General features: G+C 36.9%; 4 protein-coding genes, 1 non-coding gene and 2 pseudogenes across 6 annotated transcripts; 3 read left to right on the top strand and 4 right to left on the bottom strand.

The window, feature by feature from the left end:
- Positions 1–22,138: 22,138 nt before the first annotated feature.
- LOC145066568 (trehalose-phosphate phosphatase A-like) lies at positions 22,139–24,601 on the top strand. The gene is made up of 11 exons (XM_079013860.1): positions 22,139–22,214; positions 22,311–22,738; positions 22,819–22,890; positions 22,989–23,066; positions 23,408–23,464; positions 23,540–23,641; positions 23,725–23,802; positions 23,896–23,965; positions 24,036–24,106; positions 24,219–24,311; positions 24,398–24,601. Exons 2-11 carry the CDS (start codon positions 22,316–22,318, stop codon positions 24,449–24,451), a joined length of 1,098 nt encoding a protein of 365 aa, XP_078869986.1. The 5' UTR covers positions 22,139–22,214; positions 22,311–22,315; the 3' UTR covers positions 24,452–24,601.
- Positions 24,602–44,739: 20,138 nt separating this feature from the next.
- LOC145068655 (Tetratricopeptide repeat (TPR)-like superfamily protein) lies at positions 44,740–48,758 on the top strand. 2 transcript variants are annotated; one of them, XM_079015658.1, is made up of 5 exons: positions 45,215–45,354; positions 45,449–48,139; positions 48,234–48,332; positions 48,408–48,492; positions 48,581–48,758. In XM_079015658.1, exon 2 carries the CDS (start codon positions 45,495–45,497, stop codon positions 48,039–48,041), a length of 2,547 nt encoding a protein of 848 aa, XP_078871784.1. In that variant the 5' UTR covers positions 45,215–45,354; positions 45,449–45,494; the 3' UTR covers positions 48,042–48,139; positions 48,234–48,332; positions 48,408–48,492; positions 48,581–48,758. The 2 variants fall into 2 exon arrangements, with proteins under 2 accessions (XP_078871783.1, XP_078871784.1); XM_079015657.1 differs by having other exon boundaries at positions 44,740–48,139.
- LOC145068657 (putative pectinesterase/pectinesterase inhibitor 33) lies at positions 48,670–50,988 on the bottom strand. The gene is made up of 2 exons (XM_079015659.1): positions 50,018–50,988; positions 48,670–49,457 (listed from the first exon to the last, which is right to left on the bottom strand). The coding sequence occupies exons 1-2, from the start codon at positions 50,919–50,921 to the stop codon at positions 48,763–48,765; spliced, it is 1,599 nt and encodes a 532-aa protein (XP_078871785.1). The 5' UTR covers positions 50,922–50,988; the 3' UTR covers positions 48,670–48,762.
- A 5,379-nt stretch (positions 50,989–56,367) lies between these two features.
- Positions 56,368–56,440, bottom strand: TRNAK-UUU (transfer RNA lysine (anticodon UUU)). The gene has a single exon. It is a non-coding gene; the product is annotated as a tRNA-Lys (tRNA).
- Positions 56,441–56,528: 88 nt separating this feature from the next.
- Positions 56,529–58,551, top strand: LOC145068659 (jagunal-like protein). The gene is made up of 6 exons (XM_079015660.1): positions 56,529–56,740; positions 57,312–57,393; positions 57,486–57,541; positions 57,711–57,834; positions 57,911–58,087; positions 58,196–58,551. Exons 2-6 carry the CDS (start codon positions 57,312–57,314, stop codon positions 58,273–58,275), a joined length of 519 nt encoding a protein of 172 aa, XP_078871786.1. The 5' UTR covers positions 56,529–56,740; the 3' UTR covers positions 58,276–58,551.
- Positions 58,552–61,076: 2,525 nt separating this feature from the next.
- On the bottom strand, positions 61,077–61,960 carry LOC145068658 (21 kDa protein pseudogene; annotated as a pseudogene).
- Positions 61,961–63,793: 1,833 nt separating this feature from the next.
- LOC145069443 (pectinesterase inhibitor 10 pseudogene) lies at positions 63,794–64,668 on the bottom strand (annotated as a pseudogene).
- Positions 64,669–72,089: the final 7,421 nt, after the last annotated feature.

The raw sequence follows: 72,089 nt of genomic DNA, 5'->3' as shown, positions 1-72,089 counted from the left end.
GAAAAAGAACAAAAATAAGGGTAAAAAAGTAATTTCACTTAAATTTAACGACATTTTTGACGTCGTGTATTAGAGAGTCCATCTATGTAATATCAACAAAATCCAAAGACGATGTTTGTACATTTTATTAATGTTAGATCATATATATCTATTTCACCAGACCATGTGGACCATCTATAAAATTTTGTCTTTTATAAATCAATTTTTTTTACCCTTAACAAGTAAAAGTACAAACCCCATGAACCATTTATACTTAACTTTGTAATGATTATAATAAATAATACTTTTATAGTAAATTACACGGATCGTCCCTTGTATACGTTCAGTCCATATTTTTTAAAAATAACTCGGACCGTCCTTGTATTACTATTTTTTTACTCAGGACGTCCCTGCAAATATAAAATGACTATTTTACCCTTGATAATTTATTTTTATTTTGTTTATTTTTCTCTTTTTGATTAATAAAAAAGAAAAAAAAATATCTCCACCAAACACACCTCAAACCACCCCTCGCGCGTCCCTTTTCTCTAGATCTTTTATACCCATTCGTCTCCCTCTTTCTCATCTTTTTCTTTGGAGTTGCTAAATCTAGATCGTCAGAGTCACCATCGTCGGAGCAAAAACGAAGAGCATATCCACTATTTTCCGCCTCCATCTCCGCTCGAACCATCTTTCTCACATATCTTCTTCTCCATTGATCTGACATCCACCATCGTCGAAAGCCTCAATGTTTTTACGTGTCGTGGAGGAAGGGGAGTTTCTATTTAGAGTGGTACAACCTAAACATTTTTGCCACCATCTTCGAATAACATTGTTATGCTTATGCCATCGACGCCTCTCAATGATGTTGGGTTGTCGGTATTTTTGGCAGGTGGAGGGGGATATGTAGCGGGTGGAATCCCGATCGGTACATTAGTTGCTTCCAATCCGGTGGTTCTTGTGGCGATGTTGGCGATCTTAGATCTGAGATGATGAAGGTGAAGGTTCGAAACCCTAGGCTACGTCTATAACAGAGGGTTGTGGTCAGACCACTTATTGTCGGAGTATTGTTCAAGGATCGAGACTAGAGTTATTTATGGTGGTGGTGGTGGTGATAGTGGTTGTAGCAAATTCCGACGACTTTGATATTTGTCAAAAACTTAGGTGAAAGAGGGTGGGATGGGGTTTATTTATTTATTTTGTATTTTATAAATAAATGTAAGAAAATTAAAATAAATCAAAAATGGCATAATAGTCATTTCATTTTTTTAAAAGGGATCCAACGTGCAAATTTAAACTAACGAGAGATGATATGTACAACTTTTAATCAAATGAGCGGCAATCCAAGTTAATTTTTGAAAATAGGAACTAAACATTCAATTTGACTCTTGAACTAGGGATGAAACGTTTAATTTACTCTACTTTTATTTATATTTCATTTGATTCTCATCAGTTGCTTACCAGATTACCCTACGTCCCCACTGGCGTACGTGTCAAACTCCATCATCCTTTAAGAAACCCTTTGTTACTACAAATTTGAATTTTTAATGTTTTCATTTTTTTATTATTATACGAGAATATACAGAAAAATCTCATTATTTTGAATTTTTTTTCGAAAAAATCCTATTTTTTCGAACAAAAAAGTTCCAATTATTTAATTATTTATGATATCTATCATTTCCTGTTAAAATAAAAACACAATTTTTTCTGTTAATTTAGGCAAAACATTAAATAATTGAGACTTTTCAGTTCAAAAAAAAATTTATCAGTAATTTTTCTAAAATAATAAAACTTTTCTATATATTTCTCTTATTATTTTAAATTGGTTAATATAATTTTAAAATAATAACTTTCAATAGTTTCATATAAATTCGTATATATTTATATTGTAACTTTTAATACAAAATTTTTCATATTAATAATCTACTCTAATAAATGAAAGTTTTTTGCCACATGTCATTTTTTTATTTATTTAGACACATGACATTTTGTAGAATTTTTAAATTTTCTATTTTCCACTTGTCATTTTATTGTATTTTTTCATTTTATTAAATTAAAATTTTACATTTAATATGTAAGGTAATATATATGTAAAGTATTTATTAAAAATGGTGTATATATGTAATGTATTTAATAATACATTAAAGCCTCATTAATTTTAATAATTCAAAATTTTTCTCATTTTTCTTACAAATTCAAACTTTTCAAATTGTTAAAATTTCATTTTTTTTAAATAAACACATGTAATACGTGGGTCTCACACCTAATATATATCATAACGAGCATTTTTTAATCCACATACAAATATAGATTTGTTTCAGTGCCGCATATAAGTTTCAGTGCCACATATAATTGATGGGTTTGGGTCCTAAGAACATCATATGTGCTCATACAAACCCTAATGCTTGGATCTAGGTTTCTCTATTGTACATGCAAGTTATCCAAGACTATAAACCCTAGATCTAGAATATGACAATCAATATAACATATAATTAGGGTTTAAATCATACCTTGATTGTTATGTAGCAATAACAATCCCAAATCCTCCTTGTATTGACTTTAGAAAGCTTAGAGTCACAAATGTCACTCCTCTAATGGTTCACAAACACCAAGAGCAAGAGGATGAAGAGGAGAGAGGAAGGAGGCTGCCCTAAAACGTGTGAAACCCTAGAAGATTTCTTAGCCACGTTTTTGGGTCATAAGGGATGTATATATAGTTAGGCTATTAGGGTTATCTAACAAGGAAACCTTAAATTTGATGCTTAAGCCCTAAGCAACCCATGGACCCCTTTCCTTAAGGCCTTGGACGATTTCTTATGGGCTTCCCCATAGAATTCGTCCACTCCTTAATATAAGGCAATCCATAGCCCAAATTGCAATTATCTTATAATTATAATTCCAGTCCCTTAAGTTTAATTAATCTCTTTTAGTCACAAAACTAATTACTAATTAATTCTTGACTAATATTAATTAAACAATATGATTTCTCCTTTAATATATTATTCTCATAATATATTAATAAATCATATTTAATCCTTTTTCTCCATAATTCATCCTATCAAGTTGCTTTGGTGAAGCCAACCCAAAAGGACCATGCACCATCGGGTCAAGTACATACCAAAATAGTTATGGACTTAGACACTAATCCAAAAGTCTCCCACTTGGATAAGTCTAATAACTATTATGCGTATGACTTCAGATCCTGATCTGCAATCGTAGCTTTCCAAAGCCGCTGTCAACTCTGATCCAACCAGATACATGTGTCCTTAGATAAGGGATCATATATTCCTCCATTCTAGATATCGTATAAGACATGATTTCAAATCATTCTCTTTGTACTTTTTCTCGACTTCCGATTTATGACGACTGACTAATTGAACAAATCAAATTATCCTTAGCCCGACCGAGCATTTACGTTTGTCATCACTAAATCATCGAGGGCCCCAAAGACATCGCTTTTATCCTACTTTGGATAAAAGGAACGGATAAACTTTGATTCAATGCTTGCTTGCACTTACTCACCGAATCACACACAACAATATGTTTTATGACACCAAGTTACTAGTGCGTTTACATATTATCAATGTGCAACCGATTCGCAAGATACAACTCACACATCTCGGTTTCAAGAATATAAGATGTTATCGTCACACCAATCACTCATGATACAATCCATGGAGTGATCCAAGCGAGCGTGGGTTTAATCCAATGCTCAAATCATATTCATAAGCACTCACGAACATTGCAACAAACCTTTGCTATGTCTAATATGCTCTAGACAATCTACAAACCAATTCATGACAGTCTTCATTCATACTTACTTCCAACGTATGACTAACTGTGGTCCGTTTGAATAATTCGATTATTCTTAATAAACTCAATTATTCTGGAAGTCAAAATATGCAAAGTGAAACACAAGAATAATACTAATCCCATATGGTCTCAACCCTTTGAGCATAAATAAAACACCTTTTATTTATCATCATATCGATTACTCATTATTTGTCGTTTCGGGTAATCAACTTCTTACTTGAATTACAACACTTGTCCCATGCTCCTAGCATGCACACAATGTTTACCTATGGTTCTTACTTTGTGAAATAGATCAAATTGAACACATTTCCAATCTTTCTCATTTCATAACTCCAAATCCTTTTTCATAAGTGTAAGAATATCAAATTCTTGCCACTTATAGAATATGTTAGATTCTAACATTTTATGCAATGATCCTTTTGTAATGTCACTGCACCAAAGTCACAAAGACTATTGTCAATGAAATTACAAAGTCCTCTATCGGAAATTGTTACAATACAATTCCTTAGATATGATGTCTCTCACTCAAAGTACATTCCTTTGAACATCCTTTTGCATAAAAGTTTCTAATCTAGTCATAGATTTTCAATATTCAATTCCCAATATTGACACGTTTCCATATTTTCCATATGACAACTCATTCTTAATAGAATCTTATCTATTCATAATAATGTCGATATGGTCCATACAATATGAAACATTTCCATATCTTCCAATACTATACTTCTAACTACTCACAAGTGACCAATCCTCGATGAACTTTGGATTGTCCTTTGATAGTTGTTTAATTATTTTAGTCAAAACCGATTCTAGTCCCTTTTCCCTCTAAATGCGCTAGACATTTGGAAAATTTTAGAATGGTCAAATATTAAAGCATTTGCAATCGATCCTATACCCGAAGCGTATGGGACACGATGCATAATGTCTTACATAAAGATTTGATACTTTATCAATCTTCTGCCATAATATTTTATTTGCTATGTTCTCAAAATTCGAATTGTGAAGAGGAATGCCGTAATCATAATCGAAGTTTTAAGAACACACTATGTACCTTTGACTAAATTTATTAACATTCCACAACCTAAGCCTTTAGATTTGAAATGAAGCATAATATTCTCTCCCTTAATTATAGCAAAACAACTTTACAACCCTTACGACTTTGCAAGGTATAACTCTTGTTTTCTATAATTAATATTGCCAACTTGTAATACGTGCCTTAATAATCATACTATCATAACATTTATGCTCCCACTATCATGATGATTTTTATAAACATAACACTTATGCTCCCACTAGCTTCGACATGTATTCATAAACATTTTAACTTTCAGAAAAACAATGCTAATTGAATTTCTTAAGTTCATGTTTCTAATACTTAGTGCTTTGATAATCTTTTATCAAGGCTTCTTGAACTTATACACCATTGCCTTAGATAGTTCATATGTGTGTCTAAACAATTGCCAATCCTCACAATTCAAATTATGGAAAGGGATACCGTAACCATAATCGAATTCGAGAATGCAATTTTACAATCACTATCTTCTTAAAATCTTTCTTAGTGAAAGGATTTCCTCACAGTCATTTTCATGAAGGAGGGAATCTTATGACACTTAGATTTTAATGGTGTATGTGTTCCTATCCATGTGAATTTGTCAAAACCAAAGTTTACGACAAATTCAAACTCATATGGACCGAACTTTCTTAATCTTGATTTCATGCCTTATGGTAACACAGCTGCCCACCATGTCTTCCAAGCAGTTAAGCAGCTCACCTTTTCCTATCAATGTACTTTTCATTGATCAAGGTCCTTGCCTTTTATGCATTCAAATGAGAACTCATAGAACTCACATGCATAATTAACTTAATTGGAACGGCACAGAAACAAAATAATGTCAACACGATAGGTTGTAAACCTCAACTCGTGTGCTAGTGATGATCGATAAGGTCTATTTAGATTTGTTCTTGAAACCTTTTAAGACCATTAAGACTCCCACTGACTCCTTGACATATAAGATTCTCTTGTCAATAACCATTTCTTGACAAACAAATATTCAAGAGTTAGTGTATCTTTTATCAAAACACTTCATAAATTGGTCCTATTTGGTCTTTGTCTTATCCAAGACATCACAACTTTCCACATTTGATGAATGTTATGAACCTTTTTAATACTTGTCACTCATTGTCACAATCTTAAATTTAAGACTTGTTATTGGAATGAAGTATGATTGACTTCTTGATTTAACCATTTCTTCAATCCTTGATTCCTCTTCTTAGACATATAATTGTCCTAAGACTCACTTAGAGGATTAATTGAGATATGGTTCTTAATCATTAAGACCTATCATAAAGCATAAAAGCTACTCTCCCTTCTTCTTAGAATGGAGAAACTTTTATCTTTCTGCCTACTTGATTCTTCGTATTCGTTTTGCTATTGATTTAAACCTTTTTTTTAATCAATTCAGAATTACACTTAATCTTATAAGTATAATCATATTAACTAAACCTTTAGTAAATCATGACGAATATCTTTGTTACTCTTATGGTGGATTTGATCAACACGCAACTTTGTGTATTCGATCTCCTAGTCCTTCACTTGACACTTTGTCAATGAATTAGTCTAATTTCCAAATATGAAATTTCTCATTCATCGTGCAACCAAGTTGCATGATTCCAAGTTTCTATCCAATTGAAACTTGGGCGATGAGAAACTCTCCCTATTTGGTAAATTCTCGACATTTCCACAAACAACATAATTAAGAATCAAATCCATTATTGCTAATATTCAAACATCAATTTTTCATATACGCCATTGCAAGGATAAATAAATAATATAAAATCAAAATTTATTTTATTGCGGAAAAATTTGTCCTTACAATGCAATTCATTGAAAAACTATGCTAATACATCTTTCTTAGCAATCTAATTCTAACTCTAAGTAGTAGCTCAAGAATCTAATCTTCGAGAAATACGATCGAAATTCATTCCTTCACGGTTAGATTCTGCTCACTTCTTCCCTTAAGCTTCCTTTCTTTTCTTCGATCCTACAAAACATCAATTGTAATCTTATCACATTATGTATTAAGAATCTAGAATAGAAGCTTAAAAGAGTTAGTTAATGGATTTTACCTATATTAGAGCCATACGTTTCGACTCTCCCATCCCTTAGATCTCTTAGGTAAATGGGGCAGCTTCGTCTCCAATGCCCTTTCTCTTGGCAATAAAAGCAAATTGACTCTTTTGGAACATGACATGGAACTACTTCAGACATTGCCTTTCTCTTATGATCAAACTTTTCGATCATAGCATGTCTTTCGTTGCCATTGTCTATATCCATAGAGGTCTTGAAGGCAGATTCACCAATCAACTTTGCTTTTCTATTGCGCCAAACCATTGTTGATTCAGCAGCAATAAGCATATAAGTGAGATCTATAAGGGTCACGTCGCAGTTCATCATATAGTACTCTCTTACGAACTCACTATATGAGTTAGGAAGTGACTGAAGAACCCAATCAATAGCCATTTCCTCACAGACAACAGATCCCAACATTCTTAACCTATCAATGTGTGACTTCATCCCTAGGACGTGTGCACACACCGGCTTTCCTTCTTTATGTTTACTTGCCAAAAGGGCTTGAGCGATCTTGAACTTTTCAAGCCTTTGAACTTGAGGGTTAAGGAGAATAATTGGAGGAGGTGGAGGAAGTGAAGCATGATTTCTTGTTCCTCTATCGAATCGTGGAATATCATCTTCATGCGGAATGCTTGTTCCACGGGATTTGGGAAGACCATAGTTGTCGTACTTTGACATCTACAAAACGGGAGAAAACGAATTCAAGTTAGTTGATTGATTGAGTCCTTAGTAAATCACCCAAATGAGATACTAAGGCTAGGACCCAACACAATATTCTACAACTCGGGAGAGGGATGTCGTAACCCAAATTGCAGAACATTTGAAGGTAAGTGAATGACGATTCACTAATTTCCACCATGAAAAACGAAAAAGAAATTTAAGTTTTAAATCTATGAAAACTCCTAGATCCTTTGAGATTCATTGAACGTTTCAATGGCATGTTTAAATCTCGATATGCCCCTCTTGTTTGTGACTGGGATGCCGAGGATCACAAAGCGGGTGTGAATAACCATGCAAACTACATGGTGCCCCCACATGTTTCAGTCACCTATTCGATGTGCCGGTAAACCACACACGCTCCACCGAACTATGACAAACATTGAGTCACCCTTTGCTACCTTTGCTTAGAACCATTTAGTGTGCCGGTAAACCACATACGCTCCACTAATGTCTTCGCAAGGGCACAAAGTGTAATTTCATGGAATTGCATCACTTCACTTTTGCCTAAGTAACTAAGATTGGGAATTTGAAAAACATTTAGTTACTTTTGTACTACATTATACATATAATGGAAGGTTTCGTCATATCCTACCCATTCGGCTAACGACCCTCCACTAGTCAAGAGTGCGGTGGGTAAGAGTGGATACCCATTCAATCGCCATTTTATAGGCAATTTCCTTAAACACCCCTCATAGACCAGCTTCGTGAATAAGGCCTACTAACGGTAAGACTGACTTTTACTCATACATATATATAGTGTTAGACTTTTAATGTTATATATAATATAGGGTGTATTTTACACTTTTAAAATATTAGGTGGTCAAATTTAATAATTATACTTTTAATTCAATTAGATTGTAAACCTAAACTTTTATGGATTTATTAAACCTCTTTTAATTATACACCTTAATTAATTAATAAAACCATAAGGGTGTGATTTGAACTTTTCAAAACAATACTAGGGTTTTAGAATTTATGTAACGACCAAAATTTCAAAACAATTAAAACTTTTCAAAAACCACCCATTTTAATAACGTTGTTACAAAAAGGTTTTCAATACATTATTTAACAGAGTATTTTTCCCAGGTTCAAATCATAAAACACCAACGCGGGGAACGGTACGATCACGTCTTTGCCTTGCCACAGACTCCTGAGAACCTGAAAACATAAAACCACAACTGTAAGCCCGAAAGCTTAGTGAGATACCCCCAAAAATACCAACCACAAATACGCCCTTCCAGGCCACGACCTCCCGGTCCAAAACATATCGCCTTCCGGCCCATAACATATTGCCTTCCGGCCCATAACATATCGCCTTCCGGCCCATAACATAAAATGCCCACGTAACATAACAGATCATAGAACAACCTTACATATCGGGTCAAACCCCAGACCAAGCAACTGTGCACACAACATATAATCATTCAACAGATCACAGTCAGCAAATCGATCAACATATCACATAACATATCATTACCCTAACCAAGATACCGGACTAACCGGTCACTAGCATAACATCACCCTACGAATCAGTCAACATACTAATTACACACATACGCCTTTCCAGGCCATGACCTTCCGGTCCAAATCGCAATGCCTTCCGGCCCACAACATGTAATGCCTTCCGGCCCATAACGTAATGCCTTCCGGCCCATATTCCGCAATATCATAACAACAAACACTACTCGGATTTCCATCCGATAAAGGGTCGGCCTTGGTGCCGTAGACCCTGTCGATATAGTGAGGATAACTCACCTCGAAACTGCCGATTGAACAGATAGCCCAAGCTGCTCCGATCACTGATACGATCTCCACCACCGGACAACCACCAATGCACTGAACTCAAAACAATAATCAATAATTACCAAAATGCCCCTGGAAACCACTGGTCAAACCTTGGTCAAAGACAAGGTCAAAGTCAACCCTTGACTGACTCTACTCGCCGAGTCAACCCGATGACTCACCGAGTCCCCATACTCAGAACTTCACTCAATCCGCGACCTAACTCGCCGAGTCACCCCGAAACTCGCCGAGTCCCACAACTTCTGAGTCCTCTCGCACACAACTCACCGAGTCATCCCTTGACTCACCGATTCCCGACTCGACCAGAAAATATTGGGACTCTTCGACAAGACTCGCCGAGTCCAAGAACAGACTCGCCGAGTCTAAGGCTATCTTCAACCTACTCGCCGAGTTGTTCATACAACTCGCCGAGTTCCAGGCCATCTTCATCCAACTCGTTGAGTTGTTCTTCCAACTCGTCGAGTCCCAACTCATCTTCAAGCAACTCGTCGAGTACACCCATGTGACTCGCCGAGTACCACCGGTCTGAATCCATACAGAAGCACTCCAAGCCATGCAATTGATCCAAGACATTGATCTAGCTTCCTACAACCCCTTCATCACGTAAAGTGGAAAACTTTACGTGAATCTAACGAGATCTAGGCTTTTTGCACTTTGGTTTAGGGTTTTGGGACATGAAAGCTTCACTAAACACACCAACACAGGGACTTTCATGCACTCTGATTCTTCTCCACTCCAGATCTGAGGTAGCAACCTCAGATCTAACCTCTAGACTTCCAATTTCATCCATAGGCAAGATCCCACAAACCCCAAAATGAAGAAACAACATAACAATAGCCCAAGAACGAGATATTACCTCCAATGGACGCCCCAACTGCAATGAAACTCGAATCCAAGCAAAGCCCCTTGCTCCAAGCCTCTCTTTCTCTAAGATCTCTTCAAAACCACCTCTCCAAGCTCCAATTTGCTCAACAATGGTGCTTCTCCACGATTTTAGGGTTTCTGGGACTCAAGGGGGAATAAAGAAGCTGGAAGGAAAACATAATGTTCTTTATATAGGGCTCAACCCCGAGAATTAGGGTTTTCTCCACTCAGCGCCTACTCGCCGAGTCCTCCTTACCGACTCGCCGAGTCGGCTACTTAACACGCGTCCCAGCCGCGACTCTACTCGCCGAGTCCATCCATGGACTCGCCGAGTCACTCTTCCACAACTTACTCTTTTAGCCCTTCAACTCTACTCTTGATATTTTGGGATGTTACAATTTAACATACCTAATTAAACTTTTAATCAACTTTTAAATTCCAAAACTTGAGGGCAAGTTTTGAAACATTTCAAAATATTAGGGTTTAGAATTTAAATATACATCAAAATTAAACAATTAATCAAAATTTAAATTCCAAAACTTGAGGGCAAGTTTTGAAACCTTTTTCAAAACATTAGGGTTTCAACTATTTAAATTTCAAAATAACAAAACTTTTGAGGTCAAATTTAAACTATAAAACCTAAAGGGGAAAATATGAAACATTTCATAACACAAGGATCAAATAACAAATAATCTAAATTAACCTTTAATCACATAATTATCCATATTTTATTTATTTAATGATTTCTTGCAAAACAATTTATCAATTTAATCAAAATAATTAATCAATTATCACATAAGGAAACAAATATTTTATTAATTGATAAATATCTTCAATTAGATCAAGAATATAGTCATATATATCAAAAAATTGGATTTATATTGATCTAATATGATAAGGCAAGTATCCTCAAGCAAAAACAGCAAGAAATCCCGGTTTTCCCTCATTCTGACCAGCCGACTCGTTGAGTCAGGCATGGACTCGTCGAGTTAGCATGAACTCGTCGAGTTAGCATGAACTCGGCGAGTTCAGCCCCCAGAAACACAAAAATCGAATTTTTTCAACATACAAAGCATCAATACAATAGAAACCAATCTAGGCTCTGATACCACTGATGGGTTTTGGTCCTAAGAACATCCTATGTGCTCATACAAACCCTAATGCTTGGATCTAGGTTTCTCTATTGTACATGCAAGTTATCCAAGACTATAAACCCTAGATCTAGAATATGACAATCAATATAACATATAATTAGGGTTTAAATCATACCTTGATTGTTATGTAGCAATAACAATCTCAAATCCTCCTTGTATTGACTTTAGAAAGCTTAGAGTCACAAATGTCACTCCTCTAATGGTTCACAAACACCAAGAGCAAGAGGATGAAGAGGAGAGAGGAAGGAGGCTGCCCTAAAACGTGTGAAACCCTAGAAGATTTCTTAGCCACGTTTTTGGGTCATAAGGGATGTATATATAGTTAGGCTATTAGGGTTATCTAACAAGGAAACCCTAAATTGGATGCTTAAGCCCTAAGCAACCCATGGATCCCTTTCCTTAAGGCCTTGGATGATTTCTTATGGGCTTCCCCATAGAATTCGTCCACTCCTTAATATAAGGCAATCCATAGCCCAAATTGCAATTATCTTATAATTACAATTCCAGTCCCTTAAGTTTAATTAATCTCTTTTAGTCACAAAACTAATTACTAATTAATTCTTGACTAATATTAATTAAACAATATGATTTCTCCTTTAATATATTATTCTCATAATATATTAATAAATCATATTTAATCATTTCTCTCCATAATTCATCCTATCAAGTTGTTTTGGTGAAGGCAACCCAAAAAGACCATGCACCACCGGATCAAGTACATACCAAAATAGTTATGGACTTAGACACTAATCCAACAATAATAGTGCCACATATAACATTTATTATACATGATACAAGATATATTTTTGGTATAAAAACTCGATTTTTCTTATGTCATTATAAAGTATTTTTATTTATTCATATTGGCGTAGAGTATGTTTCACATACATCCTGTTACTAGAAAATTAAAACCCACATGAATTTAATAACTTGTATATCATTTATTTTAAATCAGTACCTGAAATGTTGTTCGATCGTTGTATGCGTCGTAAATCGTTGAGTTCAATGACAAGTTTTTTTTTAATTTATCCTAATGCACATGAATAACAAATTACATCGTGTGCGTGAAAGATAGTTGTATTATTCTTAGTTTAATTGTTTTTTTACCTTTATATTTAATTCAAACGGTTTAATCTATTCTTATATATCTTTTTTTTTTAACTTAGATTTACTCAAACTTTACATATAAACAATTTTTAATAAAAAGTTACAATACATAAAGAAAAAAAAGTTTGACGACACAATCATGACCTTTGTGGAAAATTTATAAATAAATATTTAATTATAATAATGGTCATTGGAGCTGTTATATAGATATGAAAAAATCTTAATATTGTCTTATATTTTTATATCATATTTTATAAAATATTATTTAATGCAACATCATTCATTTCTTGTAAAAAATATTTATGTTCAGTTTTTAATTGGTTTAATTGAAAAAGTAAAAAAAAATTAAAAAATATTCATTTAATATCAAAGTTTATTTCCATATATCTTATGTGTTAATTTTTTTATCCTTAATTACAATGTTTATATATAATTTTGTGACCAAAGTTTGTTGGTTTTTATTAAATACATACGTTTTATTTTATTTTTATATATTAATACATAAAAATAGATCTACATTTGTTAATTATCTATAATAAAGTCATAAAATTATTTAAACACTATTCTAAGTTTTTTTTAAAAAAATCAGTTTAATTAGATTTTAATTTATTCGCCTCCAGATGTTAAAAAACAAACAATCTTCTTCTTTCAGATTGCAGACGTTTGGTTTACATCTTCTGCTACAGAGGTTTACAAATGTGGTCCACAGACTGCATATATTTTGTCTAAAAAAATCAAGCAACACCTTATAATACATATTGTTCAGGTAACACATTCCAAAAATTGTGAAATCATGTTTACTTTAATTCTTTTTATAGTTTGTACAGTTAAAAAAATAGTCGTTATTATATATACTTATATGGGTTGATTTGACATGTTAAATTTATAAACTAACATTATTTTAGAGTTTTATTGGTTTTGAAGACGCGATCTTAACCTTAACCGTCGCCGATGTTTTGACTGGATAGTGGACACAGCTGTTGTTGAGAGCAAACGTGGCCTCGACATGAATGACGGCCTCACAGGTGCCCTAAAGAGTGGCTGAACACCCCGTTCCCGAGTTTACCTTTAACGAGAGAAAGAAAAAGAAATGAGTGGAAATGAGAAAAAAATAAAAGAGATTGGTGTTTCCGAATTTCATTAAAGGAGGGAAATGGAAGGAAGTGGAGGGAAATGGGATGATCACTTTCCCTCCTAACTTTCCTTCCGATTTGGGAGGATTTGGAAAGAAAGAACAAAATGATTCATTTTCCTTCCACTTCTCTCCAACTCGGGAACACGAAAGAAAATTTTATTTTCCTATCTTTTCTCTTCTTTTCTCTTGTGACTTTCTTTTCTTTTCTCTTCTTCTCTTTTGTTAAACTCGGGAACGAGGCGGAAGAGTCACTTTCCTTCGTGCTAATTGGCTCCTACCCAAGATATCCTCATGGCCCCCACCTTTTGGTAGTTTTTATTGTTAGTATTCCTTTATTTAATATGAAATCTATTTTTTAAAGATCTAATGTGTAGATGTTTCGATAGTTGAGAAAAAATGAAATATATAACTGAAAAGGGTATGTAAAAACATGAAAATAAATAAGCATGTCCTCACAAAACGTGCTATTATTGCAAGGTATAGCCATGAAGCTCTAAAATTCTTTAAAAAAAGATTAGAGAAACTTTTCGCTCTCGTTTGTGCTCCATGGCTTTTTTTTAATCTATCGTATGAATATCAAGACTCACTTACACCAACATGTTTGTAGTTTGATGGAAGATCAACTAAAGGGTGGTTGGTTTGCATAATGTTTTAGGAAGAAATTGAATTTGTCAAAATGAATTGAAATTTAAAGGAAATGAAATTTGTTATGTATTTGGTTGATTTAAAATGAAATTTGTTTTTTTTTTGTTTGCAAATTTGTTAAAGAAATTGAAAAATAATTTATATAATAGGACAACAAACAAAATTATATCATTGCACTTCATAAAAACAATTAATAGTTATCTTGCTTTTGAGGCTAGATCTAGATATAGGGATACTTAGTCAAGAGTTTGGTACATATTGGTAGAGTTAAAGAAATAAATGTAAAACATGTGTGTAAGTGTACATGTATTTGTGCATGACTTAAGGCATAAGCATGGGCATGTACGTTTACATGTCGATGTGGGTATGAGACTGGGTGTATGTGTAAGGTCGGTTTAGTGTGTGTTTCAAGATGAGGTACAATAGGGGTCGGTGTATCGATGTGGGTATGGGTGTAAGGATAATGGGAGTGGGCTTGTAGACATAGGTATGTACGTAAGCATATGGATCTAAGTATGAGGTGGGGGTTGGATGAGGTATATAAGGGTGGGTGTAATGGTAGGTTAGGGTTAGTGTGGTAATGGGTGGGGTATGGTGGGTGTAGGTGTAGGTTTAAATGTGGGAATGTGAGTGGGGTAGGTTTAAGTGTATAGATGGGGTATATGTGTGCAGATGTGGTTGGTGAGCGTGGATGGGTGTGGGTGTAGGTGTGTGGGTATTAGGGTGGGATGGGTGTATGTATAGGGATGTGTGGTATGGATGGGTGAGGGTAATGGTGATGGTAGGGTGCGTGGGTACAGTGTGGAATTTATAACATTCTAATTCCTTTGGTTTTATCAACCAAATTATTTTGAAATCCGTGAACCAAACACACCCTAAGTTTCAATTTTTTTTGTATTTCATTTGATACATCTATATGTATTAACAACTTCAAACTATAGATCAGATTCATGATATGATACAACCTCTTGGTAATTAGTCAGTTCATAATAATCCCCTAGTTCATCTTATTTAACAACTATGATAAATTCATAACTCGTGGGATGTTGAAAATTTCACCTTAATATGTGAATGTCAGGTTTTATATGGCGTACTTGTGCAGCGGATGCTCGAGACTAACATATTGCTCGCTAGTGAAAGGTGTTCTATCTTGTCGTTATTATTTTTTTTATATCTACATAGCTTCCATTTGCTTCCTTCCATATATATATATATATATATATATATATATATATATATATATATATATATATATATATATATATATATATATATATAACTCAACATGTCGAGCAACGATCAATTTATTCTTAGTGGGGTTGTAGAAATATCATCTCACCATTTCTACGAGTATCCAATGAAAATATATATATGACAATAGACATTAGTTTGCTAAAAGTCTCAAATAATATTTGGGGTTTACATTTCACGATCCCAAACTTTCATGTAAGATAATTTGGGAGCATGTACATTCTATAACTTTTATGATGTCTTAGTCACATTCATTATTTGAATCATCTTGAGTATAGGTGTTGCAAACTCTTTGTCATAACCCCCAAAACATTGGACAAAACATTGTGCTATGGTGCTTCCGGTGGAGTTAACATAAGACACCCCCACGATCCATTAGATGATCCAAAAACTCTTAACTCATATATTCACCACCTCTACCATATCAGATGACTTTTATGGATCTATTAAGCTGATTTTCTACTTGATTATAAACAATTATGAACATTTCAAAAGCTTCATTTTTATGTCTCAACAAGTACGCATGACCATGTCTACTATAATCACCAGTAATGAAGTAATTTTTACATCTATAGATACAGTTTTAAAAGGCCCACACACATTAGTATGTATGGGTCATAGTAGATCCTTAGCTCTTTCACCTCGACCGATGAAGAGGTGCCTTACTCATCTTTCAAAATATACATGACTCGTATAAATAAAACAACTAATAATCATTTAATTCCAATAATCCATCTGATTCAAGTCATACTTGAATATTTCGAAATCACATGTATATACGAACATATCATTCAAAACATTATTATGCATATCAATTTCACAAATACCAATACAAGTAATAACATCGAAATAAAACAAGTTATCTTTATGAATTAAAACGTATTAATCTATAAATGCACATTCAATACCAAATTATCTAAAAAATAAAACTATATTTATTCTAATAGAAATAATACCACGTGGAAACTTCAGCTCATAACTATTGAACCTATATACAATAATATAAACTTATTAATTGGATGAGTTTAGAATGAATCAACATTGATCCAAACCCTTTTAAAACATTTCAAAATTTGATATGCACCGTTCGATAAACCTGACAGGTTTTGAATAATCAAACCCATTCCCACAACTATCGAATCAACAAATACACAATCTACATAAAATCTTATAAAGTACACAATCATTATGCAAGACACATGTTGGATGCATTTCATGCATCCATTTTGTAGTTTTACTCCATAAAAGTGCATTGCATTTAGGTTTAAACTTATGCATTGTGCATATTTTTTGGGATTTTTCATGATGGAATTCCGTTCACACGCTTTTCTGATACTTCAAGGACTTTTGGAGGTAGGATCTTAGTTGAGGTGATGAATAAGAGATATGGATGAAGTTCTGGGACTTGTGGAGCATCAAGGAGGAAGACATCAAGAAAATGAAGATTTTAGCTTTACAGAGATTTACACGGCCGTGTAAATGCAAGCCTTGTGTTTACACGGGCCGTGTAAATGCCTACTCATGAGCAATGTACTTCGAAGACCTGGCCAATTTGAGCAATATACTTTTTGTGTTTACATGGCTATGTAAATTGGTAGTGCTAGTTTACACGGGCCGTGTAAATGAGGTCGTCAATTTAAATCAGTTTTTCTCCTTTCTAAAAGGAGGCAACCGGTTCCAGAAAAAAGGGGGGCAATTTTTGGAGCAGATAAGGCGATTTTCTTGAAGATTTTGGAATTGATTAACACTTGGGAACATTTGATTTCATTTTGTAAGAACTTTAATTTCATTTTCTAGATTTGTGATCTTGTTCTAGTCGTGAGTGGCTAGAACCCTAGTTTCTCTAACTTCATGTCTTGACTTTTTAGTTGTGATTCAATCATATGATTTGATGTTTGCTTCTAATTTCTACCTAGTGAATTTGATTTTGTTTCAATTGAATGTTTGATTTTAATTGTGTTTCTTATTGGCCATTTGAATTAGGGTTAGGTCATTCAAGTTATCTAATTGCAAAATCTGTAATTGTTTTGTGAATTGGACTAAGTAACAAACACTAAATTGATTTCCATTGAATGAATTTAGTGTAAATCTTATTCACATACTCTTACACTTCTAAGCCTGTGACGAGTATTGGGTGTTGGTGGGAACATACACATAAATCTTATTGCAACCTTTTGATTTCTATCAAAGAGCTTGTTTAGACTTAAATTAGAAGGTTAGGTTATTTTCAAAGAGCTTGTTTTGAATTTGACAGCTTGGTGAATGGGAAGTGTTAGAGCCTGTTAAAACTTTCAAGTACCAACTTAGGTGGAATTAAGTATATATCATTTCATCCTTGGAATCACATTAATAAATTGTCTTGCATAGAGTTGGAGTTCTCTCAAATCCTGAATTTGTTTCATTTAATTGATCATTTACTTACTACTTTAGTCTTTTGCTTAAATCAGTGCATATAAACCCCCCAACTTTTGTGACCACATTTGTACTTTACGCAAAAAAGGTATAAACATTTGTTCCGTGTCTCTGTGGATCGACCCTATATTACATTTTCAGTGCAAAGTAGCAGTGTTTTTGGAGTCATTTGTACCCCTTTATTTGTTGGGTTTGACAACCCTAACAAAACACTATATTATTCTTAAGATATTAACATACAAAATTTGAATACATCCTCAAATTTCAATATAAAATACTCATATTTTATTTAATACTTAAACTAATATCCTTTAGATAAGATAAATGTCTATTATAACACACAATACACCAGACAATGTTGACATAAAGTTGCATCTTTAAAAGTTCAAGAATCCGACCAATCAACTCACTTAAAACTTGTACATAAGTAAAAACACACAAAAATAATACTGTGTATTTATCCGTATGTCGCATCTTTAAAAAATTAAGTTTTATAATATGAAGAAACACAAAGGCCATGTCACACCCCCATGATCCCTCGGTTGTAAATATGTTTTAAAGCATTGCAAAATGTTTTGTGTTGGATTAGATTAAAGGAAGGGTTAATGATTTGTAAGAGTAACCAACTTTTATAACTATATTAGGATACAACCCGTGAACACTACAGATAAAAAAGAAAAACAATACCGATAATTAAAAATCTAAGATTAATTTTTTTTTTATAAATCTTTAACAATATTTTTAAAGGTTACCATATTAAACCCTTTTATCATCGGATATTCAAAATTCAAAAGAAGTATGTTACCAGTTACAAAATTAAATGGAATCAAATTAAATGGTTTATGATTGTAGGGCATAATCTTTGGAATTTAAAATGAATTAAGGGCAATGAAGTAAATTCACATCGAAAGAAAAATGTATTGTGGAAGTGCCTTTCCGACATAATGATTCTTTTATTAAGTTTAGAAGATATCTTATATCTTATACTATATTATAAAACATATTAGTCATATATTGAATTTTAAGAGGTATAAGTTACAATTTTTTTGTACAAATCAATCATAAATAATTCATTAATACTTGCCAAAAGTTTGAAGATTTGAATTAGGGAAAGTAATTAAGAAATTCAATTTGGAGAAAAATGAAAACTAGAAATTATTAAATTCATATGTATAAATTAATTTACATTTCTTAAACTAAACATCAATATTAATTAATTTACATCAATAGTATAAACATAAACATGTAATTAATATAAACATAAGGTATGAACATAAATATTTTATTTAAAATTGAGAATTTTTTATTACATCTAGTATGTAATAATTAATTTTTTACATGTAAACTACCATTTAACTTGTTCCAAAAATACTACTATGACAGGCAAAATACATTTGTGTATCCAAAAATATTTACTATGAGAGTCAAAACAAAGTGTATCTAAAAATATTTATACTTTTTTGAACAATTTAAAAGTAGAATGACAAATTGCATAAAAAATGGAACTTTAACGACTATATATACAATTACAAAATTTGGTTAATCTTTCGGGTCATTTTTGTTTTATTTGTCGATATTTCATTATTTTGTGCAACAATATAACAAATTTTCCTCTACAACAACTGCATCCCATCCGAATTATAGAAAAAAAAACAAAAAGGAGCGTGCAAGCACGACATGGGTGAGTGTGTGATTCAACAGAGGTAGCCAGAACTGGAAAAGACAATTTCAAGATTCAACGATCGACTTTTACTATTTTGGAAACGCACGTTCGCTAACACCACACACGCACACACAATTCATATAAACCTCTCCTGTAACCCTCTTCTTCTCTTTCCCTCCCCTATTCATTTATACGTGTACGTTTTCTGTATCTATAAACCTATCATCTCTGTGATTTTCTAGGGCTTCATTTTCATTTGATTCCTCTATACCTTTTTTTCTCGCTCCTGAAAGGTAATGCCGTATCTTTTTTCTGAATCTTTTTTTTTGATTTGATTTCTTTTTCCGTTTTCAACTGGCTTGGTCTTCGTGCTCTCATGGCATATTCTAGAACAATTCGTATTTAATACTTTTCTGTTGATGATCCTTATAGATTGTTTGAAGTTTTTGAATCAGGTCGTGTTCTAGTAACAAATTGGATTAGACATTGAGACAGAGCTTCAATATCGGCTTCTTCACCGGATCGTATGTCTGGTAACGATGCTTTAATTCGAGTTGTTCCCTTTTTGTAATTTATGTACTTATTTTGTATTTGTGGAATTTATACATTGTTTGCTCATAGTTTTATCCCCTAGAAATGTTATAATGACCGGAAGAAGGATCCCCAGTTCCTCTGTATCGAAAGAGATCGGTTATATACAATTGGTCCAAAGCCGACTGGTTTTCATTTTCGCTTCCTTAAGTTATTAGAATTTCCTTTCTTCTCATAGAAGAAGTCCGTCATTTGTTTATCACATTCTCTTATCATATCGATTCATGCCGGGTTTCTAGCTTTTGGTTTTGGTTTTCTCACTCTCTTGTATGAAAGTTAACAGCGTTGTATGCATTGACCTAATTTGTCTCCCTTACTTTATATATTTTCTTGGTGTTTCTTTAATTTAAAGAAAGAACAAATGTTCTGAAGAACATCCGACATAATTTTCACACCAAGTTTTATGTTCTCAAGGATTTTATATTATAGTTTTTTGTCTATATTTTGAGGGTCTGTTTTGGCTTAGCAACTGATCTTTTTTTTCCTATGGATAACAAGAATTTATGTTTTCATGAGCAATTTTTTTGTTTAAATATGGTTGATCTAATATACTGACTTCCAGAATTAGAGTTTGCTTTTCTAATTTTCTTTCTGTTGCATGCCTAAGAAGAAAGAGTCTCACTTTGCATAAAAGAAATGATGTCTATAATTATCTATCACTTTTGTCAATGAATAATTACAAAGTTTTCTTTCATCTTTTGGTGGTATTATTGGAAAATATTGTTTGATAAATTGCATTGCATATATCAAACAAATGGGACTCACATTTTTGAAACAGAGGTAATGGCCTTTTGCGTACTTATGTCCCATTTACATCTAGTTCGTATTTCTGCTAGAGTATTACAATTCCTCATGTTTATTTCTATAATTTGGACTGACAATTAGTTTTATAGGGCGAGAGTGTTTGTATTTTCATAATCGTTTTATTTTACTTTTTAAAAGGGGTTTAATGCAAAAAATATGTGAATGGTATCACACTATCAATATATAACATTTTGGATGTCAGAAAATTTAAGATACTAACAATCCTTTTAAGATACCCAATGGTCACACAAGATTTTGTTGGAAAATTATCCTTTGATTTTTGCTGACTTCTTCTAGAGTTATTACTTCTTACAAGTTGATTACAAATGAAAGGAAATAAACATAAAGGTAGAAATACATAAATGTTCATCAAATTCATTTCACATCTTGGAATATTAACATGAGTATCTTGACTTGTCAAATTCACTTATTCACTAAATAAATTTCACCTCATGGTTGTTTATTTGCATGCGTTCTGTCTTGGGTCCCTATACAATTCAATGATTCCCATACTCGAGTGGGACCATATACTATGTGGTTCCATATGCTATTGTTCCTTTGCCATAACCCCACCATGTGGATTTGGAAATTTGGATCATTTTTATATACAACATCAAAGTGTCAAGTTTCTCCCTTCATGTAATTGTTATCAATCATCTTTTTGTTTTCTTATGCATAATGTTGTGTCCTATGATGTTGGAACAGGACAACCTTTGTGTCCTATGATGTTGGATTTGGTTGATTTAGGTTACTGAATTCTTTGGTTTATTTTTATATGGATTTGTCTTTTTAGCAACAGGACGACCTTTGTGTCCTATGATGTTGGATTTGGAATTTTGGATGATTTAGGTTACTAAATTGTTTTGTTTATTGTTACATGGATTTGTCTTTTAGCAACTTGTATTGTAGCCACACGTATGGATTTGTGACATTTGTCCAATGTGATGTTTTGTTGGTATATATATATATATATATATATATATATATATATATATATATATATATATATATATATATATATAATCTACATGATTTCGTTTACATGTTTTTCTAAGGGATCTTTTTGTGTTGTAGTTATTTGTCTAAAGTTGATCAAAACAAGCAGTTGCGTAGAGGAGTCTTGGATGCATAATTCAGACTGAGGTTTGTATCTGTTGATTGATTTTTAGCATCTTTTATTATTATTTTTTTCTGTTTGTATGAAGTAATTAATTGAATATTATATATATTGATCAACAGTTGTGATGGACATTAAGTCGAATCACAGTGCACCTACACTAACGGACCCCACACCAATAAACAAACCAAGATTAGGACTTTATGATGCTTTGTTACCATATTCATCTGGAGCAGTCTTCTCTCCTGGCCTTTTTTTAAAAGTCCAATGGAAAAAGCCTGGACTACATAATTGGTTGGATGCAATGAAGTCCTCATCTCCCACTCGTCAAAAAGCAACAAAAGCTTCTGTTTCTGGAATTGACACGTCATCAAATGACGTGGCGACGGTTGCTTATTGCAATTGGCTTGTCAAATATCCCTCTGCACTCACCTCCTTTGAACATATTATGAAATATGCAAATAGTAAAAGAATAGCATTGTTTCTTGATTATGATGGAACTTTATCACCGATTGTGGACAACCCTGATCTTGCCTTCATGTCTGATGCTGTAAGGATTTATTTACCTATTTCATTTATTTTTTTAAAACTTGAAAGTTAAAAGTTAAAATACCTAGTGGTAATATTCAGATGCGGGCTGCTGTGAAAAATGTGGCCAAATACATCCCAACAGCAATCATCAGTGGTAGAAGCCGTGACAAGGTATTTTATATTTTTTATATTATTTTTTCACTGATGTTGTGTGTGTGTGTGTGTGTTTATAATTATCATTATACAAATCATTCCACTATTTATTTTAGGTACACGAGTTTGTAGGGTTACAAGAACTCTATTATGCTGGTAGTCATGGGATGGACATCATGAGTCCCGGCAAGGAGGTACCTACTTTTACAGAGAAATTGACTGGACACACTTTTTATGACTTATTTGTATCATTAACACCGGTCCCAGTCCAATTCATACAAAATACAGTACAACTAGTTTTGTTGTGTCATGTCATATAATAATATTGACTTGACGGTACTAAGTCAAACTTTTTAGGACTATTTTGGATACAGAATCAGTTACGTCTTTTTGCAATACAAGATGTAGTGGCCATCTCACTTTTTGTTTAGGACAAAAATTCACTCGGTCCCTCCTTATTGTTAATTACACAGTACATGTGTTGTCATGTCACATACTGTGTAACAAATTTTTTATTCTATTTTTTAAATGATAGGGTGAAGATGGTAACTTGTTCCAGCCTGCTAGTGAATTTCTAGCAATGATCAATGAGGTAATTATAAGATTTTTTTTATATAAAGAATATTGTGTTTTGGGAAATTTTTGTAATATTTATTTGCTTTATTAGGTTTATAAGTCACTTGTTGAAACAACCAAAGAAATCAAAGGAGCAAAAGTGGAGAACAATAAGTTTTGTGTCTCCGTACACTACCGCAATGTAGATGAAAAGGTAGTATTCCAACTTTTCGTTGATTAAAAAAACTATATTTTTATTTGATTAACTTTTTTTAAAAAAAAAATTTACAATTACAGAGTTGGCAAACAGTGGCGCAATATGTACAAAACATTTTGAAAGACTATCCACGTCTGCGATTGACACATGGGAGAAAGGTACAAAACAAAAGTTTGTCTTTTTGTATTTTTGTATTTTTGTATCATGGAATGCAAATATGCAATGCAATGATTCATTCCATTCCATTGTAGGTTTTGGAGGTACGTCCGGTGCTTAAGTGGGATAAGGGAAAGGCGGTTGAATTCTTGCTTGAGTCACTTGGTTGGTATAGTTTATTGTTTTTTTTCTTTAAACTTAAAAAAAAAAATTAATATAAATGTGGTTTTTGTAGGGTTAAATAATTGTGATGATGTGCTCCCGATATATATTGGAGATGATAGAACTGATGAGGATGCATTCAAGGTATACCTATAGCTTGTGGGCCCATACAGAAATTAAATTATTTCGGTTTTAGTTATTAACTATGAGTGATGAGTGATTAAAAAAAAAAAAAAAAAAAAAACTTGTTAAACAGTTATTAAGAGAAGGTGGTGGAGGTTTTGGGATCTTGGTGTCTTGTGCCCCGAAAGAAAGCAGTGCGTTTTACTCCCTCCGGGATCCATCAGAGGTGCACACATTTATTATTTTTTTTTTTAAAACCTTTTTTCAGCATTTAATAAATGTGTTTCGTATGATAAAATAATTTAATATTAGGTGATGGAATTTCTAAAATTACTGGTGATGAATAAGAAGTCGAGTCCACTATAAAGAGAGAGATGCATACATATGATATGAGAATGAGACTATTCTGCGCATTTACTATTTTGACCATGCATATAGCATAGCACCCAAGACAATAAAATAGAGTTCTGACTTCTGATGCATATTTTGTATATGTATTTTTTTCTTAAGTAAGTAACTCAGACTTTTGATTTCTTTATTATTTTTTTTTCTTCATGTAATATTTTACTATAATTTTACTTGTTTGACTAGTATTTTGATCATCTGTTAATATGCATATTTTGTATATGAGTGCTAATAGATGTGACTAGTTATTGTTCCAGTTTCATTACATAAAAAAACTGGGAGTCTGGGATTAGAAATAACTTATTAACAACTTTTTATTTTTATTTTTATATGCGAGTGAAGAGGGCTATATAAAACAATTGAATCGACTCGTTACACAAAAATAGCAATTTTTGTTAAACGAAAATAGTCATCTGGAAACCATTAACCATATTTGTATTTTGTAAGTGGGAGGACCAACTAAAAACAATATTGATAAATAACCAAGCCTAATTAAAACTAAAAAACAACATTGACAAAGAGCTAAGTATTTTAAAATCGGGGAACTCAACAACTTGATACTTTGTATTGATTGAATGGTTTTCAATGTCAAATCATTGTATGCTTTTCGCTAAACGCTAAACAATTAAGGCAAAATAAAAAGCATTTTGGTCCCAATCCGGAACTAAGAGATGGATTTTATTGTTAATTTGATTAGCAATTACGTACATACCATGTATCTTTTAAATTTGATAAGCAATCATGCGTGTAATTAAAAACTTCAATCAAACAAAGAGTCGTCCAAATTTCTAAAACTAGTCCCTATAGAGTCAATCTCCCACACCAATATGCCATTTAGATCAAGCAAGACCAAACTCTATAAAATATAGGGGTGGAATTGGTACGGTACCAACTCATTTTTCTGTAAACCGTGTACCGTACCAACTATAATTTGTATAAAAAAATTGCTACCGGTACCGTACCAAGTATATTTGGTACCAATTTATTTGACTACCAACAAGTTTGGTTGGTAGAAATTGGTAATGGTATATACCAAATTATTTTAATTTTCTATTATAAGATTTAAAAATAAGCAAAGACATCGGGATTTTGATGTGTAGTATAGAAATTAGTTACGTAGTTCTTTTAGTTTACAAAAGAATTCTACTGAAGTAACGCTAAAGTAACGTTTTAATACTGTGCTTTAACATGGTAATAACTATTGACCAATACGACCAAATGACTAATATAATGTTATTAAAACAGGAAACACTAAATACAATTAACAGTTGATATATATATATATATATATATATATATATATATATATATATATATATATATATATATATATAATGAATTGGTTGGTACGGTATTACCATGGTATTTAGATTTTTGTACCACTACCGTACCAACATTGATCAATTGATACGGTACTACCAACCAAACATGTTGGCTACCAAATATCTTACCAAGTTTATTGGTTCGGTTGGTAACATGTTGGTTGGTTTTCCATTGTATAATTTTGTCGGCCCTAATAAAATAACCTCAACCTCAACCTCATCCCATCGCCAAACGGAAATAGAGCATTGAGAATGAACTGTGCAACTTCTATTATTAATCATAGCGTATAATCTGAGGAATCATCTTTGAAGGGCAAATAATATCATCCAAAAAATGAGTCACGTTACCGCTGCCCACATTTTTAGAACATAAAGACGTCAAATCAATACGTTTGGAAGAAAGTTGAGCAGAAAAGTGAATACCTTTGATGGCCTCGACCCATGAAGAATTAGAGTCTACAAGAAATCTCACCGCCACTTAAATAACAAAGCTCTATTTAAAGCATATAACTTCCCATCCTAAGACACCCCACCCCAACATCTGTGTTGGCCAAACCATTTTTTCAATTAACCCTCACCAATTTTTTTCCACTCAATTCACCACCATAGTAAAAAATGACTTAGCCAATAATCACATTCGGAGCCCAAAATAAGGACATAAAGTAAATTCTAAGGCTGCCTAATACCAACTTTAAAAGTGTCGCTCGATCACCCACCCATAAAGTTATAACTTTCCATTTGGAAAGTTCAGTCGTAAACTTTTTGATAACATCCTTCCTCCCTTCAATCCTATACATGCAACCAATTTACCCAGGTACAAGAAAGGTAAGCCAACATGAATACAACCCATAACATTCATAAGTTGTTCAACTTCAACCGCATTGACCCCCACCCCAAATGCTTTCTATTTTACAAGTTAACTTTTAGACCAAATAGTAGGGACCTTCCGAATTAAAAAAATAAGTTAGAAACTAAACACACAAATTACTCTAAACCATAGGGACCATTAGTGTAATTTACTCATGAAAAAAATAAAAGAAAGTATGTTGTTATTTCTTGCAATTTAACCCTAAATAGAATACATCATACCTTGGAAGAACCCTCATGAGGATCTGGATGCCATTTCGATGCACAAACTTAGGTATCTGAAAAATAAAAAATAAAAAAAAAAACATAAAATTTTAAAAAACAAACTATTACCTTGTACTCGGAACATTATCCTAAAGTGTGATGATAATAAATCTATAACATCTAGATCTTCAAGGTAGGAAATTTAAAGTTAATTATGAGTCTTGTGTTGGCCAAGACGTGATGAAGGTATAATCACGATGTGGCATCGCGATATGAGACGCATCTTCTCGTTGAGTTGTCACAACGTGACAACTGATCATGGGCAACCATGAAATGTCTAGTATGCTCAAGAATCATATTAAAATGATATTGCTAATTAACATATGATACTAATGGGTCACACTAACAACAACTTGATATAATTGATTATTTATTACAAATTGATTTTAATAAATATTCAATAAAACTCTTATAATTAAATTGGAAATTATTTATTTCATGGAAATAATAGTTTTTATTAGCAAGTAATATTACATAATTCATATGGTATGAATTAATAAGTTATGTACAACTTTTTGGACTAGTTGAAACTGTTTTGTCTTTTATTCAAAAGACAAAGTTTATATTTTATAAAACTTGAGTTTATAAAATTTAAACTAACTCTTCTTTTTATTTATAAAATTTCGAAAATTAGATAAAGATAAAGGAGTTGTGATTAGTTTATTCAAAACAAATGAAGCATGAGAGACATGTTTATGACATGGGGACATATGTGCTTAAAGTGTTAAGACCTAATGGTTAATACTTTCACTTTATGCATATAAATAAAAGGCTTGCATTCTTGAAATGTTGCTCATTCTTTCCTTCCTCTTAAAACCGTAACATGCTTAGTTAATCTTGGTTATGATGTAACGTCTGGTTCCTGATATGTATTTAACTTATAATTATTCATTTTTATATAGCAACTCGATGAATTGGAGGCCCTAAACTCGTCGAGTATAGATGTTTTGGACCACACGTTTTAGTGACCAGCTCAATGAGTTGGGGGGTCTCAACTCGACAAGTTGGATGGGTAAAGTGAAACCCTAGTTCCAGGGTTTTGCACCCTATTTAAACACCTTAACCCCAAGGTGTTGGCCTCATTTCCAACCTCCACTTTCCTAACCCAAAATCTCGAAACCCTAAAGCTACTTTGAGTGATTTTGATCCATTTTGGGTGTTTTTGGTGTGTGTTGAAGCCATTGGAAGAAGGAAAAAGCTTGAAGACGCAAGAAGGAGCGTATAGATCCAGAATCCTTGCCTCATCCACGAAACTTTTCTGGTATAAAGCTTGAACCTTGCCTTATAGTTGTTTAGATCTTCTTTTGGACTTATTTTGTTTGGTTTTGTCCAAATATCATGGTCCTTGGGAGTTTGACGTCCCAAATGGGTTATCACTTTAGATCAAGGGCCTTGAGGAATTTTCATGGCATAAAAGTGCCAATTTTATGGCCATGGGAGTCCCATGCAACCTTTAGACCATCATTTTGCCCTTTTGGAGCTTCTAATGGCCATGCACGTAGAGAAAGATGGAGCTTTACGTGATCTTTTTGGCCCTAGAGTCCAGATCTATGACCTTATGGTCTATCTTGTAGTTTTGGTGGTTTTTGGATTAAAACTTTAGTCTTTTGGGGTTAGGGTTTGAGCTTAATCTCTTTTGGAAAGGTGTTAATGGGTAAATTTGGAAACTTTACCCTTCTAGAGGCATTTCCAGTCTAGATTTGGAATATAGGGTGTGGATATGAGGAATAATGGCTTAATGCATTAAGAAGGGTTAACAAACTGAAGAACTCAACGAGTTGTATTGAGAAGTTCTGATTCTGTTGAAAAGGAAGAACTCGGCGAGTTGGAGGAAAACTCGACGAGTTGGATCGCGATATCATGATCTTGTGGTTCATGGAAACTCGGCAAGTTGAAGGGCAACTCGACGAGTTGCGTCAACTCAGAGCTTTGAATTTGACTTTGACCAAAGTTGACTCTTAAGGGGTTATGAGTATGAAGGGGTAATTAAGGAAATCTTTTATGTTTAAGGGATTGAGTTGGGTTGATATTCAGAGCCAGGGTATGTTCAGCTACTTCCAGTATTCGAGGTGAGTTTCCTTATCGGATTTAGTGGGTCGAAGGCACCAAGGCCGACCCATATTTACATTATGTTGTTAGTATGCTAGTTGTCTTCGTGACTCTTGCATGTGTTGTGTTTATATGTTTATCCAGGTCAAAGCCCAAGGTCGAGCGGGGCCCGATGGATATTTGTATGCCATGTATCTTTGTGATTATTGCATGTGTATGTGTTTATTTTATACATGTTATTGTATGATTGGGTAGGCCCACTTTACCGAGCTCAGCTCGATGCGGGGCGGGGCCCGATGCCAAGCGGGGTCCGAAGCCGGGCGGGGCCCACTATTTGTTTATTGTATGTTTGTTATGTGGTATTTTGGGGGAATTCACTAAGCTTCGTGCTTACAGTTTTCAGTTTATGTTTCAGGTACTTCTGGTTCAGAGGGAACAGCTTGGCATGACTGCATTGCACACACCATTTGAATTTTGTTATGATGTTATACTCTTATTTATGAAAATTGTTACACTGGTTTATTTCGAATGTTTGGATAGTATGGAGAATCACTATTTTATCTTATATTAAAACGAAAAATTTTGGGACCATATTTTTGGATGTTTAAAGTTGGTATCAAAGCCTTGGTTTGAGGGATTCGGGCACATCATCGGGTGTGTCTGAACTCAAACTAAGGATTTGGTATAAATTTTCAAAAGAATTTTTTTTATAAAAAGGATTTCAAAAAGGAAAAGGGGTGTGGTGCATGCAATCAGCCAAGCACAAGTAAGTTATCCCAAAATACCCATGCATGTTTATATATGATATGAATTATGAATTGTGAATCGCATGCTAGAGTAGGGCTAAGGATCTAGGAGAGATGCCTTTGTATGCCTGTTATATGAGCTTATAAATTTGCACGCTAGTAGTGATTAGTTAGTGGTAGGATGGCCTGACTAGGTTGTGCTCAGTTTGTTTACTTGATGCGCGAATGCTGCTTGCTTTGTGCTTATAGTAGTTCTTGTTAATCACAGCTAGTTAGTAAGCGAATATGCTAAGTTACATATTATAGAAACTAAATTATTTCAGAAGGTTAGGTTTAGCTCTATTGCGCAACTCTTGTTTGATTCCAATCGTTGTAGGGAGAGACCTCTCATTCAAAGAATTCTCTTGTTTTTGTAATATGTAATTGTATTCGTGAGCTAGTTAGAAGGGGTTAGCGTGAGTTCCTTCTATAGCTGATGGCGGAGAGTGGTGTGGAGTCTACCCTAGGAGAAGTACCTAGGTGAGATTTAGTGTTGAGATCCCTAGCTGTGAGGGATCTATTGGTTATAGAGTAACTTGGCGGAATGGAGGCACTTCTTGAGGAAAGTACGGATAGATGTTGAAGATAGTATGGGCCCGTACTACTGGAAGCAGAGGATCCATACTCGATTCAAGGAGGGCTGTAATGAAGCTAGGGAGCTTGTGTAGTTATGATTTGCCGGATATGCGTTGATGCTTATTCTGATAGTTTTAAGGTCTATTTTCAATATGGTGGTATTGCGAGGCAGGCCAATGGACAATTCTAGTGTCGAGGAGGGATCAGGCCCGGGTTCTGGAACCGGGTAGCTTGACGACTAGACGAGGTAGTTCATCTCGTCTAAGATTACGCAGTATCCTTGATCAGACTCATGTGATCTTTGGCTCGGTCAAGGAGGGTATTATGGAGCTTCTTGATTAGAAGTTGGGTGCTTTTTGCGCTGAGATTGTGGCTTTGATTAGGATGCACTCTATGTCCTTCAGGGAGTTTCGAGCTTGTGGAGCGCCCGACTATCATGAGGCTAGGGACCCCATTGCGAGCAGTAGGTGGTTCGTAGATGTTGCCAACACCTTCCGTACCTATCGTTGTCCCGAGGGGGACAAGGTCAGACTAGCATCTTGCCTCCTGAAGGACAGGGATCGTGATTGCTGGGAGGAGGTAGGGCATGTTGTTAGAGGTGATGCTATTAATTTGATGACCTGGATTGATTTCTCGAACAAGTTCCGAGCTGAGTTTGCACCAGTAATCGAGGTGCAACAACTGGCGCTAGAGTTTCAGAATCTCCGTCAGACTACTGAGACGGTGACTGAGATCACCGCTATGTTCAGGGAGAGGCCACTTCTGGTTCCGCAGTATGTGGCAGACAAGGAGATGAAGAAGGCCCGGTATCATGAGATGTTGAGGAGCAATATCCAACAATTTGGGATCCGATCCAGTTGTAAGACGCTGTGGGACAGGATAGCGAGGGCTAAATAGAGGGAAAATGATCTAGAGATGGAGAGGAAGAGGAAGCCAAATACTACTGTGAGTGTTGAGGGGTCGGGTAATAGGCCCAAGGTATCTGATTCTAGACATCGAGGTCAGTAGGTCTGTAGTCGTTATGGCAAGTGCGGCAAGTCACACTAGGGGACGTGCAGAGGGGTGGGTTCTGGTTGCTTCAAGTTCGGCCGAACTGGTCATATCAGCAGAGATTGTACTGCTACCACCCCCGTGTAGCACCCGGTTCCTGGTACGTAAATCTTATGTGAGTATTTCCCTTCTTTTAGCCTTGGACTCGGCGAGTCATAGGTCCGACTCGCCGAGTGGATGCGGGACCCGGGACAAGTTTAAGTTGGCGACTCGGCGAGTCCATATCCTGGACTCGGCGAGTCACAGCTGTTGGATGAAACCCTAAGTTTCTGGGGTTTGCACCCTATTTAAACGACTTAACTGCCCCAAGCCAGCCCCCATTCACCCTCAGAGCCCTGTATCTCTCTCTAGTCTTGCTTTCTTGTGAGTTTGAAGTGTTTGTGGTGTATTGAAGTTTCTTTGAAGGAAAAGAAGAGGGAATCAAGAAGAGGAGAAGGAGGCCAAGCATCTCTGTGTCATTCCGACGTTTCCCTTAAGGTATAGCTCGTTTCCCCTTTGTTTTTAAGCTTATAGCTCCATAAAAGTCCTTTTTGAGCCATTTCCAAGATTGTGTATGCTTGAGGGTTTGTAATAAGTCGATTGGCCTCTAGATCTAGGCAAGATTGAGCTCCAGGAGCTCAGATCTATTAGCTTTATGGCCCCATGTTGCTTGTTCACCCTAGATCTACCCTTTTGAGGCATTTTGAGCCCTAAAATCCATATTGGTGAATATCCACACGTAAAGTTGGAAACTTTACGTGTGATTCGTGTCCTAGAAGTCCAGATCTGTGAATGACATGGACTGGAATCGAGCAAATCTGTGTATTTAGTGGGTGCATGGCAACGACTCGGCGAGTCGTTCATGTGACTCGGCGAGTCTGTTCGCGAGTCTCTGAGTTTGTCCCTTTTTCGTAGTGTTGAGTGAGCAGTGAGTCACGGGGTGTGACTCAGTGAGTCGGAAACTGAACTCATCTATGGAGGTACTCGGCGAGTCAATGCCCTGACTCGGCGAGTTCAAGGCAATCTCCTTAGATCAAGAACAGACTCGACGAGTTGTTCATACAACTCGGCGAGTCTTAGCATAAGTGTTCATCGGATGAAGATGAACTCGACGAGTTGTTCATACAACTCGGCGAGTAGGATGAAGGACTTGAATATCAGTTTAGAAGGAGAACTCGTCGAGTCGTCGCCTAACTCGATGAGTAGGATCGGGATCCAGGACCATCGTTAGGGTGGTGACTCGGCGAGTTGGAAAGCCAACTCGGCGAGTTGGGTCAACTGAAAGTTGACTCTGACTTTGACTTAGGGCATGGTCAGGGGTAAAATGTTCATTTTACCCAAAGGTCAGTGAGTAGTGTTTGATTGAGTATGTTGTGGGAATTGTAGCCGGAGGATTTCTGGAGCAGCAGCAGTAGCAGTAGGCAGTCAATTCCCGATCAGATCAGCAGCTACTTCGAGGTGAGTTACCTTCCAGTAGCGGTGGGTCTACGGCCACAATGTCGACCCACCAGTAGGAGTTGTATGTTAGATGATTGTCTTTGTGATATCATCTAGGTTTGCTACTACCTGATATGTTGTATGCTGGCATGATATGTATATGTGATAGTTGTAGAGCTCGGTTGTTAGGACCGAAGGGTAGGTCGGACACCCCAGATATGTCTGATGGTACGTGATGATATGATTGCATGCTGGCTTGTTATGTTATATGAGATAAAGGTAGTAAGAGGGGACGAGTCCTCGAGGATCGGTTGTTAGGACCGACGGGTAGTCAGCACCCCAGAATGGCTTGACACGGGTAGTCAGCACCCCAGAATGGCTTGACATGGGTAGTCAGCACCCCAGAATGGCTTGACACGTGTAGAACGGCACCCCAGAACGGTCGTACTGGGTAGTCAGGCACCCCAGAATAGCCTGGCAGTATGTATGTTATGTGTTTGTATGGTATGTGGTACGATGGGGGAACTCACTAAGCTTTGTGCTTACGGTTTTCAGTTTTGGTTTCAGGTACCTCCTCAGCTAGGGGAAAGGAGCCGGCGCGGTAGCAGCATGTCACACACACACACTCTCCGGTTTCCGCAATTATGAGCTTCACTGGGATTTGTACTCTGATATTTTGATTGGGTGTATGAATTGGCTTTTAAACATGGTTCACTTTGCGTTATGGTTTGATCAAACAATGTTTTTAGTTACTAATATTCTCTAAAGTAATGTTTTAAAACAAAATTTTTGGTCGTGAAAATTGGGTCGTTACACCCTGTCACTCTGATATCTAATCTGATTTGCTTTCAGTGCATTCAGAGGGGCCACAAGAAGGCCCGTTGTCCGAGTTTGGATGCAGCAAGACCGGTGTCAGCACCCGCTCCTGGGACATTGAGGATTACTGACGACCGTCAAGGCCGAGTAGATACGCCAGCAACGAAGAGCAGGGCATTTCAACTGACGACAGAGGAGGCGCGTGTAGCTCCCGACATTGTAATGGATATATATATATATATATATATATATATATATATATATATATATCTTCTCCTTATCTCTTTATTTGTATTTAACTGTTGCTTATGTTTATGTGTTTTATTTTAGGATCATTCCTCGTGAACGGTATCTATGCCTTGGCATTATTCGACTCGGGGGCTACCCGATCTTTTGTGTCTCTTGTGCTTAGCAAGAGGTTTGCTGGGACTCCGGGGGAGCTAGATCGTCCTTTTAATGTGTAGATTGCTGATGATATGACGGTTAGGGTCGCGAGGGTTCATCAGGATTGCACTCTCTAGTTGTTTAGCGAGCAGTATTTAGTGTATTTGGTTTCCATTCCTTTGCGCGAGAACAAGGTTATCGTGGACATGGATTGGTTGAGCCTCAATGGGGCAGTGATCGACTATGAGCAGCGGTTGATTCGAGTTAGGACCCCAAGTGGGGGAGAGTTGGTGATACAGGGTGAGAGACCGCAACGTGGGCCGGTCATGTGTTCTGCAGCGAAGGTCAGACGCTACCTCCATCAGGGTTGTGTCGGATTTATCGACTATGTCATGGATACCCGGGATAAGGGTAAAGCGACCGTGGGCGATGTGTCGGTTGTGCAGGAGTACTCGGATGTATTCCTGGAGGATTTGCCTAGGGTACCACCAAAGAGGCATGTGGAGTTCAGGATCGATTTGGTTCCAGGTACGACTCTGATAACCAAAGCACCGTATCGGTTGGATCCTCTCGAGATGCATGAGTTGTCTACACAGCTGCAGGAGTTGTTAGACAAGGGATTCATCAGACCGAGCAGTTCGCCTTGGGGAGCCCCGATTTTGTTTGTGAAGAAGAATGACGGATCCCATCAGATGTGTATTGACTACTAGGAGTTGAATAAGGTAACGATGAGGAACCGTTATCCTGTAACAGCCTAGATTTCCGATAAATTTTTTCATTTTTAAATAACCAAAACATTTCCAAAAGATATAAAAATCCAAACACATTTGTTTTCAAAATTCATAACATCCGATAAATTATTCATAAAATCAGAGTGTCCCAAATGAAACGCTAGAGAGTGCATGCCGCGACATCACATCAGGCTCTTACCCTATGTCTTGAAGTACCTGAAACAACCAACAAACTGTAAGTTAATGCTTAGTGAGCTCCCCATAGCATACCCCACACCATCCACATAATCACATAAGCCATATTAGCTATATCAGCCACATATACCACATAAGCCATGCATAAAAACATAATATGATGTCATGGAAACCCTCCAAGGTCTTACACCAAGTGCCATTGGAACCCCCGCGTGGTCTTAACCCACTGCCATGGGAACCCTCACATGGTCTTCACTAACTACCCTGGGAACCCCCTCATGGTCTTAGCTAACCAAAGAAATATTATGCAAGCTAAACATACAAACATACTAGGTTGCCATAGAAACTCTCCAAGGTCTTACACCAAATGCCATGGAAACCCCCACATGGTCTTAATCTACTGCCACGGGAACCTCCCGGGGTCTTCCATGCAAATGTCATACCAACATACTACATAACCAACTAACAATCCTCATATCACCTAATGGGCCGGCCTTGGTGCCTTTGACCCATTGGTATGGTGAGAAGACTCACCCCTCAAGAAATGCTGAACCGGTAAAAATCAAATCTAACTCATAACTCCAAACTCAACTGCCTACAACCACCCTACAACTAACTTCAATAAAACCCCAAATTAACAAAGATACCCTTAAAGTCAAAATTGGTCAACCCTGGTCCAAGTCAAAATCAACAGTCCATGTTAACCCAACTTGTTGAGTGCACTTGCTGACTCATCGAGTTCCTTTAGTTCTCAGAAAAACCGGGGAAAACTCCAGTCAACTCGTCGATTTATTACAGCAACTCGTCGAGTTTGAATAGTGTCTAGAAGATCGGGGAACCCCGGGCCAACTCGCCGAGTTAGGAAAAGCAACTTGCCGAGTTTGCCGAGTCTTAACTCATTCAACCACTTTCTAAGCGAGTCTAGAGCTCCAAACTATAGATTTGATTCTCTAGGGATGAGATACCACGTAAAGTTGCTGACTTTACGTCCATGCATGGTATTAAGTGGCTAAAACACTCAATCCTAGCTAATTAAAGGATTTAGGGCATGAAGGAGGGCCAAGACTAGATAACGATGGCAACTTTAAGTCAAAATAGGCCATGAGATCTCCATATCTAAAGTCATAGCTTCATGACATGCTTAAATCCAAGAATGACCCTAAGATAGGATAGAAATGACCACATACTTTCATAGGAGAAGATCTAAGAAAGAAAAGTCCAAGGTATCGACTTTATACCTTAAAATGGTTGCCACAACAGAGTAAACACCAGATCTACAACATCTCCCTTTAGCTATGCACCAACCACTTCAAGCTTCTTCACATAAACACCAAAAAGGCACTCCTTAAGCTCTCACACACTCAAAATGGTAGGAAAAGCATGAAATAGGGTTTCTCTAGACAAAGGGGCGATAAGGGAGACTAACAATGAGGCTTAAGGCCTTTAAATACGGTGCAAACCCTAAAAATTAGGGTTTTACTTTCCAGCGTCTACTCGTCGAGGTGGGGCTCCCCAACTCATTTAGTTGAGTCCTTAAACCCGCGTCCAAATAAATCTCTACACGATGAGTTGGAGCTCCCCGACTCGTCGAGTTCCAGCCCAAAACCCTAGGATATTGAGAAATAAATAATACTTGGAGCAAGCGTTACATATCCACTTCCGAGGATTGATGATCTTTTTGACCAGTTTCAGGGTGCATCTTGGTTCTCCAAGATTGATCTGCGATCGGGTTATCATCAGATGCTATTCAGGGATGAGGATGTGCAGAAGACAGCCTTTCGGACTCGCTATGGCCATTATGAGTTCGTGGTATCTTGGTTTATTCCGATGCTGGATCGTTCTGTGATAGTCTTTATAGATGATATCTTGGTTTATTCCAAGACTCAGGAGCAGCACGAGGAGCACCTGAGGGAGGTGCTTGGCACATTGAGGAGGGATAGACTTTTTGCAAAGTTCTCCAAGTGTGAGTTTTGGTTGCGCGAGGTGCAATTTCTGGGACACCTTGTCAACAAGAAGGGTATTCTGGTCGATCCGGCCAAGGTCGAGGCTATGATGCAGTGGGAGGTTCCGAGGTCTCTATCTGAGATTCGGAGTTTTCTTGGTTTGGCGGGTTATTATCGAAGATTCATCCATGATTTCTACAATATTATTGTTCCTTTGAGAACCCAACATATCCCCTCACGAAGGGACTGAGTAGGGTTAAACATTTGCAGCATGCAAGGAGCACTGGGATGAAGGATGATATTAGTTTTAATTATTATATAGCTATTTGAAACTTGTAATAGATAAAATGTAAATGACATTTGATGATTAAATAAAAAGGATTTTTATTTATGAGTAAAGTTACTATCTTGTGTCAGTTGTTTACTATTTTTTCATTTTGCATGTTTTGAATTCCAGAATAATTATATATTCAAACTTCCCACAGCCGATCATACTTTGGAAGTAGGTATTGAGGCAATACTGTCATGAATTTGTCTTGTAGATTGTCTGAAGTCTTTTAGACATAGCAAGAGATTGCTACAACATTCATGAGTCCTCATAAGGTCTGAGTATTGGATTAAACCCACGCTCACTTGAATCACTTCATGGAATTTATCACGAGTGATCGTGAGACGATAATATCATATAAGTATTACATTGATAGTGTGAAAACACATCAGTAACTTGATGTTATAAAATTCTCTGTTGTGTATGATTTAACAAATAGTTAGTACAAGCATATAATGTTGAAGTTTATTTGTTCCTTTTAATTCTTTGAGGATTAAAAGTGATATCTTGGGTCCCCCGATGATTTTGTTTTGACTTATGTGTCGGGCCCGGTCGGTACTAAATTGATGTGTTCAATTAAATTCTCTGTCAAACAAATCGGAAATCGAGAAACAAACTGTTGGACAATAAGTATGACATTTTTCCATGTATTTGTCTGGCTTATATCTTGAAAAACAGAGGATTATATGATCCCTTATATAAAGGACATGTCACTGACTGGGTCAGAGTTCGACAACATCTTTTAAGAGCTACGATTGCTAGTCGGTTTTAAGTCGTACTTGCAGTTATAGTTATTAGACTTATCCAAGTGGGAGACTGTTGGATTAGGTGTCTAATCCCATAACTATAATTGGTATGTACTTGACCCAAGGGTAGCATGGTCCTTTTGGGTTGTCTTCACCAATGCAATTTGATAGGATGAACTTTTGAGAATAAGGTTATTTGTGATTTGTTAATATATTACAAGTATAATATAATAATATGAAATCATATTATTTAATTAGTATTGATCAAGAATTAAGTTGGAATTAATTTAGTGATCAAAAGAGACTAATTAAATATACGGGTACTGATTTGGTAAATCAATGATTCTTATAATGTGGTCCAATGATCCATGGTTATTTAGGATGGGCTAAACCAACATTGATAGTCCATGGAGGTTTAACCTATGGAGCCTAAGTAATATGAAGGGTCATGGTGCATTAGGGTTTGCATGGATGTAACCCTAGCACATGGGCGTGATTAGTAGAGGATGGATCTTAGGGTTGTCTTCAATGTGTTCTCAGTCATGGACGATTCCTTCGTGCTTCAAATTGTGAGTTGGAGTACTTCAAGGGTTCGAGTTGTGTGGGTAGAAGATCAATGGTTGTGGCAAGACATCGTGAGATTCTATGATAATGTATCGAGGTATCCGAGTATGACACCTTAAATTGTTGGATTACTATGAGACTTGGGTTTGTCAGACGGTAAGTGGAACATCAAGCGACTATATTTCCAGATGTGAGACCATCAATTAATTGTTGTCAGACGGGGACTACCCAACGATGTGATTGTACTGAGGAAAATGCCTTGTCTATGAGAACTTTCGTCAAGAGTAGTGATGCATAAACTAGGTAGGTGTGTGCACCTAACTATGTTAGACCGCGGAGTATTAGATAGTGAACTCAGTGTGGCGACGACTTGATGATGAGATTATGGGGTGATAAGAGAGTGAGCGGGTTCGGGTGGGAGTAATCACTTAGGACTGTCAGGGGAAAAACTGTGGGTGAGCCCATGGCGAGTGAAAGAATATTCTAAGACTACGGAGATCCGTAGCATACATGAGTCAGAGTGAGATTATCGTATGACTGCGGGGAGCCGTAGAATACATGAGTTAGAAAGAGAGAGAGAGAGAGAGAGAGAGAGGGAGAGAGAGTATGGCTGCAGGGAGCCGTAGCATACATGAGTCAGAGAGAGAGAGAGAGAGAGAGTACCGTATGAATGCGGGGAGCCATAGCATACATGAGTCAGAGAGAGTATCATATGACTACGGGGAGCCGTAGCATACATGTGTCAGAGAGAGAGAGTATCGTATGACTGCGGAGATCCGTAGCATTCGTGAGCCAGCGAGAGAGAGCGTATCGTAAGACTGTGGGGAGTTGTAGCATTCACGAGGTAGTGAGAGAGTGTCATAGGACTGCGGGGAGCCGTCACACTTGTTAGACAGTAAGAGAGTGTTGCAAAACTGCAGGAGCCACATCATTTAATATTCAGGATGTGACGTAGAGGGGTTCTTAGGCCTGGGTAGCCTTGCCAAATGAGTTCATAGGAACCTGGTGGCCGGACCAGCGGCAAGACTGGGGTCTCTGCAATGGTAGGAAACCGTGTTATCTCAATTGAGGGAGAAGTTGTCGCAAATCAAAGGGATGGGAGGAGTGATGCATGCGTGGATCTGCGGATCTTGGGTCTTGAGCTGAGTAAAATATTAGATACGAGTGGTTCTAATTTTGTGTCGGGCCAATCTCTTATGTTGATTTTAGGCTCTATCCTGTATGGAGGACGGGCAGGTTGGGATTTCAGAGTTTTCAAATGGATTTCTTTATGAGTGGGGATGTTTCCCCTATGATGTTTTTGACCTGGGTGGATCGGTTCGTTGGTTTCAGGAGAGCCACAACATGCATGAAGTAACAAGTATTAGACGACAGAGGTCAGAGGCGAGGTGCGACGTCAATTCGGTTGTAGTAATCGCTTAGGGCCAAGCGAACTTGGTGATTGTGAGTCCAATGTGATTGGTTGATGAGTTGGTTGAGACAGCTTGGTTGGATGCAACGACTGTGAAGTCATATTGCCGGATGTATTAGGGTAGCCTTGGAGGTTCAAATCTTAGGTCAGGAGCTGACCTGGTACTCAATGTTGGAAGGGACATTTGAAGGGAAGTTGGGGCTTATGGTTATGGATATCATAGGATATTTCCGACCGAGCATGGTCATTCTTTTTAGTGCATGAGGGCAGAGTATTGAGGTTCATTCTTCTTTGGGTTGTAGGTTTCTGTTGGATTCGGTTGTCTTTGGGATGTCATGTTACGTTCTGATTTTTTTTTCTGTTGTGCTTCTCAAGTTGTTTGGATGATATGAGTATCACCAAGAAGCGATTTTGAGGGCGAAATCTAATTTAAGTGGGGGAGGGTTGTAACATCCTGTTTTTAAGACGTTTTCATTTCGAAATGGTGAACAAGGTTTGGGTATTCGGTTGTGACTTGGAGCAAAAAGAGTAATTAGATATTTTGTCAATCGGGATTTATGGGGAATGGATTTCAGATTCAGGATATCTGATGGCAAGTATGAATTGATAATTGTGTTGAGCATATCGATGCCTTTCTATGGATATATGGATGGTCTAGATCGGAGTTGTATCGAGTGAGTTATGGGATTCAGAAGAGTTAGGGTTTGGGAGAAAACCCTAGTACGCGGGACATACCAAGTGATATGCAGGGCGTGCCGAGGAGAAAGGTCTACACGATGCGTAGATGGGAAGAACACGCAGCGTAGGTGCGGGGATTGAGTCGGGGTGTGCAGCCTCATACGCAGGGTGTATAAGAAGGTACGTGGGGCGTACGAGGGTCAGAATGAAAAACCTGATAAATTTATTTTATTTACTTCTTTTTATAGTTTATTTTAGCATATTTCATTCATAGTTTAGATAATTTCCATGCATTTTTTTCCTTTTTGTTATTTTATGACCACTTTCGGGTACTTTCGATTTTTGTGAGCTTAATTGCAGATTTTAAGGAGACCAGCAGAGCAAGAATGTGCAGGATCTTTTGGAAGCATTTGGACTTGGAGGAAAACAAAGATTTTCGGTTTGATGGCGATGGAGGTGATGCATGGAGTGGGATTGTTAACTATTTGAAGGGTTGGAAGAATTAAACTTTAAATTTGCGAGATGCGGGAGATTTTCAAGTATGTGGGGATTAATGATCGGGTGTTTACGAGAGCTTTGGAGGATTTGGAAAAGTCAAATTGGGCTCAAATTGAAGAAATATTGAAGAAAAATGGGCTAGAAGCTGATTGGACTCGAACTGAGCCAATGGATTAGTTGTGGGGGGCCAAGACTTGAAGAAGCCCAAAAATCTGTTGCAGTCATGCGACACGCGTAAGATTCCCTGCGGCCCGCGTGGATTCCTGAAGGGGGCAATTTCAGAATTTTACCTATAGCTCTATATTGGGAAGGTTGGTGTGCCTCTTCAGTCTTATCTTGGATGTCCGATTTTGACACTTTCTCTCTGGATTTTGGACCACTTTTGAAGGCCAAGAACACCCCAAGAACTTCATCTTTTCATCTCTTGATTCTTGTCAAATGTTTGGTACAATCTTAACTAACTTTGCTTCTTTGAGTTTAGCCATGCTTGGCTAAACTAATCTTGGTTGACTTTTTGTTGAATCCTTTGAACTTTTGTTGAATGTTGAAGAATCCATGAATTTGTTCTTAAATCTTTATGGAAATGTTTTTTGTTTTAACATATTATCACTACTATTATGTTTTTTATTCATGAGTTTAAATGTGTTTGTGGTGATTAGTTGGCTAATTTATTGATTAAGTAAAGGATCCTCAAATTAGCAAGCAACAAATGATTTTTGTGTTGTTTTTTGCTTCACACAATCATAAAAACATTTTCTCCAACATGGTAGTGAAAGAAATTGACTCCTCTTGGATTTGGTGACTTTTTGGTTCTTAATGCTAGTTGACTTTCACTAATTACATGCTATTTGGAATTAATGACTTTGACTAAGGAAATTGTTATGAGCTTCTCTAGCCATTTCAACAATTAAGAAAAGTATAGGTAATCTCAAGCTCCTTGGATTACTATAGCAAAATTAAGGATTTAAATCAAATTATTGCACCATTGGATTCTAATAATATGTTCATCAAAAGTCAAAGTGAAGAAACTTTAAGTCAACCATCTCTCCCTTATTGATTTTACATCAAACTCTTATTTTTGTTGAAATTGTCTATTTAAATCATAGTTAATTCTAGTTTGTTTCAAGTATTTCAAAACACCAAAACCCCCCATTTTATTTTTAATGTTATTTTACAAGTATTTTTACAGAGAGATTTTTCATAGAGTTATAAATTGAATCAATCTCCGTGGATTCGATCCCTTTACCACTATACGCTATTTTAGTGTGTAATAATTAGGGTTTTTAATTTTGTTGGCCTCGACAACCACCAAAACCCTAATTTTAGGGATGGACACTATGTAAAGAACATAATGCCTCAAAGATCAGCCTCCCCCTCACCCTTGGACAACTTTCATGAAACCCTAATCCTTCTTGTGTGTTCTTGGAGCTTAGAAGACCATTAGAAGAGTGTTTTGGTGATTATGAAGAAGTTTCTCACTCTTGAAGATTCATTGAAGAAGCTAGAGCTTTTAGATCCAGAACCTCATCAGCATTTGGCTCTCATTTGAGGTATAAAGTCTCAAACTTGGTCGTTATTTTCTTAGATCTCTTTTGGGTTGAGTTTATGGACTCTTTTGGTCCCATTGATGAAGTCCCTTGAGTCCATGTCGTTTTTGGATCTTAGAGTTGCCCTTATCAGTGTTATTTGGGACTTAGAGCCATAAAGTTGCTATCTTGGAAGTCTTAATGGGTTCATGCAAGAGTTAAGACCATTTTCATGGAAGTAGAATGCCATTATTGGAGCATGGGCTTATGTGGGGCATGCAAAGTCACCAAGTCAGTGACTTATGGGTTTAAACGTTATTTGAGACTCAGATCCATAGTTTGGACTTATGGCTTAAAGCATTAAGTGTTGAATGGAAAAGTGGGTTTAAGAGGGACATACGTTGGGCATACAAGCCAGTACGCACAACGTACATGCTATTAAGCAGGTACGCACAACGTACCACTGAGTACGCCCTGCGTACTATGTCTGAGTGAGTTTGCATAGTTGGGCTTGGCCCGATTGTTGGTGGCTGGTTATGCCATATGAGAAAGGGTATTTTGGATTAGAGTTAAGTTGTGGGCTTTAGGGTAAGGCTCAATTTGGAAAATTGGGCCATTAGTGGACCTTTTGGGCCATCTATAGGGCATAGTGTTGGGGTGTAGCCTTGTATAGTTTTTGATTATAATGTTGGGTTGTTTCGGCCCAGTTCAGGAGTTAGTGCGCAACAACAACGATAGTGTAGGGTTTTCCGCGTAGCAGTTGCGGTGAGTCTTCTCACTATACTTACCTGAGCGGTAATATTGTATGACCGGAGGGTCTTATTTGAGTTATCGACCGGAGGGTCCTATGTGCTTATACTTAGTTATGTGATATTATGCATTTTGTCTTTGTGATATATGCTATATTATTCAGTGCTTTATTGAGTTGGGACCGAAGGGTCTAAACCGAGTTGTGAGACCAGAGGGTCTTCACTGAGATATAGGACTGGAGGGTCCAACTCGAGCTGTGAGACCAGAGGGTCTTCATTGAGACACATAACCGGAGGGTCCACACCGAGAACCATGACCGAAGGGTCCATGCCGGCTTATTATTTGTGTATGTGGTATATTGGGGAACTCACTAAGCTTTATGCTTACCGTGTTGTGTGATATGTGTTCCAGGTACTTCTCAGGATTGCGGGAAGGCGCCGGCTTGATTGTACACACCAGTTAGAGATCATGATTTTGAGGATTATGAGATTTTATTAAACATTGTTGACTTGTGTTTTGACAACTTATACATTTTGTGATTTTTGAGAAATGTGATATTGAGTTTATGTGATTTTAAAAATGAAAAATTACAATGTTACATGGTAGCTGGTGATGGTGGTGGCGGGTTGTGGTTTTAGTGGATGGTGGGTGGAGGTGGCGGTGGCGGATGATGGTGGTGGATGGTGGTTGCGGGTGGTGATGATGGGTGATAGAGGTAGGTGGGGGTGGTGGTGGCGGGTGGTGATAGTAGGTGGTGGTGGTAGGTGGTGATAGTGGTGGCGGGTTATGGTTATGGTTTTGGTAGGTAGTGGGTGGAGGTGGTGGTGGCGGATGATGGTGGTGGTGGTGGTGATGATGAGTGATAGATATAGGTGGGGTGGTGAGTGGTGGGTGGAGGTGGTGATGGTGGGTGGTGATACGTAGTGGTGGCTGTTGGTGCTGAGTGGTGACGGGTGATGGGTGATAGAGGTGGGTGGGGGTGGTGGTGATGGGTGGTGATCGTGGTGGGTTGGCGGGTGGTGGTTTTGGTGGGGGTGATGGTAGCGCGTGGTGGTGGTGGGTAATGATGGGTGGGTGGTGGTTAGTGGTGGTGATGGGTGGTGGAGGTGGGTGGTAGATGGTAGGTAGTGGTGGGTGAGTGGTGTTGGTTAATGAGTTTTTTAATTGTTTGTAACTATTTTTTGATTTATATGAATATTATTTTATAGTTTTAATTAAAAAAAATTATATAATCCAAATTTTTTCTCAAATAAACGCTAATAGTATAAATGTGGTAATATTTTCGGAATATAAGAAAAACAAAAATAAATCAAGTTATGGTGTCGGTTTAACTCGTACGGGTCTCACTTACGATTTACGAAAAACTGAGACGAGAAGCACTCTGGGGTTTAAAGCATTACATTATTACCCGCCACCCACTGCAATTTTGTTTCTAGGGTTTTACAGTTGCTCTGCGCCGGTTTCCCCCCTTTCCGGTAGAGAATAGCGCTGGTTCTGCTTGAATTCTTCTTTCAGTTTCTTAATTACTCCTTATTATGTACAATCTGTTCATTCGCCCCTTTACATGTACATTTCATCAGTTTTTTCCTCTATTTTTTCACTTCAATCAACCTGCAGAACCATAAGTTCAAGTTCCTCTTCGTAATTATTAATCAGTGCCAAATGGAAGCATGATTAAGAATAATCGTATTCACCATAAACCACATTTATTCAAATCCTTCTTCAAATCAATAAGAAAATCATTCGCTACGAGCCCTCTACCCCTATCAGATCCTTCATCCGGCCCTTCATTTTCTACCGTTACCCCTTGTGAAGAAGACCATAGGTCATTGTGCTTTTCTCTTGCTGAAAACCTAATTAAACGTGGGCTTTTATCGTCTGCTCGAAGAGTTATTCAGCGTCTTATTTCACAGTCGACGACCGTCACTGATGAGATTTCCGTCATTAATTTTGCTGTCTTCCAAGGTCTGGAACCTGACTTCTCCACTTATTCTTCTCTCATTTGTAGACTTGTGAATGCGGGTGAAACCCGGGTAGCTGAAAATTTGTATATTGATAGGATACTGAGACGCAGACTTAAGCCTGACGCTCCATTGTTAAGTTCCATGACAATCTGTTATTGCAAATTAGGGAAACTCAAAGAGGAAAACGACCATTTCCAGAAGCTTATTGGGTTGAAGTCATTTTCTATTGGAAGAGCTTGTTCCGACCTACTCCGTGAGGTGTTTGCACAGAATAGATTCTTTGATGCATATGATTACTTTGTTAGGGTTAATGATGCTGGGATTTTACTTCCTGTTTCATGTTATAATATGCTGATCGCGGGGTTGTCATTTAGAGGGTACGTTGATGAAGCTCTCCAAGTGTTTGATACAATGCTTGAGAGAGGTGTTCCATCTGTATCTCATTTGTGGAAGTCACTTGTATTTGGTTTCTGTAAGATGGAGAGAGTTGAGGAGGCTGAACTGCTGAGTGCAGAGATGGAATCCCATGGTTTTTATGTGGATAAGGTTATGTATACTAGTCTTATTAATGGTTACTGTAAGAACAAGAAAATAAAAATGGGGATGAGATTGTTTTATAAAATGCTCAAAATAGGTTGTCAGCCAGATGCTTATACTTACAATACATTGATTCAAGGGTTTGTTAATTGTGGATTATTTGATAAAGTGTGGGTTTTACACAAGCAAGTAATGGAGTTAGGACTAGAACCTGATGTGTTGACCTACCAGATTATGATCAACAAATTTTGTAAAGAAAAGAAAGTTGATTGTGCGTTGGCAATGCTAAGTAGTATGTGTAGTAGGGACATAACACCGAATGTCCATTGTTATACACCCATCATCCCTGCACTTTACAAAGAAAACAGGGTTGAAATTGATGAGTTATACCAAAAGATGCTGGATTCTGGAGTGATACCTGATCAAGTTTTGTTTTTTACACTAGTTAAGGAGTACCCAAAAGGGCATGAGCTTCATCTTACACTCAAGATTTTGAGTGCTGTTGCTAAATATGGTTGTGGTATTGACCCTTTAGTTACTACCAAGAACATTGAATACAAAATCGACTATCTTTTAGGTAGAATCATTGAAAGTAAGCCTCATCTTGTTAATCTGGCTTATAGTATTTACATTATTGGATTATGCATGGGAGGAAAAAGTGATGCTGCATTGCATACTGTGGTTTTCATGGTGAATCTTGGATTTCAGCCTTTGATCTCAGCTTTTAACTCCTTGATCAAGTGTTTCTGTCAAGAAGGATTTGTTGAGCATGCGACTGCCCTCATTGAACTCATGGAAGGCATGGGTGTTTTTCCAGACTCCACAACTTATTTGGTGATGATTAGTGAGCACTGCAAGCGTGGTGATGTGGCATCTGCCTTTGATGTTTTGAGTCAAATGGATGACAAGAGAATGAAGCCTAGTGTTGCTATATTTGATTCCATTATCGGTTGTTTGGGTAAAGAGAAGAGAGTTTTGGATGCACATGATATGTTCAGAAAGATGCTGCAAAGTGGTAAAAAACCTGATGATGTTTTGTATGTCAGAATGATAAATGTCTACTCCAAGAATGGACAAGCAATTGAAGCTAACAGACTTTTTAACCACATGATAAAACACGGGATACAACCGAGTTCACGTGCTTACTCAGCGATTATAAGTGGATTCATTAAGAAAAATATGATTGAAAAGGGTGTCATGTATCTTGAAAATATGTTGAAAGACGGTTTTATGCCAAATAAAGTGCTATATACCTCCATTATTGATCAGTTTTTAAGAAAAGGGGAGCTTGAATTTGCATTCAGACTAGTTTCATTAATGGAAAGAGGTCACATAGAGTGTGATGACATCACCTACATCACATTGATCAGTGGCATATCCAGGAATCTTCAATGTTACACAGGTACATGGAATGATTCTCATACAAAGTCTGGAAAAGAAAGGGAAAAGCTCTATCAGTTACTTTGTGAAAAGACATTGTTGCCCATGGAGAAGGATTCAAGGATTTTTATAAGAACCCATGAAGATATGAAGTTATTCGCAACGAAATTAATAAAAGGGATTAAAGATACTTGTGATATGCCTAATTTATACTTATACAACTCCATTCTATCTGGATATTGTCGAATGGGGAAGTTTGAGGAAGCATATGAACAAATTGATATGATGCAAAAACAAGGTGTGGGACCCAATCAGGTAACATTCACCATTCTGATCAATGGACATATTCAGGCAGGTGAAATTGATGTTGCTGTTGGGTTGTTTAACAAAATGAATTCTGATGGCTGCATTCCAGATAGAATTGTATATAATATTATGATAAAAGGATTTTGTAAGAACAAGAGACCGATTGATGCGTTATCTCTTTCATATGCAATGTGTAAAAGAGGGTTTGCTCCTAGCAAAATTGCTTATGAGTACATGCTTATTAGTCTTTGTGATTCTCGTTTGGTGAATGAAGCATTGAGTATATTTGAAGATATGATGATGGGGTATAATTATTTACCTTCTCAACATAATGGTGAATGGTTGTTTCGGATTCTAATGGAAGAAAAGAAATGGCATGAAGCTCAAATGGTACGTGACATGATGCTTGATAAAGGAAGAAAGTTACCAAATCCAATGCGACAAAGAGTTTTAATGAAATCATGAAAGATGTTAAGAGTTGAGTTCATTTGGTAAAGTGCACATGGTTATCATGTACATTGGGAACACATAGATTCTCATATCAAAAGGAGGGATCCCCTTGGGTAATTCTATGAACTTTTGGCTAATTTTTTTAGCTTTGATTTTTATAATAATTTGATGTGATTTAGACGTATCTAACATGAGGTTTTGATGCAGGAAAAGGATTGTTTTGAAGTGGAGATTATCTTGATCTGCTCATCAATGTCATTCTCATTCGGGTTATTTATATGTATATCACAACTTTGGCTGCATCAGGTATGTAAAGTGTCACCTGTTATTTTTTTTTAAATGTATTCAGTTTTGTAAAACAAGGTTGGAAAATGATGCCAGATAGTTGCTTGAAAGAAGCAAAGATTCATATTATCAGGAGCAAGTGGGCAACGACTCCAGCATATGCACAAACGATCATTTATATGTAAGTTGAAAGTTGATTTACCTCAAAAATCATTTTAATTTTTTTTAAAATAATTGGTTTGAGATTTTGGGGAAATGTCCATGTCCAGGTTGGGGAAGAAGCAGGAAGTGGCATCATTTATATGATGCATGTTTATGTTCAAAGTTGGCGCATTTGTAGACAAGAAGCAGAAGGATATACTGTCTTTAGTTATTCCAATGTAATATAATCAAATATTGTATACAAATAAATATAAATATAAATATAAATATAGACAATAAAAATAAGTAATCACATTCCAGCAGTAAACGACACACCGGTGGCGGGCAACCATTGTCTCCCAGCTATAAGTCCTTCCACCGTGAAGTCATAAGCTTCACTCAAGCTCATTTGCGCATGGTATCCGGTCCAGTTCACACGGTTTTCTAAGGCGGCCCCACTACCAAAACAACTGTATTCACCGTAATACAACGTGCTAAAAGCAAAATCAGTATTCCCCCATGGGGACCACCCTTTCGGATTGATAAAACTATCCATATACGTTTTCAAGAAAACCGTTCTTGAAAATTCTTGCCATGGCCGACCTAAGTAGGTCTGAACGGAGCCCACCACTGGAATCAGGTCTGGAGATGGAACCACGCGACAGTTGTGGATTGAAATTCCGGTGTTTTGAAATGGATCGCCGCGGCCTTGGGCGGTGATCATGTTTGCTTGACCGTTTAAGGGTTTTCTGACTAAGATTACGCAGTTTTGGAACACAACGGCAGCGTTACCAAATATGAAATCGACAGTGCCGGAGATGTAGCAGAGTTTGTAGAATTGTCTTTGGGAGACGGTGAACAGAGTGTCTTGATAGCCTTCAAAGCTACAAGCGTAGAAGACAGAAAGATCAGAGGCTGATCGGAGCGCCACCGCTTGAGCTCCTTCGGGGCCGGCAGTGTTTCTGAATGTTATGCCACGTGCAAAGAATCCTGATCCATCCACGCCTGAAATATTCCATTTAAATTACAAAAAAAGATATAATCATTTATTTTAAAACAATGTTTGATAGTTGTTGATTGGGTCAGATCTAATTAAGTGGAGGCTTGATTGATTTAGACAGTTTTGAATCTAACCAAGTAAGAGTTATATCATAATTCAGAAGAGCTAGGAAGGGACCGAATAGGGGTTTTCAAGCGTGATATCAAACGGTCTGATCGACTCGGCTCAAACTCTTACAAGTCTCGATAAGAGACAAACGAAACAACCCCCAAATCAACAAACCCAAAACCAAAATTCGATTTTTGGAGTTCATATGCAAATTAATTTTGATACAATAGAAAAATCATTAACGTGCATGCAGAAGAAATACGATGTAAGTATCTTCTTGCACAAGTCCACCTTCCACTTTACTTCACTTTTATCATAATATTCATAGGATGTTTATAATTAAGAAAGATTTTTATCGTGTTTGTTTATAGAATTCGTAGATCAAGCGTGTCATTAAAATATTAAAATTCTAAATTATCGTAAAAATGTCAACCATTTGCGTAAGTGAAAGTCTTACCGACGGTTGCTGAGCTATAAGTTGTGGAGCCTCCGGCGACGCTCCGGTTACCGCTGATAATGGTGTATCTGATTCCATCACCCACAAACATGATGTTATTAAAATCGCTTCCAATCAGAATGTTTTCATTATATACGCCTGATTTTATGTAGATTATAAATCTCTGATTTAGACGCTCGATACTTCCGGCATAATCAAGAGCCGATTGAATGGTGGGAAACCTACTCCCTGCAGCTTTAGACACCGTCACGTTCGCAATCGACTGGATTGTCGCTGTCGTCAGCAGTCTCCGGTCATGGCGTGTTACCCAACCCGGGAAATCATCTGTTTGATCGGAACTCGATTTTTGCTTCAAGAACAAGTGATTTATGGCCAGACTGTTGCTTATCATCTCTGTCAAGTTACTCGACCTGATCGGAGTTACAAAGTCAGTCACGTTCAGTTCAACGCAACCGGTAAAACAAGTCTGGAGGTTTGTCAGGGCGGCGCTCAGCCACGTCTGGGCGTCGAAGTCAGAGCTCCGGTTGTTTTTCAGGCCGATTACCGTTTGGTTGAGTTGGGAAATAGTGTTATTGAGAAGTTGGTAGCAGTCGTTCCATACAGCTTTCGTCACGGTGGTTGAACACATCTCCCCGAGGTTTTTTGCACATCCCTGAGCCTCGTTAGCGTTATCGATCGCCGCCTGTAAAACCCGCATTCGAAAATCGGCCCGGTGTTTCGGCGGAGTATGGTGACCACGACCCCGACCCAGAAAGTAGTTGCATTGGTTAGGATGAGGAGTTGTTTGGCACCACCAGTTTATATCGCCGCCGGACTCCTCCGTCGCTTGTATAAGCAAACTAAATGAAGAAGATAAGATGAACACGTACAAACAACACGATGAAATGAAGTTAATCGAAGCCATTTTGGACTTGGGGTTTTGTTGTTTTTTCGTGTTTTAGATTGAAGTACTCGATCTTGATTGTTTATGGATTGAAATAATTAGAAAATGTATGATTGGGTGTTGGTTTTATAGTAAAATATATAGATGAAGATACGAATTGAATCGATAAAATGTGTAAGTGAAGTTTCGTGAAATTAAGTAAAACAATGAATGAAGATTAGTGTAGAAAGATCGATGTTTGCTTGCTTGATGAAGAACAATGGATTGATGGGTGTTTTACGCCATTGATTTCGTTCTGTTTATTACAATGCACGGTGGTCGCCGTCGTCTTTATTGTTGAATTTCAAATGCTTTTCTTTTTGACAAAGACGACAACAATTTTTTTTTTCTGAGTTAAATCTAACAAATTATAACACTTTCAACTGAATATGAAATTATTTCTGCATGTTGTCACAAGGAGATTTTTCGGTGTATTTAAAAATGTATGAAAATATAATGTTATAACTAGGTATATATACAAATTATAAATTCTTAAAAAATTGAAATTCTAATAATATTATATAAAATTATAAAAGCAAGAATGCAAGATACTATAATGCATAAAATATAGATAAAAAATACGCTATATGAGTCTACAATTTACAAGAAATCGTTATAAAAAGCTTATGAACTAAGAAAGAAATAGGTATCGAATATTAAAAAATGTTATACTTTTCAAATTAGAAAATTTAATGTTTTTAGGAACATAAACAATGTTGTGTTTTAGATATCACGTGGCCGATATTGGAAAAATGAAGCAATTAATAATGTTGCTTGATGTACGATACTATCGTGTGTTAGTGTTAATAAATCCTTTAATCAATCTTTAATCATTTATATTGCAAGCAACCATGTATGCCTCATATCAGTTTTTATGTTTATGTCGAGTGAAATATTACATGTAAGACATTAAATTTTCTGTAATTATGTAACTCCATCAAATCATATATTTGAGATTTTATAATGACTGTAATTAGTTTATCCTAATTAATATAACTGTTTCATCGATTTTTGAATAAGCTGAATCTTGGTTTCAAGGTATGTATAATTTTTGTTACTTCTAGAAAGATCCTATTCATACTTCAAACTGATCTTCAAAAAGTATGGTGATTTTTTTCATTCTTTATTTTCACATGTTTGATATTATTGCTTAGGATATTAACAAAACAAATTCTGTTTTACTTTCTAACATATTTATATAATAATTATGTTTGTGATGATATAAGTTATGACTGATATCCAATTTGTTTATCAGTTTAAGTTGTTAAAATACATTGCATAACTTTCACATGACGGTTAATTTAGTTATTTTCTTCCTCTTTCTCCATTTTTCTAAATATTTAAACATGTGATAAACAATAAAGCATCAACTATGTCTTTTGAACTTATGAATATAATGATTATTTTGTTCATGTGGAAGACCTTTAATTCTTGAACTTTTAATTGTTATATTAAGATTCCATTAACTATACTATTTTATTCATTAAAGGATTAAATTTTATTAAAATTTAATGGATTGTTATATCAATATTTTATTATATATTTTTATAAATAATATTAATACTTAAAACTAAGATATCACATTAATTAGAAATCAAAAGTTACAAATGACTAATTACTAATTAAATATTTATTTTTTTTATCAACAAATTACAGATTACTAATTACTAATTACTAAAGATTACTAAATTAATAAATTAAATTGTTGAAAATAGAATAAAATAAATTATAAATATAATATAAATCAGAAATGATAATAATATGTAGTTTCTTTATAAAAAAAAATAAATGTTTGTTTTTCTATGATAAATGGGTGATCGTTAGATTCAAAGTGAGTTTAATGTATTGAATCAAGACCTCTTTAATTATTTATTTGCTCATTGAACGCACTAATAAATCCCCACTCATAAAGATCTTTACTTATTTATTTGCTCTCAGTGGAAATAATCGCGAAAAAACCACTCTCACGTTGTGACACTCCCAGTGTCACGTCGTGAGCCACGAATGATGCTAAATCCTAATGTCTTAAGTCCTTAATCCATTAAGTCATCCATTCTAACTTTCCAGAGGGCTTTCATACATCAAAAGCAACATACAAATATTTGCTTTATGGACATGCATGTCAAACGCATGTCTTGATTAAGTCAAAATGTTGAAAATGAGATCTAATTCTCATTCATGGGACCAAAACTCAACCAAACCATACATCTAGCACACCAAACCTCAAAGGGACCTCATGGATCCATAAAGTTGCCAACTTTATGGAATGCAACCACTCAAACCACCTCCAACATGAAGAAAAAGACATAAAAGTCTAGATTCAGAAGAATAACACATAAAGGTTGGAACATGAGAACTTACCATGGTCCAAGGTATGATCTTTAAGGCGGCGAGGGAGCTTGTTTGCTGGATCTAAGCAGTAAGAACATCTTCTTCTTCTTCAAAGCACCAAAATCTTCATAAATGGAAAGAATAGGAGAAGGGAGGCGAACAATGGTGAAATGGAGGCTAGGGGTTCTCTCAAGATGATCTAGATATGACGGAGGCTCATAAAATGCCCTAAAAACACGGAACAACCCCTTATATATGTTGAAAACCCTAAAACTTCGTGGGCATAGGTTGCACAGTTCTCATGCCGTAAGCTCCTAATGCTCACGTCGTGAGCACAGTGAACATCAACATTTCCGTTTAATCACTTCTCACACCGTGAGCTCCAACTGCTCATGTCGTGAGCTCAGATTTCCCCCAAATCCTTGCCAACTTCGAACATTCATAACTTCTTCGTTTCAACTCCGTTTTCGGCGATCTTTGTATCCATGAAAAGGTATTGAAGAGATCTACAATATCATCTAACTAGCTTGGACTAAGAAATTATTGAACAAAAATCCATATTTCATGCAAGAACCTGACCTATGACTTTTCCCTTTCTACCCTTCGACCCAAAACACAATTCAAGGGTTAAATCTCTTAACCAACCTTACCTCATTCCACAAGGACTAAACTTTGCCTCCTTAAGGCCCAAAGCCTTACACAATCGAGTTTCGACCCATGGCCTTGAAAGGCAGGAAACATGATGTTACAATTAGGGTTTTAGGTTTGATTCCTTAAGTATAAATAGGCTCATACCCCCATCATTGTAAATTGCTAGATTTATGTGAGAGCTCAAAGTAAGATACAATTTTGAGTGCTTATAATAGTTCTAGAAAGTTAATAAAATTCTTCTCTCTCTCTCTCTCTCTCTCTCTCTCTCTTGTTCGCCTGTGGACGTAGGTCACCTTGAGCGAACCACGTTAAATATCGTGTTCTTTTGATTTACGTTTTTCAGAAGTTTTTCATGAATTCACCGAAGTTTGTTTTTTGATATTTGTCTGAAGTGCTTAACTTGTTTTTGTTGTCACCCAACACGGTTATAATTCCATATTGCCCGAAATTCACTTCAAAAATACTAATACTAGTTAGAATAGTACTATATGTAGTATATAGATTTACACTTAGATCATGATTAAGTGTAGTGTTTTATTTAAATAAAATAAACACTTAAGGGACCTCAACTTATATTTCCTAAGTGAATCAATATCCATACTTGTATGGGATTACAAGTACATTTACACTTAGGTCATGATGACACTTCTTATTGTTATTTTACAACTCTGAATTATAAAAGTAACATTTTTATATAATCTAATAACGGTTCACTTTTATATAAAAATCCTCTTTTAACAAGACAAACAGAGTAAAAAAAAACCTATAGAACTCACCAACAATTTTTGTTGGCGTATTTTCAAACGTGTGTATTCCAAGAAGTTTGAAACAGAATTTCAAGCCTCATGAGGTATGAAATAGCTTGTATTTTATTGTTGATAAACCTGTTCAGGCCTTTTTGTTTTTGTTAAATTACGCCTTGCTGAACTTGTTTTGTAAACTCGCATTTCCGAAGTTTGAATAAATGTAATCTTTGTATTCAAATCTATGAAGACATGTAATGTTATTCAATTCTTGTACTATTCAATATATGTTTGTTAATTGTGATAAAATTTTCGACGTCACAACCTCCGTGTTTTCACCGCCGGGCGGGGTGTGACAAATAGTGCACTGCCCAAACTTATTTCACAACGCTTTACCATAAACTGAACTCAAACCAATTTCAATGCCTAGAATGCCAAACCTATTCAAAACGCCGATTCACTTTATATGAAATAGGTTTCTACCTAAACCGGTTCGGTTTCAAACACCCGGTTCAATTCTTAAACCTATTTTGTTCGTACCCATTGTACCTGTAGACACTCAAAAAGTACTTTATGCCTAATAGTCTTATTGAAATGTACTTCAATATATTAGACAATTTTGCTAAATTAACACTAGCCAATGCTAATGCATATTAGGCTTAAAAGGGAAAGGTGTCTATTATTTTTGAGCAGATAAAAATCTACAAAAAAACTGTTATATTTGAGCTGCCACAAAACTAAATTTCAAGATGTCAAAATTCATCAAAATCAACCCCTTATAGCTCAAAACAAACTTTATTTATAGCCCAAGACACAACGTTTTTTGAGCCCAAAAAATATTTTCATTTCAGCCCAAAATAAGCTTAAAAATTTAAAACACACAAAAAGGGAACGAAAACAAGTAGACCTACACAAAAGACTGGTCTCGGATAGAATTCAAAAAAAGACCAACTAGACCGGTCTAAAACAAGACTGGACCGAAAAAAGACCGGACTGGAAAAAGACTGGTTCGAGACTGTCCAAGATCAGTCCGCGCAAAACCGCACAGTTCTGAGACCGGTAACAAAAAAGATCAGATCGTTTCGAGACCGACACAAGACCGGCCCGAAACAGACCTTAGCCGATCTAAAAAAAACCGGAAGCGAAAGTTTATAAATATATCATTTTTGTGCTGATTACATAACTTTTAATCAAACACTATCTAACTTCATTTTTTTTCTTTTATTAAACTTTAGTTTATTATTTTAATAAAATTTAATCTGTCATTTTTATGTTAATCACACATTTGTCAAGGAAAAAACTCGAAACTGAAACTAAAAAACCCAACAAATATCGAAACCGGGCCAAAAAACCCGGAAACCGAACAAAAAAACTCAAAAAATCAAATCGAAAAAGACACATGGAAAGACCGCGTGACCGTCCCAAAAAAGACCGAGACCGATCCTGAAAAAAGATCAGATCAAAAGAGATCGGTTTGAAAAAAGACCGAACCATTCTGAGATCGACCGTAAAAAAACCAGACTGTAAATATACAGGTATAAAAACGAGGCGGGATAAAATTAGCACAAATATCAAATTTTGGACCTTTATACATTATAATTTTCAGATGAATTTAATTTAAAAGATAGAATTTTAGTTTCTTCAAAAAACTTGTGATATAAAAAGGTAAAAGAACACATGAGCTCATGAAAAGTAAAATTTATCGCCATCCGTGGGACTCGAACCCACGACCACGTGGTTAAAAGCCACGCGCTCTACCAACTGAGCTAGAACGGCAAGTGTTGATATTTCAGATTTGTATTATAATATACGATTAAGTTTTAGTCGTTACTATGCAGGCGCCTCTACCTTGCGCAAGATCAATTGTTTCTTGCTTCTTTCTTTCTCAGTAGAAACAGAAGCCCTCCACCACCATCACACCGCCGATCGCCACAACCATCGCATTATACGCCGCATCTCATCACTGGTGCACCCTGCTCTATTCAATCCCATATCAAAATCTTTTTCCCTTATTTTTTCTGTTGTGAACTGCTACGTGCCTGCGACGTTCCTTCACTACCGGAAGCACTTGCCCAGGTAAAAAAACAATTCATCTATTCTTCTTGTTTAATGTTTGCCTACAATTTAGGGTTTAAATCGGTTATTGATTCCTACAGTTTTGATATTGGTTTGAGTGTAGTTGCACCCGTTCAATAATTAGGTTTTGGTTTCAACATTTTCACCTCTTTTACTTTTTAGGGTTTAGAAGTAGCTAAAAAAGTGTATAATTAACAAACTACTATAGGCCAAGTCTTGAGTCAAATTAAAATCGTTTATTGCAGACTCTTCTCTGAAATTTTGTTTCAAATTGAATATTTCACATTGCTTACTTAGTATCCTATCAGTCTCGATTGGGTTTTGAACTCAAACCTATTATCTTGCAGAGTCTTGACTGAAATTTGGTTTCTGAATAACAGTTACTCTTTTCATCTGATCAACTATCTGTGAGCACATTGATACACATCTGAAAGTTGTAAAAAAAGCATGTTTAATAAGTTGTAAAAAGGTTATTTTGTAACTTTTAGAAAACATATAAAAACGAAATTGTGAAAAAAATTTAGGAACCAATTTCATAATAAAAAAACTAACCATTTGTACCATTGCGCAGATGCAGCAGAGAAATTCTGGCAACCGGCGTCCATCGGGAACCGATGGCTCTGATTTCTCATACAGAATGGTTGTGGACAACAGTATGTCTTTTTTCTTCAGTATGTAAATGTAATTATAGTGTTGTATGTTTCATCTTTATAATTTCAACTCTTTATTTGGATCTTAACTTTAGGATATACAAAGGTAGCCAAGGGGAAATCCACACTCTCCAAAGTTCTTGTGGTTCAGGTACATATACATGCTTTTTGCTGCTTGCTGTTTGTTAAAATCTTATAATGATTATTTGCGAAAATTTTAAATGATACATCATTTGAACTTCTACTTTTATGCTTTTATGTTGTTTTCTTTGATGGTTGTAAAGTTGAGTAACAGGATATCCATGTTGAATGCAATGCAGGCAGTGGTAGTGCTGCTAGGAGTAGTTGACATCCTTTTCACTCTGTTAAACAAGGAGCCTCTTGAAATCTTAGCTGCTGCATCCATTTCTATAACTTTGATTTCAATTATAATTGGAGAATTGGGTAAAGCAGTAAGCACTGTTATTTTAAGAGTGAAATTCATATGTTTGTGTATGAAGTTATTTTAATAATGTTACAGGTCGAAAGCGTAGCAGAGTGAGTCTTTTGAAACTCTATATGGCTGCATCGTCTGTAGGAATACTTGGATCAATTGCTTCCATTGCTCAACTAAAGGCAACCACACCTCTTCTTGTTGGTCTGAGTAACTGGGAAACAGATAAGTTTGATCTATTGAAGATTGCTTGTGTTTCTGTTGGTGAGTATAATAATAATAATAATTAATAAGCCTTTGTACCAATTTATTAATATATGTAACATGTAGTTGGAGAGCTTAACAATGGAGGTTTATTGTGTGGCACTGCAGGACTGTTTGTGCAAATATTTTCTATCAGTAAAACAACATCTCTGATCGGGAATATGTCTCCTCCAAAAAGAGCTTCTTGATGCAAATCATCAGTATTCATCATCATCTTTCCCTCTGTCTTATTGACAATGACGCACTTTTGTGTTGAATATATGTTGTTTTTGTCTCATTAACATCCATCACTATTGTTATGTCCTGTAACAAAACTCATTTCCCTCATCTAGATTTTTATTGCTCATGGTTTAGTTATCTGAGATCCATGATTAAATTTTGGAACTGAGGTCTTGTTGGCTAGTTTGGTGACAGATGAACAGTTGTGATCTCTACTACTTTTAAGATCAGAACATTTGATTCCAGTCAACTCTGTTTCCAGTTTCAATGGATTCAGATGCCTTCTTTTTTTTCCCCCACTTTTTGGTGATTAGATGTCATTAAAGCACGAGTTATAGTCCCAAGGTATTTGCCACTTCACCAAATCGATTTGAAAACCATTAAACATCTCATTGATGTGCAATATGTATATTATAGTCCCAATCGTCTTAAAGATGTTACCTTATGACCACCTTTTGTGATTATTTAGAGGCAAGAGATACAGTTTGAAGCTTTACCCGAATTGTGCATAAGCTTCATATTTGGATAGAGCTGTTTGGGCTTGTTTGGATTGCAACAAGATGACATCTTTTGGGGTACTGTATTCATAACCGTATTTATATAGAGATTAGAGAAAACTTCTACTTTGGTCCTGTGTTTGTCAAAAAAAATAGAGGTTCTAGTCCCTAAAATTTTCTATTTGCATAGATCCCATGTTTCGTTGTGGTTTTTGTCCCCCCAAGTTAACACAACCCGTTTAAGTCCGTTAACTCATGCTAAAATGACTTTTTTGCCCTATGGTGGGAGCAAGACATTCTGTGATGTATTTTTGAGTCGGTGAAAGAGAGAATAGAAGTGGGTGGGGGCGTGGGGTTATTTTCTATTTAATATCAATATTTTTATTTAAAATAGAGGGTAAAATAGTCATTGTGGCATGAGTTAATGAACTTAAACTGATGGTGTTTAACTTGAAGGACCAAAACCACAACGAAACTTGCCCATAAGGACGATCTATAAGTTAAATTAGATCAAGTTTTTAATTTGTACACCAGCAATAATTCATCTAAATTCATTTGCATATATGAATTTTTTGACTACTTCACGATGAAAAACTGTAACTACTTTGAATGTTTGAGAATTGCGATATGTATGAAGTTGGCACTTGGCAGGGGCAGGGGGCCTCACTTCACTGGGTTCTAGAAATGGGACTTCACTATATGCTAAGTTGGACCGGTTGGGTTGGGCCTACATAATTACAATCAACATTCTTGACCAATTGGTATTCAAGCCTCTCTCACACACACACACAGATTCATGCATTGTTTTGGAAGGGTATCTAAAAACATTAGCATGAATTTTTCAAAAGAACAATTATTTAACTAAGAAGGGAAAGTTCAACATCAGCAAACTTTCATAAATGGGCCTACAACAAAAACTGATCACATGCTGGTTGGGACCCAACAATAAATACCCTAGAAAAGCACTTTAGGATGCACGGATAAGAGACCGATTCTTTTTTTTTTTTTTTATCGTGTGTTATAGTTTTCTGCGGTCTTAATATGTACACCAGGATATATTGAAAGTTGTTGCACTGGGAACTTTCATTTGTTCAAAGTTACAGTTTGGTGGCCATTATCTTCTTCTCTCTTTCTTACAACTTCAATCGGACACTGGCAATGTCTTCTTTAAAGCCTCACTTCAAATAGGTAGGTACCTTGATGTGTGCTCGTGGACATTACCTCATGCTACTAATTGTTGGGGAACTCATGTTACAAGATGTCATTGTTAGGTTTATGACTGAAATACACAAATTAGGATGTAGAAAAAAAAAAACACACAAGAGCGTAAGGTTCACAAGATTAGGTTAATGGTGCTACATCAAATATACCCATTCTTGGTCGTCATTGCAGCTGATACGTCCCTTGGCAACCATTAGACTCAACAGCTTAACAATAGCTTGGGTGACACAAAGTGATATGTGGTAGGGTATAATCCAATCAAAGTTATGACAAAAAATGGAAAATTTTGTGTTAGGCTTGTTTGTTTCGGATTTTGTGAGAATCTACAATTAGTGACAAAGTTCTGTATATATACAAACGGTTACATGTAATTGGATAAACATCATGAATGACAATTAACCATTTAAACATGTCATGTGCATGCTCCACCCTTCATAACTATACTTACCTCTCAAAACCTACCAAACAACTGTCCCTTTCACAACTTACATATTTTGGGACTTACTGCATATTTGTTGGCCTTTAGTATCTTTGACCTTCGAAACTCGCTAGTAGTTGATCCATTAGCTTTGCAATCCTTCAAAACTGTTAATTAGGGCACAGTCAACGTTGCCCTTGACCCTGCCCGCATGATCGATTGTCTATAAAGGATGTTGACTTTGGACCATGTGACGGATTTTGGTCCTAAACTCGTATTTTAGCATAGCCTTAATCCCCTTTTGTACTAGTGTATATTCCACTCACCTAAAATGCTTGATGAAACTAACACCACCAACATTTTTATCCCCCAAATCCTTTCGGAAATAGGGTTGCACACGAGCCGACCCGAGCTGGAGCTTGACCGGATGGTGTTCTAGCCTCAAAAACTTGATGTAGGTTTGAGCTAGGCTTAAAGAAAAAGCCAAAGCTTGATTCAAGTGTTCCAAAAAGGTTTATCATAGTTTATGTTTAATAAAACAAGTTTGATACAAGCGTGACTTGTGAATTTATATTAAAACTTGACCCTATGTGAACTTATATCAAAACTTGGTTTGTGACATTCTTAGAACAACTTTCGAGCAAAACGAGATATGATAATAGAATATATAAAAGCAATACAAGAAATGATAATATCCTCAAGAGATTATTAATACATGACAATAATTTTAAACTAATAACTTCTCTCAATAATACGTTGCATTTGCAATCAAGGCCATTCACAAATTACTACAAGGCAACAAAAATAAAATTCTGCATCTTATATATGCTATCCGTGTAGAGAAGAAGCATAGATGTTGATCAAAGCCAAAGCATTACTAGCTAAATGGGCGACATTCACAATCTTTCCTCTCACCACCCTTTTCATTTTCGGATCATTAACAAATCCTTCAGAGCACGTATCTTCATCCGTCAATGCAGAACTCACCCATGTTTGTATATCACTCATCACCAACCTGAAATCTTTAGAACCCGGTCGACTCATCTCATCAAGTGACCTTTTCAACTCATATACCGTGTCACTCAGCAACTCAATACAGTCTTTCATGGCAGAAACCTCCCGGGGAGCCATGCCATGTACTTGTGACAATTTTACCATTGCTGTGGATGTGGTGCGGGTGGTGTCAAGGGTGACTGATAGAGCTGTTTGGGCTAGCAGATTAGGGCTTGTTTGGATAGCACCTGATTGAGTAGACAGAGAGTTGAAGCAGAGTGTAGGGTAACTTGTCAAACTGCATGATGTTCTGATGAATTCCACATTTGTTTTGTCAAGGGCGGAGATTAAAGTAATGGAGGAAGTGGAGAGAAGTAATATTAGGAGAATGCTACGAGCTAGAGAATATATTGAATATAAGCCTTCCATATTTAGAAATTCTTTTTGGAGGGTGTGAAGAGAATGTTATATATATGGCTTAAAGTTTGAAGCTAAGAAGGTAGGTTAATTACGATTTATGAAAGTTGAACAAATGCACTCCAAATTTATAGGAAACCAAATGTAAATATCTTCTACAACTTTTCGTTGTTGCTCACCAGCAATAATTAATGAAAACCTCTAACTCTAGTCTCTATCTAAGATGATATGTACATGTGATAGTCTCATGTCAAAATATCTATCAAGTTGCACTAAGCAGCTTGCAATTATGCAATCCTTTAGCCATCCTTTATTGATTTTTGATATTTGATACAAGTAAATGAAGGGGAATTCTTGGGACTAGGTTGTAATTTTGTTATAAGATTCATGGTATTTAATTTAATTTAATATTTTAAAACTGTGGACATTTTTTTTAATGTGATATACACACTTTTTTAGAATACCTAAATCACATATATTAATTATTTAAATATACATAAAATATGTTTATATCTAATTTATTTGGCAATAAATCTTTGTTTGATTAAACTTTTTTTTTTTTTTTCTTACAATAACATTTTTCTCTTTATTTTAATCATTTATTTCTAATTGCATATTACAAACAATAAGTTTGATAGACTCATTTCATTTTTTAGGTCAGCCAAACATGATATTTGATATTGAAATGTAATGACTCGTTGTGTTACTTTGCTTATTCAATTATTTCATTCTTTGGTAATTTTATTCCATCCAACCTAAGAGATCCTTGGTTCTATATACACCAGCAGTTCAACAAATAGCATGAATTCTTCAAATCCTTCATCTTAGTTTTCAAGTTTGTTTGTTTTAAGGGTTGCCAATATCATGAAAATGGATAAGTTTGAAAGTCAGATATGTATGAAGTGGAGGGGGCTTCACTGGGGTCTAAAGATGGGACACTGTGTTTAAGTTGGACGGCTGGGGACTACACAATTACAATCAACTTTCTGGACCACTTTCTACTCAGTTTGAACATGCTCTCTCTCTCTCTCTCTCTCTCTCTCTCACACACACACACACACACACACACACACACAAACACAGATGAATGCTTTGTTTTGGAATGGTGGATATTTCGAGAGTTAAGACTTTTAATATCTTGTAGATATTTTGAAATTGTAATCAAGATGAAATTTGTGTTGTTTGATGTGTTGAACAAGTTAATTATACAGTAGAATATCCTGATGTACATTTAGGGGCCTACATTAAAGCTTCCTGTTGTATTACTCTCATCTATATTGCTCATGCTTCACTTATTTGAAATGGTGATTAAGTTTTAATTTGTAACTGAGGTATCATTGACTAGTTTTCGACTAATGAACAACAGTAGGTATTTTCAGGATCAGATCATTAGATTGTTAGATCCCTGTCAACTTTGATTCCAGTTTTCTTGGAATCAAATCCCACTTTTTTGGTCATTAGATAAGAATATGGATTCGATTGTTTTCGCCAATTCACCAAATTGTTTTTAAGTTTAAACAAGATCTGTGTCAGATCCCATCTCATTAATGTACATGGTTATGGTTCAATGGTCTTGAACATGTGACCTTATGACGAAATTTTGTGATTCTTTAGAGGCAAGTAATATAGGGTTCTGTATTGATACCATTTGTTTGTTCTTGATTTTGTGTTCTTAGTTATTTATCATAAGCAATGGATAATGCAACATAAAAGTTCACATAGAGACACACCCTTTTTCTTAAATGCAAAAAGCTCGAAACCATACATTCCACCCAATGATACAAAGACTATTTCCATAGATAACATTTGACATATGAAAAGCGGGCGCACATGGTGACTAAAAGCAGGGGAGGGATAACATTCTTGGAAAAACTTTGAAGCAATATGAGAGATGATACTAGAAGTATAAAAACAATAGGAGACATGGTAATATCGTCAAGATAATGTTAATACATGATAATGTTTTTCAAATATATATATTTTCACTCGGTAGTACATTGCATTTGCAATCAAGGGTAGCAAAAGTTTGACCTACATTCACACATCGCTATAAGAAAACCAATACAAAATTTTATGATTACTGTGTGGATGTCTTGAGATTTCGCTGCCTTACTATGTGATTCTTAGAATAGATCTAAGCATCATATCTCTATTTTCCTTTCAACTATCCGCTTAAAGAAGCATAATTATTGATCAAAGCTAAAGCATTGCTGGTTAAATGGGCAACATTCACAATCTTTCCTCTCACCACACTTTTCATTTTTGGGTCATTCACAAACCCTTCAGAGCACGTGTCTTCATCTGTCAATGCAGAACTGACCCACGTTTGTATGTCACTCTTCACTAGCCTAAAATCTTTGGAACCCGGTTGACTCATCTCCTCGAGTGATTTTTTCAACTCGTATACCGCGTCACTCAGCAACTCAATGCAGTCTTTCATGGCAGCAACCTCTTGTGGAGCCATTCCATGAACTTGTGACAGTTTTATCATTGCTAATGAGGTGGTGCGTGTTGTGTCAAGGGTGATAGAAAGAGCTGTTTGGGATAGTAGCTTAGGGCTTGTTTGGATTGCACCTGATCAAGTTGAGAGTGAGTTGAAGCAGAGTGTAGCGTAAGTTGTCAAACTGCATGATGTTCTGATGAACTCGGTGTTTGTTTTCTCAAGGGCAGAGATTGAATTAATGGTGTAAGTGAAGAGAAGTATTATTAAGAGAATGTTAGAGGCTAGAGTATAAATTGAATATGAGACTTCCATATCTAGAAGTTTTATTAATTAGGAGGGTGTGAAGTGAATGTTGTCTGGATTAAGTTTTAAGGTAAGGAACTATGGAAGTAGGTTATGAAAGTCGAGCAAATGGACTCCAAATTTATAGGAAACCAAATGTAGGCTTATCTTTTACAACTATATTCCTTGTTGCTTCTTACAAACAATAGTTAATGAAAGCCCTCAAGCTCTAGTCTTTATCTAAGATAGTTTGTAAATGCGCCAAAATATTTATCAAGTAGCTCTTATAACAACTTTCAATCATGCAAACCTTTAGCCGTCTTTTATTGAATCGTATGCGCTTGACTTTGAATTTTTAATGTTTGATATAATTAAATGGGGGCTTCAATGGGATCTAGAAATGGGACTATGTACAAGTTGGACCGTTGGGGGCTACAGAGTTACAATCAACTTTCCAGACCACTTGCGCGCTACTCAATTTGAACAAGTGATCTCACGTCAGGTAGTTACCCTGATTTGTGCTACTACTTGGATGCCAAATTGGATCCTGTTAGACACTTTCACATAAGTAGTACATTGACCCTACAACTTCCGAGTTCGGTCACAAAACTAAAACAGGAAATGAATTGTTAGCCTATATGTTATTAGCCCACATGTTTATGGGCCTTTTAGGCTTTAGCCTATTAAGTTTTTGTCTTGTTAGTATTTATTCTCTGCTTTTTTCTTTGTAGTTCTTATGTTTTTTGATGGGTTTGAGCCATAAGAACATTTCTATGTGCACATGCAAACCCTAATGCTTGGATCTAGGTTTCTCTAATGAACATGCTTTTCATCCAAGACTTGCAAACCCTAGATCTATGATATACAATTCGAAATTGACAAGACAAAGTAGAACTAGATGATTACCTCTTTCTTGGAAGCTGGACTCTTGTTATCCTTGGAGCTTAGAGTCACAATTGTCACTCCTCCAATGACTTACAAACACCAAAAAACAAGAGGATGATTTGGAGAGAGGTTGTGGGCACAAAAACGGCTCTAGGAACTCCTTAGGATTTCTGGTAGCCGATTTCTGTAGCCCCTTGGTCCTTTAAATACTTGAGTAGCTAGGGTTACAGCCAGAAACCCTAATTAGATTACTTAGGCCTTAAGCAGTCCAAGGATCCTTCTAGATTAGGGCTTGGACGAATTCAAGGAGTCCATACATCTTAATTTCGTCCACCTCATGATCCATAAGGATCCACAACCCAAAACCAACTATCAAACAATTGACAGTTCTAGTCCCCATTATTTAATTAATCTCTTTTAGCCACATAATTAATTCTTAATTAATTATTGTCTAATATTAATTAAACTATAGGATTTCTCCTTTAATATATTAATCATATAATATATTAATAAATCATAATAACCTCTTTATTTAATAAATCATCCTATCATGTCGCTTTGGTGAAGGCAACCCAAAAGGACCATGCACAACCGGGTCAAATACTTACCAAATATAGTTACGGGCTTAGACAATAATCCAACATTTTTCATTGAGAAGCTTGTAATTTCTCTCTATCATAATCATACAATATTATCATGGTATCAAAGCGGAGGTTTGATACGTTGTTAGAAGGTTTTGTAGCAGTTTCGTTTAATCTGTTTGATGTTTGTTCGTTTTTGATGTTCATTTGTTTGTTGGTATTCGTTTGTTGTTGTTGTTAGGTCGTTGTTGCTGTTCGATTATAATGCCTGGTTCATGGTATGTATTTAATTTATAATTTATTCCATTTTATAGAGCAACTCAACAAGTTGGGACCCCCCAACTCGTTGAGTAAAGATCATAAGGGCCGCGTATTTTAAGTAATCTACTCGACGAGTTGGGAGGCCTCAACTCGACGAGTAGGCTGACATATATGAAATCCTAATTTCCGGGGTTTGCACCTTATTTAAACACCTTAACCCCAAGGTGTTTGCCTCATTTCCAGCATCTAAGTCCCTAACCCGAGATCTCGAAACCCTAATGCTATTGTGAGTGTTTGTGAGCCAATTTAAGTGTTTTAGTGTGTGCTTGAAGCCATTGGAAGAAGGAAAAGCTTGAGGACACAAGAATGAGTTTATAGATCCAGAATCCTTGCCTCATCTACGACACTTTGCTGGTATAAAGCTTGAACCTTGCTTTGTAGTTGAGTAGATCTCCTTTTTGGGTTTATTTTGCTTGGTTTGGTCCAAATATCATGGTCCTTGGGAGTTGGACATCCCAAATGGGTTACCACTTCAGATCTAAGGTCTTGAAGGGTTTTCATGGCATAAATGTACCAACTTTATGGCCATGGAAGTCCCATGAAACCTTTGGACCATCATTTTGGCTTTTTGGAGCTTCTAATGGCCATGCATGTGGAGAAAGCTGGGAGTTTACGTGATCTTTTTGTCCCTAGAGTCTAGATCTAGGACCCCATGATTTATCTTTTGGTTTTGATGGTGATTGGATTAAGACCTTGGCCTTTTTGGGTTAGGGTTTGAGCTTAATCCATTTAGGAAAGGTATTGATGGGTAAAGTTGGAAACTTTACCCTTATAGTGGCATTTCCAGTTTAGATCTGGAGTATGGGGTGTAGATCTGAAGAATAAGGGCTTAATGCATTAAGAAGGGCCAACAAACTGAAGAACTCGACGGGTTGGGTCGAAGTATCCCGATTCTGTTAAAAGGAAGAACTCGACGAGTTGGAGGAAAACTTGATGAGTTGGATTGCGATTTCACGATTCTGTGATTCATGGGAACTCGGCGAGTTGAAGGGTAAACTCGACGAGTTGAGTCAACTCGGAGTGTTGACTTTGACTTTGACCTAGACTTGACTTTGACCGTAGTTGACCCTAAAAGGGTTATGAACATGAAATGGTATCTAAGGGGTTGTTTTGGTTCATGGAGTGAGTAGAGCTGATTCCGGGCAGAGACGTTTCAGCTATCATCCGACATTTGAGGTGAGTTTCCTCCTGGATTGAACGGGTCGAAGACACCAATGCCGGCCCGTGTATATTATATGTGCTGATTAGTAGCTAAGTGTGGGCAGGGCCTGTATCTTTTGAGTATGGATATGGAATGGATTGGTAGATTTGGTTATACTTGTTGTTTGTGTGATACTTGTAGGTGTTTATTAGTTAGCTGAGTGTGGGCGGGGCCCGTAACTCCTAGTTAGCCGAGTGTGGGCGGGCCCCGTATCTCCTAGATAACTGAGTGTGGCCGGGGCCCGTATCTCATTAAGCGTGGGCGGGGCGCGTATTTCATAGGTCGGGGACCGTTATTCGAGTGTGGGTGAGGCATGTCTCTCCTTGAGTGTGGGCGTGGATTGTATCTCCTAGTTGCATGTTATGTGTATGGTATGTGGTAGTTTGGGGGAAATTCACTAAGCTTCGTGCTTACAGTTTTCAGTTTTGGTTTCAGGTACTTCCGGTAGCAAAGGAAAGAGCTCGGGATGACTACATTGCACACACCATGATGTTTAGCCTGGGATGTTTACTCTGATATATTTGACATATGTTTTGATATGGATATACCGTTATGATGTTTTGAGATACTATGACTTATGTTTAAGGAGATGATTTCAATAACTATGGTTTATTTATGATTTAAAAACGAAATTTTTGGGACCGTATTTTATGAGTGTTACAAGTTGGTATCAAAGCCTTGGTTTGAGGGATTCGAGCATACTCTCGGGTGTGTCTGAACTCAAACTGAGGATTTGGTATGAAAATTTTCAAATGAAAATCATTTTTATAAAAATGATTTTTAAAAGAGAAAACAGTGTGGTGCATGCAATCAGCCGAGCTCAAGTAAGTTCTCCCAAATTACCCATACATGTTTATGTTATGATATGAATTGTGAATATGTGAACTGCATGCTAGATTAGAGATAAGGATCTAGTAAGGATGCCTTGTATGCCTACTGTATGAGCTTATTGAACTGCATGCTAGTACTGATTAGTCTGTGATATGATGACCTGATTAGAATATGCTTGGTTTGGTTTACTCAATGCTCGAATGTTGCATGCTTTGTGATTTTAGGAGTTCTAGTTATCTTTAACTAACTAGTGAACGTATACGCTAAGTTACATATTATGAGGACTAAATAATTTCAGAAGGTTAGGTTTAGCCTTATTTCGCAACTCTTGTTTGAGTCCAACCGTTGTAGGGAGAAACCTCTCATTCGAAGAATCATCTGGTCTTAATAAAATGTAATGGTATTCGCGAGCTAGTTAGGGAAAGGTAGCATGGACTTCTTATGCAACTGATGGTGGAGAGTGGGTCAGAGATTACCCTAGGGTAAACCTAGGATGAGATTAGCGTTGAGAGCAGTAGTAGAGAAAGGGACTTGGTGGAGTCAATGCAATTCTTGAGGAAAGTACGGATAGATGTGGAAGGTAGTATGTGCTTGTACTACTAAAAGCAGAGGATCTGTACTCGAGTCAAGGAGGGCCGAGATGAACCCAGGGAACTTGTGTGTATGATCCATCAAGTTATGATGAGTATTCTGATGATTGTTATGGTGTATTTTCAGTATGGTGACGCTACACACTAGACCACTTGGCAGTTCTGGCGCAGGCGAGGGATCAGGCTCGGGCTCTGGAGCCAGGCAGATCGATGATCAGATGATGGAGTTCATTTAATCTGATATCATGTGCAGTAACATTGAACAGACTCCTGTGATCTTCGGTACGGTCAAGGAGGGCATTTTGGAAATTCTTGACGAAAGGTTGGGTGTATTCCGTACCGAGATGGCGGCCATGATGGGGCGCGCATGATGACATTCAGGGAGTTCCGAGGTTGTGGAGCTCCAGAATACCATAGGGCCAGGGACCCCATTGCTAGCAGCAGGTGGTTGGAAGATGTCGCCAATGCCTTTCGCACCAGCTGTTGTCCTGAGGGGGACAAGGTTCGACTTGCTGCCTGCCTCCTGAAGGATAGGGCGTGGGATTGGTGGGAGGAGGTTGGATGAGCTATTGGAGATGATGTTGCTATAGATGTGATCACCTGGAGTGATTTCTCGACTAGGTTCAGGGCCGAGTTCGCACTTGTGATCGAGGTGCAGCAGCTTGCGCGGGAGTTCCAGGATCTCCAACAGATAACTGAGACGGTGACTGAGATCACCGCCAAGTTCAGGGAGAGGGCCCTTCTTGTTCCGCAGTATGTGGCAGACGAGGAGATGAAAAAGGCCCGGTACCATGAGATGTTGAGGAGTGACATACGATAGTTTGCGAGCTGATCCAGCTTCAAGACGCTGAAGGATATGATAGCGAGGGCTCGGGAGAGGGAGATCGATTTAGAGATAGAGAGGAAGAGGAAACTAGATGCGGTGTCTGGTGTGGAGTGTTCGGGCAAGAAGCCCAAGGTGGATTCCCGAGGGAAGAGCCAACAGGGCCGAGGCTACTCCGGCAAGTTTGGTAGGACGCACGAGGGGACGTGCAGGGCGGTTAGTTCGGGCTGCTTTAAGTGCGGCCGAACTTGTCACATCAGCAGGGATTATACTGCTACCACCACCTCCACCACCATAGTATCTGATCTGATTTGCTTCCAGTGCAATCAGAGGGGACAAAAGAGGTCCCAGTGCCCGAGTTTAGCAGCAGAAGGACAGGTGGCGGCACCCGCTCCTACTACATTGAGGATTACCGATGGCCACCAGGGCAGAGAGAGGCGCCTATGGCGAAGAGAAGAGCCTTCCAGCTGATAGCAGAGGAGGCACGTGCAGCTCCCGATGTTGTGACAGGCATGTATCTTCTCCTTATCTCTTTATTTATATTTATTATCGCTTATGTTTATGTGTTTCGTTATAGGATCATTCTTAGTGAACGACATATCTACTCTAGTATTATTCGATTCGGTGGCTACCCGATCTTTTGTATCGCTCGTGCTTAGCAAACGATTTGTTGGATCTCGGAGGGAGCTGGAGTGTTCCCTTGATGTAGAGATTACGGATGATAGGACTGTTTGGTTCGCGAGGGTTTATCGGGGATGTACACTGCAGTTGTTCGATGAGCAGTATTCCGTTGATTTAGTCCTCATTCCCCTGCGAGGGAATAAGGTTAACGTGGGTATGGATTGGTTGAGCCCCAATGGGGCAGTGATCGACTGCGAGCAGTAGCTTGTACGGGTTCGAGCCCCAAGTGGGGAAGGGTTAGTGATTCAGGGCGAGAGGTCACAGTGTGGACCGACTTTGTGTTCTGCAGCGAGGGCGAGACGCTACCTACATCAGGGTTGCGCAGATTACGTCGCCTATGTCATGGATACCCGGGATAAGGGTAAGGAGACCGTGCATGATGTACCGATCGTACGAGAGTACCCAAACATGTTCCCATAGGATTTGCCTGGGGTACCTCCGGAGAGGCAGGTAGAGTTTAGGATTGACTTAGTTCCTGGTGTGGCTTCGATAGCCAAGGCACCACATCGGTTGGCTCCTCCCAAGATGCAGGAGTTGTCTACACAACTGCAAGACCTGTTAGACAAGGGATTTATCAGACCGAGCAGTTCGCCATAGAGAGCCACACTTATGTTTGTGAAGAAGAAGGATGGGTCACAAATGTGTATTGATTACCGAGAGTTGAATAAGGTGATGGTGAAGAACTGTTATCCCCTCCTAAGGATTGACGATTTATTTGACTAGCTTAAGAGTGCGTCTTGGTTCTCCAAGATTGATCTGTGATCAGGTTATCACCATATGCGAGTCGGGGACGGCGATGTATAGAAGACAACCTTTCAGACTTGCTATGGTCACTATGAGTTCGTGGTGATGCCGTTTGGGCTCACCAATCCTTCTGCCGCGTTCATGGACCTCATGAACCGTGTGTATAGACCGATGCTGGATCAGTTTGTGATAGTTTTTATTGATGACATCTTGGTGTATTCAAAGAATCAGGAGCAACACAGGGAGCACCTGAGGGAGGTGCTGGAGACACTGAGGAGGGAGAGACTTTTCGAAAAGTTCTCCAAGTGCGAGTTCTAGTTGCGAAAGGTGTAGATTCTGGGACACATTGTCAACCAGGAGGGTATTCTGGTCGATACGACCAATGTAGAGGTCATGATGCAATGGGAGTTTCCGAGGTCTCCATCCGAGATTCAGAGTTTTCTTGGTATGGAGGGTTATTATCGGAGATTCATCCATGATTTCTCTGATGGGTTTGAGCCAAAACAACATCCTATGTGCTCTTACAAACCCTAATGCTTAGATCGAGGTTTCTCTATTGTACATGAAATTCATCCAAGACTCAAGAGCCCTAATCTAGCATATGTATTTCAAAATAGGCATAAGAATACAGATCTAGATGATTACCTCTTCTTCAATGGCTTGAATCTTCTTGTCTTTGGAGCTTAGAGTCACAAGTGTCACTCCTCTAATGGCTTACAAACACCACAAGGAATAAGGATGAAGGTGGAGAAGAGGAGAGGCACCAAAAACGTCTAGAAAACCTAAGGAATCACTTGGCCGCGTTTTTGGGGCTTAGGGGTCCTTATTTATAGTTAGACTATTAGGGTTTGCAAC

The sequence above is a fragment of the Lactuca serriola genome, chromosome 8, assembly GCF_051521515.1.
Source record: "Lactuca serriola cultivar US96UC23 chromosome 8, Lser_US96UC23_V15, whole genome shotgun sequence".
NCBI lineage: Eukaryota > Viridiplantae > Streptophyta > Magnoliopsida > Asterales > Asteraceae > Lactuca > Lactuca serriola.
Note: the sequence above shows the minus strand (reverse complement) of the source record. Positions and strands in the feature narration are given on the sequence as shown.

Bases quoted from the DNA above. Each gene is read 5' to 3' on its own strand.
- LOC145068655 (XM_079015657.1), top strand. From the start codon at position 45,060: ATGATTAAGAATAATCGTATTCACCATAAACCACATTTATTCAAATCC.
- LOC145066568 (XM_079013860.1), top strand. From the start codon at position 22,316: ATGGACATTAAGTCGAATCACAGTGCACCTACACTAACGGACCCCACA. The intron at 22,891-22,988 runs GTATTTTATATT...TATTTATTTTAG, and splicing joins GTGGTAGAAGCCGTGACAAG to GTACACGAGTTTGTAGGGTT. The intron at 24,107-24,218 runs GTATACCTATAG...CTTGTTAAACAG, and splicing joins CTGATGAGGATGCATTCAAG to TTATTAAGAGAAGGTGGTGG.
- LOC145068657 (XM_079015659.1), bottom strand. From the start codon at position 50,921: ATGGCTTCGATTAACTTCATTTCATCGTGTTGTTTGTACGTGTTCATC. The intron at 49,458-50,017 runs GTAAGACTTTCA...GGAATATTTCAG, and splicing joins TTATAGCTCAGCAACCGTCG to GCGTGGATGGATCAGGATTC.
- LOC145068659 (XM_079015660.1), top strand. From the start codon at position 57,312: ATGCAGCAGAGAAATTCTGGCAACCGGCGTCCATCGGGAACCGATGGC. The intron at 57,835-57,910 runs GTAAAGCAGTAA...ATAATGTTACAG, and splicing joins AATTATAATTGGAGAATTGG to GTCGAAAGCGTAGCAGAGTG. The intron at 58,088-58,195 runs GTGAGTATAATA...GTGGCACTGCAG, and splicing joins GATTGCTTGTGTTTCTGTTG to GACTGTTTGTGCAAATATTT.